The sequence below is a fragment of the Procambarus clarkii genome, chromosome 6 (genome assembly GCF_040958095.1).
Source record: "Procambarus clarkii isolate CNS0578487 chromosome 6, FALCON_Pclarkii_2.0, whole genome shotgun sequence".
NCBI lineage: Eukaryota > Metazoa > Arthropoda > Malacostraca > Decapoda > Cambaridae > Procambarus > Procambarus clarkii.
Window position 1 is genome coordinate 34,936,191 of NC_091155.1, and position 72,089 is coordinate 35,008,279.

Sequence of the window (72,089 nt, forward strand, 5' to 3'; positions counted from 1 at the left end):
TAGTAGGCTGTGAAGTGTGTTCTGGCTACTAGGTACGACATATATATATATATATATATATGTATATATATATATATATATATTTATTTATTTATTTATTTATTTATTTATTTATTTATATGTATACAAGAAGGTACATTGGGTTTGTGAGAATACATTGGATAGTACAGTATTTACACTCTTGTAAAGCCACTAGTACGCGCAGCGTTTCGGGCAGGTCCTTAATCAAGCAGATAATTTTAAGTAGGTAATTTCAATCAGAATTGATAAATGATAAAGATACATTACAAAAGAAAAATGAGATGAGAGAGATAAGTAAGTATATTTAAGCACATTGTTTTATTAAAGCTCTGATTGATTACATTGACAGCTTGATTAGTAATTTAAACAAGATGAATAGACACCATACAGCACATTGACAGCACATATAAGACAGCAATGATCACAATGCTAAAGTTGTTCAGAATGGGTACATAAAGATTGGGAGACTGGGTAGCAAAAGATACAGATAAACATATATATATATTTTATATTTACACACATTTATATTTATCACATTTATATTTAAATATATATATATATATATATATATATATATATATATATATATATATATATATATATATATATATATATATATATGTCGTACCTAGTAGCCAGAACTCACTTTTCAGCCTACAATGCATGGCCCGATTTGCCTAATAAGCCAAGTTTTCATGAAATAATATATTTTCTCTAATTTTTTTCTTATGAAATGATAAAGCAACCCATTTCATTATGTAAGAGGTGAATTTTTTTTTATTGGAATTAAAATTAACGTAGATATATGACCGAACCTAACCAACCCTACCTAACCTAACCTAACCTATCTTTATAGGTTAGGTTAGGTTAGGTAGCCGAAAAAGTTAGGTTAGGTTAGGTTAGGTAGGTTAGGTAGTCGAAAAGCAATTAATTCATGAAAACTTGGCTTATTAGGCAAATCGGGCCTTGCATAGTAGGCTCAGAAGTGAGTTCTGGCTACTAGGTACGACATATATATATATATATATATATATATATATATATATATGTCGTACCTAGTAGCCAGAACGCACTTCTCAGCCTACTATGCAAGGCCCGATTTGCCTAATAAGCCAAGTTTTCATGAATTAATTGTTTTTCGACTACCTAACCTACCTAACCTAACCTAACCTAATTTTTTCGGCTACCTAACCTAACCTAACTTATAAAGATAGGTTAATATTAGTTAATAATAAGATAGGTTAATATCAGATCAGATCAGATAATTCACATCAGAAATAATGGCAGTCGGCAGGTGGAAGAGTAGTGCTCTCACATCCTACGTCAGACGGGACGTTGTTGCTCTGCCACTTCGAGTGCCTCAAGCGGCCAGCTGGCACTCGCCCTTCGGGGGGGGGGGGGGTCCGGCCGCTGGCCTGCGGTGGGGGTGCAGCGCCGGTCCCCAAGTGTCCCGCTGTCCGCAGCTAATACTTTGCCCAGTCTAGGTGCTAGTAAGCCCTACTTGTAGTCACACTCCCTTCTCCTTATTCATTAGGTCGGTCATTAGGTTAGTAGCGGAAGCGTGTTGAACAGTTCTCGGGCCTCTGATGTTGATAGAGTTCTCTCTCAGAGTACCTGTTGCACCTCCGCTTTTCAACGGGGGTATTCTGCACATCCTGCCATGTCTTCTGGTCTCATGTGATGTTATTTGTGTGTGCAGGTTTGGGACCAGCCCCTCTAATATTTTCCACGTGTAAATTATTATGTATCTCTCCCGCCTGCGCTCAAGGAAGTACAGAATTAGGGTCTTAAGTCGGTCCCAATAGTTTAGGTGTTTTATTGAGTGGAATCTAGCAGTAAAGGATCTCTGCACGCTCTCCAGGTCAGCAATTTCTCCAGCTTTGAAAGGGGCTGTCATTGTGCAGCAGTACTCCACTCTAGAGAGCACAAGCGTTTTGAAAAGTATCATCATCGGTATAGCATCTCTAGTGTGGAAAGTTCTTGTTATCCAACCTGTCATTTTTCACCTAACTTGTTCCAACCGTCTACCACTCTGTTTACAAAAAGGAATTTTCTTATATTTCTCCGGCAGCTTTGTTTCATTAGTTTAAATCTATGACCTCTTGTTCTTGAAGTTCCAGGTCTCTGGAAATCATCCTTATCAATTTTATCGATTCCCGTTACTATTTTGTACGTAGTGATCATATCGCCTCTTTTTCTTCTATCTTCTAGTTTTTGCATATTTAATGCTTCTAACTTCTTCTCGTAGTTCTTGTCCTTCGGTTCTGGGAGCCACTTAGTAGCATGTCTTTGCACCTTTTCCAGTTTGTTGATGTGTTTCTTAAGATATGGGCACCACACAACCGCTGCATATTCCAGCTTTGGTTTAACAAAAGTCGTGAACAATTTCTTTAGTATTTCTCCATCCATGTATTTAAAAGCAATTCTGAAGTTAGAAAGTGTAGCATAGGCTCCTCGCACAATGTTCTTAATGTGGTCCTCGGGTGACAGTTTTCTATCTAGAACCACCCCTTACCTTGAGGTTACCTTGAGGTGCTTCCGGGGCTTAGCGTCCCCGCGGCCCGGTCGTCGACCAGGCCTCCTGGTTGCTGGACTGATCAACCAGGCTGTTGGACGCGGCTGCTCGCAGCCTAACGTATGAGTCACAGCCTGGTTGATCAGGTATCCTTTGGAGGTGCTTATCCAGTTCTCTCTTGAACACTGTGAGGGGATTGCCAGTTATGCCCCTTATGTGTAGCGGAAGCGTGTTGAACAGTCTCGGGCCTCTGATGTTGATAGAGTTCTCTCTCAGAGTACCTGTTGCACCTCCGCTTTTCAACGGGGGTATTCTGCACATCCTGCCATGTTTTCTGGTCTCATGTGATGTTATTTCTGTGTGCAGGTTTGGGACCAGTCCCTCTAATATTTTCCACGTGTAAATTATTATGTATCTCTCCCGCCTGGGCTCAAGGAAGTACAGAATTAGGGTCTTAAGTCGGTCCCAATAGTTTAGGTGTTTTATTGAGTGGAATCTAGCAGTAAAGAATCTCTGCACGCTCTCCAGGTCAGCAATTTCTCCAGCTTTGAAAGGGGCTGTCATTGTGCAGCAGTACTCCACTCTAGAGAGCACAAGCGTTTTGAAAAGTATCATCATCGGTATAGCATCTCTAGTGTGGAAAGTTCTTGTTATCCAACCTGTCATTTTTCTTGCAGTTATGACGGCTACTTTATTGTGTTCTTTAAAGGTAAGGTCTTCCGACATGAGTACACCCAGATCCTTTACATTGCCTTTTCGTTCTATGTTATGATTTGCCTGAATTTTGTACGTGGTTTCCGTTTTTATATTTTCATTTTTTCCATAGCGCATGAGCTGGAACTTATCTTCGTTAAACACCATATTATTTTCTGTAGCCCATAGAAAGACCTGATCTACATCTGACTGGAGGTTTGATCCCATTCTTTGTCAGAATTCTTTAAAGATTTCTCACATAATTAAAGGTTGTGTGGGGTCTATGTTCTCCAATTCCACATTCCATAACATGGCATTTATTCATATTAAATTCCATTTGCCAAGTGTTAATGTGTGTGTGTGTTAATGGCTTTGCAAGAATGAAACAACCACCAATGTACTCTCACAACCCGATGTTCTATCTTGTATATAAATAAAATTGTGGAAACCTTTTGGGATTTGTTACAGATGTCATTAATGGTTAGGACTAATGGTGTACTCTCACAACCCGATGTTCTATCTTGTATATAAATAAAATTGTGGAAACCTTTTGGGATTTGTTACAGATGTCATTAATGGTTAGGACTAATGGTGTAGGACTGAAAACAGGAGTTACTTTTTCACCCGCAGGGTTATAAAGCCATGGAACCCCTTACCTGACAAAGTCTTAAATGGCAAAACTCTGCTGAACTTTAAAATCCAGATTAAAAAAATCATCAGGACAAATAGGACGGGGGCCTTTGACAAGCCATCAGCTTCCTGTCTTCATTGACGTAAATTCAGTTAAATTCATCAAGGCCACTAGTGTGTTTGTGGCCCTCCTGTAAATTCAGGTTAGCAAGTACGACTGTAGGTGTCAATGGCGATTATGGGGATTACCGGGAACTTTTAAATGCTTGAAACTGAATTTCTTGGAATGTGGAATATCTTGGAGATAATTTTTGTGGGAGCCACATTATCTCTAATACGGCTGCTACAGTGCTAACAAAATAGCTCATATGATAGTACACGTGGTGTCCCTGTATCACATTCCAGTGTAGAAAGAGAGGCTTACTACAATACCATACACCTTAAGAGGTCTACTGCAAAATTGCTCAAAAACCATACGGCAACTATTTATAATACAGTAGTGCTGAAACTGATAAATCAATATGGTATATGGCGGCATAAATTAAGAAATTACGGCAATATTAAATTCAAATATGCAGCAAGGCCTGATGGGTTATATGTAGCTGCAGCCACATGTTTGTGTCTGTACCAGTTGTGGAATTTAACATCCACAAGTAATGGCCCCTGCTTTACCTGTAAAGCGAGAGGGGTTTCTGATAAGAGAGAAAAACATTTGCGCAGCGCTTCCGGCGGGTGATGCGCGCGCAGTGTGGGGTGGAGCACTTAAGGGTATGTATGAGGTGCCTCTCCCTCACTTTCGGGTACGGGCTCACCATAGCCCGTGCTACTTGGAACCTGTTCCGAGTAGCTGAATCTATAACAACAACAACAACCTCACTTTCATTGCAGCTCCAGTCCACTTTGCATCGAAACGCCCACCCTCCTTCCTTGACTGCCTAGTCAACTTTTCTCAGTTCTGTGCTACCCCGTGGTCATTCTCTCTTATTCCCTATTTCAGGGGGTACTTCGCCGGATCCCCAAGTGCATCGATCGCTGCCCGCATCTAGTTCCCATTTGTCAAGAGCACCCTTGTAGTTTCAACTTATTGTTGCAAACTTTACATGCACTCTAGGCACTAGCAAGCTCTACCATTAACCCGGGAAATCTTATATATCTTTTCTCCTTGGCGGCTAGGCCAAGTCATACGCCAGGCTGCGAGCAGCCGCGTCCAACAGCCTGGCTGATCAGTCTGGCAACCAGGAGGCCTGGTCGACGACCGGGCCGCGGGGACGCTAAGCCCCGGAAGCACCTCAAGGTAACCTCAAGGTAGGCCTAATGGTCTGTGTTATTTTCCCCCTATTTAACAACAGGCACTTCCCAGTCTCTATGTACCATTCCCCGCACTTGTTATTTACTGCATTAACTCACCAGCTAGGTCCACCTAGGCATTTATCCTGTCTTGTTACTTGGCTCTATGCATACTCTTATTAATTGTTCCACTGTTTATTACCTTGATAGATTGACTTATCTGTCTGACTGTATATACTCAACTATGTTATTACCACTTGTCATGTACTTTTAATTATAGACAATAAACATAATGTGTGTTCTGCAGCTTATTACACTATCAGGGAACTTGGCTTTATGCACCTGTTATAAATGTTGACACGGATTATTCTCATTAGATTTATGCAGGCGATGAGTCACAATAACGTGGCTAAAGTATTAGATTTACTTTAATAAAATTAAAGTCTCAACTATCTTAAATTATTTGTCTTGTACTTTAATTATAGCAATAAGCATATTTTGTGTTCTGCAGCTTTGCATTATCTGGCTAACTGGTACTATGCATCTGTTATAATGTGCTACTGTTTATTCTCATTAGATTCACTTTTGCAGTACCGCTGTATCTATTCAGCTATGTTATAGACTTTGTCTTAAAGTGTCTTTGACATTGGTCATATTGTGTTACTGCACTTATCATCTCTACACTACTATTTAATAAACAAGTCCCCCCATACTGGCTTGCGTTTTTCTCCCCCGATCAGAAACACGGTATTCTATCAACCAGTCCTCTTACAAATAACGTCACTTTTGGCTCGTATGCGCACTATGGCCAAATTTGGACATAATTTGAAATGAAATCGACTCCCAAAAGTGACGTACTGTTCCGTTTTCTGTTTGAGGCGTCCGGCCTCCTCGGACACGCTAGGAGAAGAAACTTTCAATTCATGTTTTTCATAACGTTTTGAAACTTTATGAGAATTTCCTGCCCACCTAACTTATCAGAGGACCCTTAACTTACTGTTGTTGAAAAAAAATCCCAAATTTATTTTCAATTTTTTTCATTTTCAAATTACGTCCACTTTCGGCCATACGGGCAAACGGCCAAAAGCGACGTTAATTTTAAGAGGCCAGGTTGATTCTATCGCATTTTAATAATGTGTATTATACACCTAACACATACACCTTATTGTATATATATAGTACACCTAACAAATGCACTTTACTGTGTCTTATACACTTAACATGTACACCTTATTTTATATGTATAGTACACCTAACAAATGCATTTTACTATGTATGTTTACTTAACGTGAATGTTCTACCATGTATGTACACCTCAAGTAAATCCTACTGTATATATACACACCTTACAAGTACACCTTTTACAAGAACATCTTACAAGTACACCTTACAAGAATTTTACAAGTGCACCTTATAAGTATACATTTTACAAGTATACCTTACAAGTGCACTTTACAAGTACACTTTACAAGTACACCTTACAAGTACACCTTACAAGTACACTTTACAAGTGCACCTTACAAGTACACTTTACAGTTAATGCAGACCTAAGAAGCACCTTACTGTATTCCACCTCTCTTGACTTAACATTTAAATGCAGCTCTCAAATAAAAAATAATATATGTTGCCAACACTCTGAATGAATTAGAGAAAAGTGCATTGATCATTATAATACAAGGACAAATACAGTGTCTAATGAATGCAGCAGATAACTCTTTAGTTCTAAAGTAGGTCAAACAAATAGCAAAATCAACACAAATATATATATTTCATGCAAAAGCATGTTGCACTAACAATTACAAGATTCAAAATATATGATCTCTCATCAACAGTAACTACCTGAGAGCAATACAGGAATTTGATCCAGGCCACTTCTTTAAAAGGTCAGATGTAACACAAACTAATTAATCCAATCTATTAATTCTCTGTAACCTACCTTACCCCTCTGTTGTCAACCCATGTCTGTTTTTTTTTTAACAACGCTGCTTGTCGACCTAATTGTATTTGTGCTGCGTTTTCAGCCATGTTCCCCCCTTTTTTATCTCTGTTTTTATTTGTTCTCAACACATTTTATTCTTTATGCTCAATTAGTATTAAGCTTTAGTCATTTAAGTTTTTCATGCCCGAAACGCTTTGCGTAATAGTGGCTTTAGGCATTGTATGTACTAGCCCTATCTATAAATCCATCATTCTTTGTAAAATCTCTTGTATGTATGTACCTTACCTAAATAAACATTTATTTATTTATTTATAAACAAGGAACAAAAGTTTTATGCTCAACAAACCACAATGTTGGACAGAAAACAGGAGATGCTTTTTCCATCCAAAATGTTATATACTGGCAGTACTATCTGCTGAAGATGAATATGCCAAAACACTGTGTGCAATTACAAATGTAGCTCGATAAAATCATTAGGGACAAATGGGGGGACCTTTGACAAGCTGCTGACTCTGTCCTCATCATAGCCAATAGTGTGTGGCCCTTAGGTTAATCTTTCACCCTAGGCCCCTGCTAGGTAACAGGGGCATAGGGTGAAGGAAATTTTGTCCATTGTTTCTCGCCGGCACCTGGGATTGAACCCAGGACCATAGGATCACAAGTCCAGTGTGCTGTCCGCTCGGCCGACCGGCTCCCTGACTATGCTTGTGTGCCACTATTGGAGACAAAATTTGTTGGGTTTATAAAGGCCTGCCTTGTCAAAGGAGAGGCTGTTTGCAGAGTAACCTAACCAGTTACTGGCCAGATTCAATGGTGCTTAACCTAACTGGCCGACATCATGTTTAGGGTAGTGAGCCATTTTGTTATGCAGAGTAAAATATGCATCATCCACTGTCCAATGCTGTGACTTTCACATATACAGTGGTACCTCCATTTACGAATTTATTCCATTCCCAGAGATGGGTCGTAACTCAAAATGAATTTTCCCATAAGAAATAATGTAAACTGAATTAATCCATTCCACACTCCCAAAAATATTAACTTCAAAATACATTTCATACATAATACACACACATATTTTGTACTATAGCATGTACAAGTTATATCTTACCTTTATTGATGACATGGTGTATGGAAGACGGTGAAGAAGGGGGATGGGAGGGGAGGAGAGGTGTTACTGTTTGGAAAGAAAGTCCCCTTCCATTATAACATCAGGCAGTGATGACTTCTCTGGGGAACTCACTCACTCTTATGTTTTGCCTGCATACCACTAGGACCTGATTATGGCTCACTGTTTGCTTGTCTTACTAAGAATCTGTCTAAAGACACTTGTTTTTCCCTATTTTTGAACACTTATCTGTAGTGAGACATCATAGTCATTCAACTGGCTAAACACAGATGCCGAAGAAATATAAGAAAATTCACTTTCGCAAACAGAGTGGTAGACGGTTGGAACAAGTTAGGTGAGAAGGTGGTGGAGGCCAAGACCGTCAGTAGTTTCAAAGCGTTATATGACAAAGAGTGCTGGGAAGACGGGACACCACGAGCGTAGCTCTCATCCTGTAACTACACTTAGGTAATTACACTTAGGTAATTACTTTGACAGTCCAGATTAAGGACCTGCCCGAAACGCTGCACATACTAGTGGCTTTACAAGAATGTAATTACTATGCTATGTATTCTCACAATCCCACTGTACCTTCTTGTATATATATAAATAAAATAAATAAACGATGAATAATCTCTTGTTTTTCCTCTTCGGTTGTCCTCACATGTGTTTTCTTAGGTTGAACCTTATCTTTGACTTTCTTGGGACCCATGGCATGATATATAATAACTACTTTTATGTTCAAAAAACAAAAAGTACAAAAACAATTAAATTCTTTACAAAGAATTTAAGCGCGATCATCACTAAGCAGGCAGCTCTGGTAAACTGAAGTGGGGATAGTTCCTGGTTCCGTGCAACCATGAACCATGTGCTCCGTCGACCCATATGTGTATCAACAAAGTCGCTAGTCTTGGCAAAGGTCGTAAGTTGAGTCAAATTTTTTAATGAAATTGGGATTGTAACTCAAAAAATTCGTAAGTCGAGGTTCCACTGTACACAAGTTCTCTAACCACATGCCCCAATTGTAGTGCCATGTACCGTAGTCGTAGTGTCACATGTCCCAGTCATAGTGCCACATGCCCCCAGTCATAGTGCCACATGCCCCCAGTCATGGTACCATGTACCCCAGTCATGGTGCCACATACCCCAGTCATGGTGCCACATGTTCCAGTCATGTTGTGTCAAAATCCTGGTCCCCCCCCCCCAAAAAAAAAACAGCGATGAATGTAATGAAACGCCATTTTCTGGGTGGGTCTTGGAGGCTCCCCGGAACTATCCAGGCTGATATGGATACCCTAACTTTGGCATCAGTCAATGTAGGTGAAGTTCTAGGCCTACTGGGCACAATGAGCCAGAACCTGGCCCCCTCAGAGAGGCACGAGGAGCAATGGCCTATAGAAATGCACATGTGATTTTGGAGCATTCTATATCTGACAACGACCGAGACAGGCACCCAGAAAGGTAAGCGCCCCAAAACAAACCCCTTAATTCTGATTAAAATGACAGAAATAGACAAACAAGTGGACAGAACTCCCCAATTGAAAACGAGCAAACAAGTATGACAGCACATGAGCGGCGCCGCATGTCTGCATAGCTCTCTCCTCTCCGGGAAGGGGGAGACCCAGAATTGCCATGCCGGTGATCCACCCTGCAGTTCTGAGGCTGGATATCAAAATATGCAAAAACCGCCAACCAGAAGGAGGGATGGTTGCCGGGAACCTCCGGGACCCACCCAGAAAATGGCGTTTCATTACATTCAACGCTGGTTTTTCTGGGGGGAGCCCCTACGGCTCCTCGGAGCTACTTCATCAAAGACAAAAAATAAATAAGGAGACTTACCCGGGAGGTGGTCGGTTCTCCATATCTCAACTCGAAGTTGAGACATGCTGCAGCTGCCGACCCAGAGAGACACAAGCTCGATTAGGCCCAGGAACATTACTGAGGTAGCGTGCAGCCAGGACCCTGTTCGACCACCAAAAACCCCATGCCCGAATGTCAGCCCAGGACATGTTACCAGACGACAGCAAGAGCAGCAAATTTACGAACGTCATGAGCACAGGGATAGACCGCAGGCTAGACTTAATAACCCTGCAGACGTCCTAAGAGACCCATACCCACGAACAGGGAAGAAGGGAAACTGGATTAACCCAAAGCATATCCGCAGATACAGAAGCCGTGGCGCGCAAATAACGGCGGAGAGTCACAATCAGACAACACACGATGCACCCCCGACCTGACCAACCAAGCATCAACAACTCAAGGACCCCTCCAGAAAGCACCAGTCTCATTCCTTGTTAGAAAAGAATGAGACTGCTGCAGACGAACAAACCTATCACCAAGACCGAAAGAGCAGAAACCCCTGCGCCGTAGGAGAGCATGAAGCTCCCCGACCCGACCCCCAGAGGCCAATGCCAATATGAAAAGAGTCTTCTAAAAACAATCCTGAACCAAAGGGGCCACAACAAACCGAGAAGAGAGATAGGAGAGAACTCTATCCAAAGATCAGGACGGCTCAGGCAGCGTATGACCAGGCCGGAGGTGAAACAATGCACGAGACAGCTTGCGAAATGGTGCAGAAGTAACATCTATACCGAAAGGGCGGGGGGGGGGGGTGCAAAGAAAACCCCACTCCTTGTAACAGTAAGCCCCCCTCTGAGGGTCGGGAAACCCAGGCGGGGTCCAACGGGGGCCCAAGACCCCCAAGTCAGCTCCTCCCCAACCCCGGGAACCTCCACATCAGGCCCTGGGGGGCGAGTCATCCTCCAAAGCCCTGGCCCCACAAGAAAAAGCCGGGGCGCCCAAAAAAGCAGGCAGAGAGGGGGGGCCCACTGGTCAGACCCCAGTGCTACGGCTGGAGGAATCGACTCAAATGCCTCCGTCACCTCCCCGGAAGGGGGCAGCCCCCAAAACCGCCCGAGTCTCAAAAACCTCTAAATCCTGCCCCGACCCCGAAGCCCTCAGATGCTTGGGAGCCAGAAGAAGGGAAAGGGGGGGGGGGCAGAATGAACCACAGCAGGGGAAGAACGAGGGGGCGCAGACTGAACCAAGACCGAAGCGACCAACACCCCCAAGTCCGGGTCCCTATAAGCAAAGCAGCGGGACAGCCTTGGGGCATCCAGGGAAGCAACCTACCTAGCACGTTGCAGCAACCTAAACCTAGCCTGCAAAGCGTGAGCTGCCTGCACCTGAATAATGTCATCAGTAGATTGGGTGAATTGAGTCACAAACAAGCAACAATGCTCGCAGGACTCCAGGTCGAAGGTGTCACCAACCCAACAGGCAGCATGACGGAGGCAAAAACTATGATTATCATCCTAAGACATGGGGACAGAGCAACCCTCAAACTCGCACAAGGCGAGAGGGGACCCAGGGGTCGCATCCATCGGGCCCTGTGTGCCCCCGCGTGGTTTTCTAGGGCCCTTAGACTGGTATCGCTAAGAGTAAGCCCAGGCAAGGTACTGCTAGCCAGCGCCCAATGCTACCAAATAAACTGCTAAAGTTGAACCCCTGGGACGTGTCCACTCACGAGGGCGAAGCAAGGGGTACCACCAAAAACAGAAGGTCAAAACCTATTATAACTGGGGGAAGAGACACCAAGGCAGACCCCCCCCCCCCCACAGCAGGCAAAGAGAAAAAAAAAGAAAAGAAAAACCTCGCAAGAGGACAACATACCCATTAGGAACAGAGCCGGTCCGTTATAGGTGAAAACTAGCTGCGCAGAACCCCTGTTCCCTACCAGTGCAAAAACTGCCACTTACCCCAAGGTAAACAAGGGCAGAAACCTCCCAAAACACTCGGGGCGGATAATCGCCGAACAGCAAAAGACTAACAGAGGTCAACCCGTTCTCGCACTTTCGTATAGTCAATATTGACTTATTGAATACTTGCATATGTGACATACTTAACATACTAGTTTACCTTGAAAAGCTTCATAGAAAACACCGACCTTACCTAACCTTCTTAGTATGTTAAGATAAGCATCTTATTGCTTCGTAATTACAATTATTACTTAACCTATTATAGGTATAGGATAAGTAATAATTGTAATTACGAAGGAATAAAATGCTTATCTTAACATACTAAAAAGGTTAGGTAAGGTCGGGGTTTTCTATGCAGCTTTTCAAGGTAAACTAGTATGTTTAGTATGTCACATATGCACGTATATAATAAGTCAATATTGACTGTAAGAAAGTGCGAGAACGGGTTGCAGAGGTAGACCCCAAGGTAACTCGTGGAAGATAACCCCAAACCCCAAGGACGGTACTTACAAGGCACTCAGGGAAGGGAACCCTATGTACTTGCAGCTTGAGTACCTGTGAATATTACTCCCAGCTTGCATGCCTCTGTAAGAGCAGTATTGGACCCAAGGCACAGCACAACACAAAGAGTCTGGAGCCACACGACCATGCCACAATCACATCAGCCGAAGAACTGCAGGGTGGATTGCCAGCACAGGGATCTGGGGCTCTGTCTTCCCCCTCCCGGGGAGAGGGGAGCTGCGCAGACATTCGGCACGGCTCGGGTGACATCATGCTCATTTGCTCATTTACATTTGGGGAGTTCTGTCCACTCATTTGTTTATTTTTGTCGTTTTCACCAGAATAGGAGTTTGTTTTTTGGCGATTACCTTTCTGGGTGCCTGTCTCCGGTCCATAGCATATATAGAATGCTCCAAATCCCATGTGCAATTCTATAGGCCATTGCTCCTCATGCCTCTGATGAGACCAGGTTCTGGCTCGTGGTCCCCGGTAAGCCTAGAACCCCATTCACACTAAATGATGCCAAAGTTTAGGGATATACATATCAGCCTGGATAGCTCCGGGGAGCCAAAAGGGCTCCCCCCAGAAAAGCTATCTAACACAGTTTTATCAAGTGATCAATATTTGTGTATAACAGCCTACACAAGAATACATCGACAAACATGACAAACATTCTACGGATCGTGATAAGAGAATGACATGCATTTTACGCTAGTAATAAAATGGGCTCCGACAACCACCTGATCTCTCTAATGGTAAGTCACGCATTTGACATGAATTCCCTATGGCCAAAACATGATGACATATTTCCCAACAATAGCAGTTAGGTTCAAGCAATTTAGTACATCATTTGTGTAATGTTGTGACAACGCTAGAGGATGGGCTGCAGATAACGCTTATTTTGATGGGAAACTGTTATGAAATTTCCTATTGTTTATCACACATATGTTTAAACGTCTGTGTCCATATTAATATATACTGTACAATATGCATTTTTAAGTAACTCGTCCAGATGAAGAATAAATACAAGAGTAATATTTATATTAAGTGTGTATGTCACCTGGTAAAACATCATTTATTATCCATGAAATGCTTCTGAATGTTAAAATATATTGACAAATAAACTATCAACTAAATTCATTTGTCATATTGAGTATACATTAAAAGACATAAATATATATTTGATCATCCGTTAAAGATCTTTAGTATTTTAAATATGGTAGATCATGCTATATTCCAGTAAGAAGTGATAGGCTGGTCCACAGTGGTCTCCACCAGTGATGGTCCACAGTGGTCTCCACCAGTGATGGTCCACAGTCATCTCCACCAGTGATGATGGTCCACAGTGGTCTCCACCAGTGATGATGGTCCACAGTCATCTCCACCAGTGATGATGGTCCACAGTGGTCTCCACCAGTGATGATGGTCCACAGTGGTCTCCACCAGTGATGGTCCACAGTCATCTCCACCAGTGATGATGGTCCACAGTGGTCTCCACCAGTGATGATGGTCCACAGTCATCTCCACCAGTGATGATGGTCCACAGTCGTCTCCACCAGTGATGATGGTCCACAGTGGTCTCCACCAGTGATGATGGTCCACAGTGGTCTCCACCAGTGATGATGGTCCACAGTCATCTCCACCAGTGATGATGGTCCACAGTCGTCTCCACCAGTGATGATGGTCCACAGTGGTCTCCACCAGTGATGATGGTCCACAGTGGTCTCCACCAGTGATGATGGTCCACAGTGGTCTCCACCAGTGATGATGGTCCACAGTCATCTCCACCAGTGATGATGGTCCACAGTGGTCTCCACCAGTGATGATGGTCCACAGTGGTCTCCACCAGTGATGATGGTCTACAGTGGTCTCCACCAGTGATGATGGTCTACAGTGGTCTCCACCAGTGATGATGGTCCACAGTGGTCTCCACCAGTGATGATGGTCCACAGTGGTCTCCACCAGTGATGATGGTCCACAGTCGTCTCCACCAGTGATGATGGTCCACAGTCATCTCCACCAGTGATGATGGTCCACAGTCATCTCCACCAGTGATGATGGTCCACAGTCATCTCCACCAGTGATGATGGTCCACAGTCATCACCACCAGTGATGATGGTCCACAGTCATCACCACCAGTGATGATGGTCCACAGTCATCACCACCAGTGATGATGGTCCACAGTCATCTCCACCAGTGATGATGGTCCACAGTCATCTCCACCAGTGATGATGGTCCACAGTCATCACCACCAGTGATGATGGTCCACAGTCATCACCACCAGTGATGATGGTCCACAGTCATCTCCACCAGTGATGATGGTCCACAGTCATCTCCACCAGTGATGATGGTCCACAGTCATCTCCACCAGTGATGATGGTCCACAGTCATCTCCACTAGTGATGATGGTCCACAGTCATCTCCACCAGTGATGATGGTCCACAGTCATCTCCACCAGTGATGATGGTCCACAGTGGTCTCCACCAGTGATGATGGTCCACAGTCATCTCCACCAGTGATGATGGTCCACAGTGGTCTCCACCAGTGATGATGGTCCACAGTCATCTCCACAAGTGATGATGGTCCACAGTCATCTCCACCAGTGATGATGGTCCACAGTCATCTCCACAAGTGATGATGGTCCAATGTCATCTTGGCAAGTGATGCTGATCTGTCATCTCAAAAAGTGATGCTAGCAAATCGTACTGTATTTCTCCCGACAGAAACCGTTTTACATGAAAAATAAATAGTTTTAATTGTTAAAATATATTGTCATAGCCTAACTCATGGAGTTTGTTACGTTGAATTTCATAAAATTCTTCTGTAATGAAAGGGTTAATGGAAAAGTATGTATAGAAGACCAATGTAAGAATGATGATGGCCACCAGCATAATATTGAGTAGTTCTCCCAATTTTCTTGGAGTAGGTTGGTCAGCTGGGCGATGTGTTCGTTCATGGCCACTTCCTGTTGCTGCATGGGAAAAATAAGTCACTTTAATACAATACACCAGCATCATAATTAGCTATACAGTATGTCAATATAAAACACTAACCATCTCATGAGGTCAAAGCAAAAAATCCATCGTTGAATGTAATAAAACGTCATTTTCTGCGTGAGCCCCAAAGGCTCCCTGGAGCTTATCAGGCTAATGTATGTTATATTAGACCGGGACATTAGCTAAGAAGTTCAGACCTACCAGGGACCAGCGCCAGAACCTAGCCCCTTCAGAGAAGTTTCAATGAGCAATGGCCCTGGAAAACCCCCTTGTGGTTGAGGATTTTCCTTATCTGCCTTCGACCGGGGTTAGGCACCCAGATAGGTAGGCATAACAAAACAAACCCCACATGGTAAGAAACTAAAACAAAAAAAACGAACAGAGGTAGAAACTCCCTACAATCCCAAGGAAACAAGCAAACAAGCAAGCATCACACTTTACTGCTGCACCACTTGTCCATGCAGCCCTCCTTCCCCAAGAGGGGAAGGAAGAAGGCCATCCTAGTCACTTGACAGGGTGCTCTCTTATCTATCTTCTCTTCGGTTTGTAGTGGTCCCTTAGGTTAAGGAGTGTTTTTTATGGCTCTTTTCTTGATGGCATTGGCCTCTGTGGGTCAGGTCGGGGAGCTTCATGCTCTCCTCCGGCGCAGGGGGTTTTTGCTCGTTTGGTCCTGGTGGTAGGTTTGTTCAACTGGAGCCATCTCCTTCTATTCTGGCGAAGAATGAGACTACTGCTTTTCAGAGGGGTCCTTGGGTTGTTGATGTTTGGTTCGTTAGGCCATGGGGTGCATCATGTGTTGTGTCTGGTTGCAGCTCTTCGCCGTTATTTCCGCACAATGGACTCTGTAGCCGGGGATGCGCTTGGGTTGATCCGGTCTCCCTTCTTCCCTGTTCCAGGATTTGGGTCTCCCAGGTCGTCCTTAGGGTTATTCGGTCTAGCCAGCCTGCGGTCTATCCTCGTGCCCATGACGTTCGCAAGTTTGCTGCTCTAGCTGCTGTTTATGGTAATATGTCCTGGGCTGACATTCGGGTGCGGGGTTTTTGGAGGTCGAACAGGGTCCTGGCTGCATGTTACTTGGTAAACGTTCCTGGGTCTAGTCGGGCCTGTGTTGCTTTGGGTCGGCGGTTGCAGCCAGTTGTCTCGACTTCGCGTTGAGGAGTGAGCAGTGACTGCCTCCCGGGTAAGTCCCTATGGTTTCATCTGTGGGTAGGTAGCTCCTGGGAGCCGACGGGGCTCCCCCCCAGAAAACCAGCGTTGATTGTTATGAAACGCCATTTTCTGGGCGAGTCCCAGAGGCTCCCCGGCATCCCTCCCTCCGCCTGGTTGGCGGTTTTCACATGTTTTTAATATCCAGCCTCAGAACTGGGATGTGGATGGCCGGCGCGGGGGTCTGGGGCTCCCCCTTTCCCCTCCTGGGGAGGGGGGTGCTGCGCAGACAGCAAGGTGGCGACGTGTGACTTCATGCTCGTTTCTGTTTGGGAAGTTCTATCCATTTGTTCGACTTTCTGTAGCAATTTTCACCAGAATAGGGGTTTGTTTTGGGACGCTTACCTTTCTGGGTGCCTGACCCGGTCGATGGCAGACATAGAATGGTTGGAAGCATTCTATGTCTGCCATTCTATGACACGGGGGTTTCTATAGGTCATTGCTCCTCGTGCCTCTGTGAGGAGGCCAGCTTCTGGCTCGTGGTCCCCGGTAGGCCGCATAAGTCCATGCACATGACTGATGCCAAAGTCTGACATTAGCATATCAGCCTGGATAGCTCTGGGGAGCCGACAGGCCTCATCCAGAAAATGGCGTTTCATTACATTCGTTGCTTTTTATTTTTTTGTTTTTTAAGATTTACAAATATTGAGAAGAATGATTGGTAAGATAATTTGGTTAATAGATATATAATAATTAGTCTACCTGTACATCTTCTTTCGGTGAAATAAACATAAAATCAATAGAATTCTAATGAAAACACATTGATTTTGATCATTTGTATTGGTAAAAGCCTCTTTCATATTCATTTTAAGGTTTTAAATTGAATTTTGTGACTTGGAAGGCCATTGGCTATAGGGAAAAAATGGCTTTTTTTTAATTTAAAAAAATCTAAAAAACTTTAGATTGTCAAATACTGGTGCAGTTGTTAGTTTTATCATAGCATCTCGTACATTACTAAACTGGATCCGTGAGATAATATGAACTTTAATTTTTGTTCAGCTTTGCAAATATAACTACTGTACATTTCTTGGGTATTTTTTACATTTATTTTATCAAATGTACAGTACAATAATTTTTCAGGAAGGGGGTCACTTGGTTGCCCTCTTCCTGGAATATTTTCCTTTCCCCTTCCCTGTTGCTCTGCTGCTCTATAAAAGCCCACTGGAGACCAGAGGGCAAAATCTGGCTCACTCAGAGAAGCAAGGGATCTACTCATCACCTGCACCAACGAACTAGCCTCCAGAAAATACAACACAATACCAAGGAAAATACCAAGGGTGCTTGCTGTCATTACTCCTCTCTGACGGGGGTTACCTTACTGGGTGGGTTTGAATGTCTGTGGAACTGGCTCTAGTAGGCGTCTTTCTCTCTCCGTAGAGCAAGGGTTTTGTCACTTTGCTGTGAGGCTCGGAGGTTGGGGCGCTCGGGGATTTATTTGTAAAGGGATGTGTGTGTTTTGTTTGTATGACACAACACTGATGACCTTAGCAGCCACATATTTTATAAGCCATTGTTCTTTGTTCAGTCATTGTTAATTGTTCAGTCATTGTTGTTTATGGTGAGTGGCCCCCTATGCTTGGGGTTCCTCTTTGGTCTTTACTTTCATGGCCTGGAAAGCCCCATCGGACCTTAGGCTGTGACCACTTGGACCAAGCCGTTTGGGGTGGTCCATATGGTCACAGCCTGATCTCAGCCTGGTCACAGCCTAATCACAGAATGGTCACAGCCTAATCAACCAGGCCGTAATTCATATGTCAGGCTGCGAGCAGTCGCATCCAACAGCCTGGTTCACCAGTTCAGCAACCAGGAGGCCTGGTCGAGGACCGGGCCGCGGGAACATAGAGCCGCGAAATCATCGCACGGTAACTGCAAGGTAAGGTCCTATAGGAGTCGGCCTTCACTGGTTGCAAGTTTTAGGTATGTCCATTGGTATTGCTACATGCTGATGGTTATTCTTACTGCTTTTTCCTTGCCACATGAAGGTATTATTTTACACTTGGAGGCCTGCGACAAGTGTCGTTGTTGGGTCTGTGTTCTAGCCGAGCCATCATCCACGGACAAGTTTTATCAAGTGGCAGCAATGTTGGGAAAGGTTCTCCTGTATTTGTTGTTGCAGCTTGTTTTTTTCTGGAAATATTCATACATGGCCCTAAGCCTCTGGCTGGTTTGATAAGTGTTATTCATTTCTGTTAGTCTTTGGTGGTGGGTGAGTATTTGACTCATATGTTGACTGCCCAGTTGGGTGAGTGTGCAGCAAGACTAGTAACTGTGTGACTCACCAGAGATGTAAAGTGCCTTGTATAGGAACTGTTGTGAGCCTCTTGTTGAATCACTTGTGATATAAAAAGAATACTGATACGTATATATATATCTGTGTAAATGATTGTATATATATGTACATGTGTATGTAACATTAACAATTGTGTAACTAGCTTCATAGATTGTCACTTGCTTAGCTAAATGAACTATGGGGATTCAGTTACTGAACTGAATATGTACCTTTGTAATTCTTTCCACCACCGCCCACGGGATGGGTATGGGGTGCATAATAAAGAAAAAAATTGAATTGTTGGCTTCAATAAGATTATGTCCAATGTGTTTAATAACTTCTACTGCACTGTTAAGTCTCATTGAAGTCTTATATATGGTTTGTAATTCTACCCTGTGTTGGATAATGTTCCAGTGGTCTGTCGGGGATTTCTCTACAATTCTGACAACTCTCTTCTGAAACCTGTAAGCCTTTCTGGGGGGGGGGGCCCCGTCGGCTCCCTGGAGCTATCCAGGAAGAATGGATATGTATATCTTTCTGGCATCAGTCAATGCATGGAGTTCTTGTCTACCGGGGACCATGACCCAAAACCTGGCCCCCTCTAGAGAGGCACGAGGAGCAAGGCCTATAGACACCCCCCCCCCCCTCTGTAGTTGGGAGCATTCTATGTCTGCCACTGACTGGGATAGGCGCCCCAAAACAATCCCCCTATTCTGGTTAAAGTATTGAGACCGAAAGCCGAACAGGTGGACAGAACTCTCAAAACGAAAATTAGCAAACTAACATGACGTCATCACGTCGCCGCGCCCCTGTCTGCGCATCCCCCCCTCCCCGGGAAGGGGGAGACCCAGACCCATCCGCCGGCGACCCAACCTACAGTTCTTAGGCTGATGGGAGTCTGGTGCGGTCGTGCCTCTGGCTCCAGTTTTCTGTTACAGTTCAGTGCCTTCTGGTGTGGGCTGTCACTTCAGGTGGTGTGTGAGCCGGGAGTGAGATTCCACGGTACTCGGGCTGCACGCCTAGGGCCACTTTCCCAAGGTGCAAGTACTGCCCTTGGGGCTTGGGGCCTCCTTCCACAAGTCACCTCGGGATCTACCTCCGCTGTGCCATTTACTGCACGGTTTTTGGCAGGCAGTCTTGGAGTCAGCTGGGGGGTTTTCTTGCCCTTGTTTGTCTCTGGATAGGGGGGTTAATTTTCGTCACTGGCAGGGGCACGGGGTACTGCACAGCTAGTTTTCACCTATAACAGCGGCCGGCTCTGTTCCGCCTGGGTACGTTGTCCTTTTGCAGGGTTTTTCTTTTGTTTTTGTTTTTCTGCCTGATAAGGATGGGGAGGGGAGGGGTCTGCCGTTGTGGTCCACCATCGCTGTTCTTGGGGTATATATTTTTCTCACTCTGTTGGTAGTCCTCCCCGCTTGGCCCCATGTGAGTGTGCACGTCCCAGGGGTTCAGCTTTAGAAGTTTGTTTGGTAGACTTGGGCGCCGGTTTGCAGTACCCTGCCTGGGCTTCCCTTAGTGTGTACCTAAGGCTAAGGGCCTTGGAAAACCCCATGAGGGATACGTGGTCCGCTGGATGTGACTCGAGTCCCCCCTCGTGTCTTGCGAGTTTGAATGTTGTTCTGTCCCCTTGTCTCAGGGTGACACTCACTGGTTTTGCCTCTGCCATGCTGCCTGTTGGGTCGTTGATCGTTTTCACCCGGAGTCGTGCAACGTGTGTTGTTTGTACGTACTCCAGTTCACCCAAGTCTCTGATAATGAATTGCGGGTGCAGGCAGCTAGGACATTGCATGCCAGGTTTAGGTTGCTGCATAGCGCTCGGTTGGTTGCGACCCCGGATGCCCCGAGACTGCCCTGTTTTGGTTATAGGGACCTGGACTTGGGGGTGGGGGATCTCTTCAGCTCTAGATCCGTCCGCCCCTCCTAGTCCTTCCCCTTCCGTCGTTCATTCGGTCCCCCCCTCCTTTACTTCTGGCTCCAAAGTGTTAATCATAAAAAAAAGGGTTTTGGAGTCGGGGCAGGGCACCCGAGATCTCTAGTTGGTGTTGAGATCTCGGGTGGTCTCGGGGGTGTCCCCTTCTGGGGTTGCGGTGGAGGCATTCGAGCCTGTTTCTTCTGCTGGAGCTCCTGGGGTTTGGCCAGTGGGCCCCTCTTCGTTCCTGCTTTTTCGGCAGCTCCTGCCTTTTCTTTGGAGGTGAGGGGTTTGGAGGCCGGCTCGGTCCCGGGTCCTCTGGGCGAGGTTCCCGGGGTTGGGGAGGGATTGGCTTGGGGGCCTTGGGTCCCATTGGACCCCACCTGTTTTTTTGCCCTCCAAGCGGGGCTTGGTGCTAAAAGGAGAGGGGGTTCTCTTTAGCTCCCTCCTCATATGAATCGGATTTGGTGTCCACCCCTCCCCAGCTTCGGTTACGTGATCCCGCGGGTTCTTTGATTCTGTCCTTCTGGAGGTTTCCGGTTTCCCGAGTCTCGTCTTCTGAGGTGCAGGAAGCCTTGGCAGCTTACCTCCTGCGCGACCCGGATTATGCCTTCGTGATGGATCCGCGTTCTTTCGTGTACAGCTCTGCTGGTTTATACTGGGTTCGTTATGAAGTTCCAGAGTCGTCCTGGTTGGCAGGCTGTCCTCTTTTTTCATTGGAGGCTTGGCACATGTTCTGTCGGTCCCACGCGCTTGAGTGGCGAGAGACTTGGTTGGCATTTCAGGTTTTCCTGGGGGGCGCCTTGTTTGTTCACCTCTGTCCTTCCGCGGGATGTTGGTGTCATGCAGCTTCATGTGCAGGTTCCTTCCCTTTCGGCTGCCTTGGTGGCAGAGGATTTGCATACTCTTGGCCTGCTTGACTCGGCCCTGCGTTTCTTTTCCCTACTTGAGCCAATTGAGCTGTCCTCGGACTGGCTTGAGTTGGATGTGGGGGTTGCTTGGGGTCGCTGCCGGGTTCGGTGCACTGCCCTCCGCAGTGCGGGGGTCATCTGCTTTGTTGAAGCTTTTTGCGCCGCTCTTGCGTGATGCGGTTTCGTGGTTCTATGCTTCTTGCGTTGCATTTTGGCAGGCAGTGCTGGCTGCTTTTTTAGAATCCGCTTGGCCCCTGGCTCTTCGGTTGTCTTCTCCTTTTTGTCCGTTGCTGTTTGCTGAATCTGCTGTGGTGCAGTACCTGCAGGCGGCCTATGTCTGAGTTGTTGTTGCTCCAGGGTGCTCGTTGGGGGCCTTCCCGGAAAGGTCGTGCCAGGGCTCGGGGTTCTTTTCGTTGTGGAAGGCTATTGGTGCCAGATTCGGGGCAGGCACAACCTACGGTTCCGGCTGTGTTTGGTCGGTGTGGGGATCGCCCTGCTCGCCGCTTAGGTTCTCACAAGGCGCGTCGGCCTTTTCGCGGTTCGCCCCATTGACGGGGTGATGGGGGGCGATGATTGACTCGCCCTGTTTGCTCGCACCTGGTCCCACGGTTCGTGGGCTTTTCGGGTCGTTTCGTGCGGCCTGTGGTTGTGTTGGGTGACTCCTCCTTCCTTGGATGGTTCAGGGCTGGCGGGGACAGGCCTCTTCTTCTGCACTCTGTCAGGTCATCTCTGAATGGGTTCGCATGGGCGTGGTCGAAACAACAACGTCCCGCAGGTGGGTTTCCTGCCTGTTCCTGGTCCCGAAACAGAACTGTGCGGACCTCTGGTTCATTCTGGACTTGTCCCATCTGAACCCATGGGTTTATTGCCCCTCCTTCCAGATGACTACTCTATCCCAGGTCCGTCTTCTGTTGGACCTGGAGCTTGGATGGTGTCCCTCGACCTCAAGGACAAGTATAGGCACGTCCCAGTTCATCCGGGGTTCAGGGAACAGGCTTGGTTTTGTTATGGGACGTCAAGGTTACTGCTTTTGTTGTCTTCCTTTCGGGTTGAATCTGGCACCTCACGTTTTCACATGCCTTACTCGGGTTGTGGTGTCCTGCCTGCGTCTGTTAGGTGTTCGGGTTCTGGCCTACCTTGACGACTGGCTGGTTTGGGCTCCAAGCCATTCCGCGTGTCTGCTCGCCAGGGATTTGGTTCTTTCCCAGCTCGCCGGGTTCGGGTTCTTGGTGATCTGGAGAAAGTCCCATCCATTTCCCTCTCAGGTTCGGTCTTGGCTGGGTCTGGTTTGGGAGGCTCACACCGCTTCCTTGTTTCTGCCTCCGGTGGCATTGCTTTGCCTGTGGTCCCGCCATTGTCTGTTTCTGAGGGGTTCCCGGGTCACGCGGCAGTTGCTCGAGAGTTTGTGTGGGAGCCTGAACTTTGTCATGATGGTCTACCCGCTGGGTCGGGTGTGGCTTCATTGGCTGTTCTGGATCCTTCGGGGACGTCCCTTCCGCCTCTCCCGCGACTGTTGGGTTTGGCCTCCTGGGGCTTTGTGTTGGTTGCTGCGTCGCCGGCTTGCTCTTTATGTTTTTCGGGGTTTAGTTCCTTGGCGCCTACCCAAGCCCTCGCTCAATGTGTTCATGGACGCGTCATCTCTTGGCTGGGGCTTTGTGACCAGTGCTGACCAAGCCGGCTAGGGGTGGTGGGGTCTGTCCTTCCATCGGGCTCGCAGCATGGTCAGGGAGTTCGCGACATTGTGGGTGACGCTCCGGAGGGTTCGAGTCGCTCGCGGATCGACGATCCGGCTCTATTCGGACTGCTTGCCGGTCGTTCATTGTCTGAACCGAGGGGGTTCGATGCGGTTCTTGGCTATTTGTGACTTGTCGCTTTGGGTGACTCATCTGCTGTATTCTCGGGGTTTGGCTCTCCTGGCAGTTTGTGTCCAGAGGGGTGTCAAATATCTTGGCGCACGGCCTGTCTCTTTCCTTCCCCTTTCCACGGAATGGACGGTCGACGCTGACTCTTTTCGTTGGCTGTGCCAGACGTTTGAGACTCCGGATGTGGCTCTTTTCGCGTCCGCGTGGTCGAGGCGTCTCCCGGTATAAGTGGCGCCCTTCCCCGACTGCGAGGCCATCAGGGTCGACGCCTTCAGGCAGGACTGGGCGAGATGGGGTTACCTGTACCCCTTTCCCCTGGTTCAGCTGTTGCTCCAGGTCTTGGCTCGCTTGGAGACTTACCAGGGAAGAGTTGTCCTTCTGGCTCCTTGGTGGCTGGCCCAGCCTTGGTTTCAGGTGCTGCTTGCTCGGTGTCCGAACCTGAGGGTCTTCCTGCGGCTCCGCCTTTTTCAGCAGATCGGTCCAGCTCGGTATGAGGCTGGTTCGATCTTCTCGAGTCTTCGCGTCTTGAGTTTTTGACTCAACCTTATCACCACTTGAATGGTGCGCATGTGGCTGCTTCTCCTTCTTTTCTGGCGAAGAATGAAACAGCTGCATTTCGGAGGGGGCCTTGGGTTAATGATGCTTGGTTGGTCAGGCTGGGGTGAATCATGTGTTGTGTCCGGTTGCGGCTCTTCGCCGCATGGTTTCGGTGGCCCGGGATGAACTTTGGGTTGACTGGGTTTCCCTTCTTCCCTGTTCCCGGGCTCGGGTCTCTCAGGTTGTCCGCAGGGTTATTAAGTCTAGCCAGCCTGCAGTTAATCCCTGTTCCTACGACGTGCATAAGTTTACTGCTTTGGCTGTCGTCTTTGGCAACATGTCTTGGGTTAACATTCGGGCGCAGGGTTTTGGAGGTCGAACAGGGTCCTGGATGCTCGCGACCTGGTGACTATTCCGGGACCAGGTAGGGCCTGCATTGCCTTGGGTCGGCGGTTGCAGCCAGTTGTCTCGATTTCGTGTTGAGAAGTGAAGACGAACCGCCTCCCGGCTAAGTCCCTGTTTTTCCTTATCTTTGGGTAGTTAGCTCCGAAGAGCCGACGGGGCTTCCCCCAGAAAACCATTGTTGAATGTAATGAAACACCATTTTCTGGGTGAGTCCTGGAGGCTCCCCTGCATCCCTCCCTGCCCCCCTGCGGTCGGGTATGTTTTTCATGTTTTTGGACATCCAGCCTAAGAACTGTAGGTTGGGTCATTGGCGGGTGGGTCTGGGACTCCCCCTTCCCCTTCCTGGGAAGGGGGGGGGCGGGGTTTGCGCAGACAGCGGCGCGGAACGTGATGACGTCATGCTAGTTTGCTAATTCTCGTTTGGGGAGTTCTGTCCATCTGTTCGGCTTTCTGTCGCAATACTTTTACCAGAATTGGGGTTTGTTTTGGGGAGCCTACCTCTCTGGGGGCCTGTCCTGGTCGATGGCAGACACAGAATGCTCCCAACCACTGTGGGGGGGGGGGGTTCTCTAGAGGCCATTGCTCATTGTGCCGCTCTAGATGGGGCCAGGTTCTGGCTCGTGGTCCTCGGTTGACAAGAACGCCATGCATTAACTGATGCCAAAAAATATATATATCCATATCCATTTAGGGGCCTCGTAGCCTGGTGGATAGCGCGCAGGACTCGTAATTCTGTGCCGCGGGTTCGATTCCCGCACGAGGCAGAAACAAATGGGCAAAAGTTTCTTTCACCCTGAATGCCCCTGTTACCTAGCAGTAAATAGGTACCTGGGAGTTAGTCAGCTGGCTTCCTGGGGGTGGAGGCCTGGTCGAGGACCGGGCCGCGGGGACACTAAAAGCCCCGAAATCATCTCAAGATAACCTCAAGATATCAGCCTAGATAGTTTTGGGGAGCCTCTGGGACTCGCCCAGAAAATGACATTTCATTACATTCAAAGATGGTCATTTACAGTGCACTTAGGTAGCCAAGCCTGATGCAGTCTTAGTGCACTTCTGCTTTTCTGTTGTACTCTTTCATCAAAATAAGTGTTCATAGTTGGTTGAATTCTTGTACCAACCCTCAGATGTTGATGTTGCGGCTGCTGCCTTATACTTGTTCTACATCTCTTATTACTCCATCTCCATCTCTAATTATTTTCTTAATCTCTTTTTAACTCTGTGGTATGTAAATGTTTACACCCCTTCTTTCAGTTGGAAGTTTTGCAGCTTTATCTGCAGTATCATTCTCTGGTATACCTACATGATTTGGCACCCAGTTGAGAAGTAATAGATGATTCTGAGCGTTTGCATTATTACTATAATATTTGTGGTCTGATGGCCGATAGCTCCAAGTACTGCATTTGCCTCTGTGAGGATGCCATTTATGAACAGTATTTTGCATTTTGCTTTCATTTTTAGTCCTTGTATTATGGCAAATATAAATGATGTTCCTCTATTTGATGTATTTTAACTGGATTTTTTTCTGGGAGGTCGGTAAGCAAGTGTACATTGGCTTTGTTCTGCCCTCTACTGTTGTTGCAGTGTTGTTGCCTGTCGTGTGCCTGTGCATGCCTGCACATGCCTGCCGTACAGTATTTGTAACTGATGTTGGGTGTACTGGTAGCTGTGACATTGACATGTGTATGGTTTGCTTTGCGAGTTCTAGAACCATGCATTTCCTCGGTTCCACCCTCTGAAACTGCTTTCGTTTGACTCAAAAAAAAAAAAAAAAAAAAAATAAAAAAAAATATATATATATATATATATATATATATATATATATATATATATATATATATATATATATATATTATATATATATATATATATATATATACATATATATATATATATATATATATATATATATATATATATATATATATATATATATATATATATATATATATATATATATATATATATATATATATGACAATGTCAGACCACGGAGGAAAATGAAACAGGAATTTCCTTAAGTACTTTCGTATATTAAATACATCTTCAGAAGGAATGATTTTACAGATCGAGTGATGGGTATATATATGTGTGATATACACACACACACACATATATATATATATATATATATATATATATATATATATATATATATATATATATATATATATATATATATATATATATATATATATTTTTGACAGCTATTTTTCTTGTTTGTCTGGCAATACAATGCGCAATACAATGTCTGGCAGTACAATGTGCGCTGTGCAGGCAGTTAGACCAAAATTGTATATATATTAAATTTGTGCTGTTAAAGGGATAAGTGAGGCTTTGCACATGACCAGGTGGAAATATCTGCATATTGATTGAAAATTAAATTTTAATTTCCTAAGAAAATTAAGATATATTTGGGGGCGAGCCTTGTTGGCTCCCTGAAGCTATAACACTGATCATTAGTGCCATACTACTAGGTTCCATCAGTAGCAGAGTTGTATTAGCCTGTTGGGGACTACGTGCCAGACCTGATCCCCTCAGAGAGGTGCAGGGAATGATGGCCTATGAACACTTTATGTAAAGTTTATCATCTTTGCCACCAACCAAGGGAAGGCACGCAGAAAGATAGGTCAATCAAAACAGACTACAGCATGGGTAGTCTGTTAAAAGTGGTAGTCTGTAGTTAAAACGAGACCGCAGCCCCAAAATTACCAAAATAATTACCAAAAAGAATCTTGGCATCATCCACAAACATGTTCATATAATTCTGTATTCTTTCTGGTAGATCGTTTATGTAGATGATAAATATTACTTGTGCAAGAACTGAACCCTGTGGTACTCCACTAGTAACACTCCTCCAGTCAGATACATTGTCTTCGATTACTGCCCTCGTCTGTCTGTGAGTTAGAAAATTTTTCATCCATGTCAGAAGTCTCCCTGTCACCCCTCCAGCATGTTCAAGTTTGCAGAACAGCCTCTGGTGCGGGACTGTTAAAAGAGAAGACCTTTTTAGGTCCAGATAGACAGTCAACCCAACCCTCTCTTTTCTGTAGAATCTTTGTGGCTCTATCATAAACGCTAAGTAGATTTGTTCACAGGAGCTTCCTGTTCGAGAACCATATTGTTGGTCTGTCATTACTCTCCAGGTGTACAACCCATTTAGTTTTAAATTTTTTTGTCTAGTGTTTTGACTACCATGCTTGTAAATGATACGAGTCTATAATTTAGAGGTTCCTCTCGACTTCCATTGTTATAGATTGGTACTATGTTTGCCTTTTTCCATATATTTTGCTAAGATTCCTGTGCACAAGGATGTCTGGAATATTATTTGGAGTGGAATGCTCAGCTCAGTTGCACATTCTCACAGCACCCAAGGTGAAACTCCATCAGGTCCCACTGCCTTATTTCTTCCAAGTCCCTTGAGTAATTTTTCAACTTCATCTTTGGCAACCTCTATGTCTTCTATGGTGTGCGCTGAAATCCTCATTTTGTACAAACGCACTTTGGAACTGTTCATTTAGCATTTCACACATTTCATTTTCATTCTCAATAGTCTTGTTCTCTGTTCTCAATCTGTGGATTTTCTCCTGTAAATGCAGCTTGCTTTTAATGAATTTATAGAAAAGGCCTGGATTTGTTTTACATTTGTCTGATATCCCTTTTTCAAAGTTTCTTTCTGCCTCCCTCCTCACTGCTGTGTATTTGTTTCTTGCTTGCTTGTTATGCTTGTATGTTTGCAAGTTCTGCCTCTTCCTATATTGAACCCATTTTCTTGCATTTTCCTCTCTGGCCCTCTCACAATTTCCGTTGAACCAGTTCTGTTTTGTGTTCCTGCATCTTCGTTTTGGTATGAATGTTTGTGTGCCTTCATCGTATATTTCGCAAAATTTGACATTCATCTCATTTACTTGTTTGCCTAGCAACAAGTCTGTCCAATTAAACTCATTAAAGATTTTTCCAAGTTCCCCTGGAGGCCTGGATATCGCAATATCCAAGCCTGGATATCCCAATATCCAGGCCTGGATATTGCAAAGCATAAAAAATATTGCCGGAACAACCGTGGACATCTTCAAGAGGAAACTAGATTGTTTCCTCCAAGGAGTGCCGGACCAACCGGGCTGTGGTGGGTATGTGGCCCTGCGGGCCGCTCCAAGCAACAGCCTGGTGGACCAGACTCTCACAAGTCAAGCCTGGCCTCGGGCCGGGCAGTAGAAGAACTCCCATGCAGAACCCCATCAACCAGGTATCAACCAGGTATCCCCATAGTGTCTTCTCTTGAAATTCAGTTTATCAACAATGAAATTGAGTATTTCAATGTCCCCATTCTCTTGTAGATTATATCGCAAAGCATATTTGACTTTCAAGAGGACATGATCACTCATTCCCAAGGGAGGATGATACTGGATGTCAAATATCTCCTCTTCTTTCCTGGTGAATATTAGGTCCAGTACTGACGGAACATCCCTTTCCCTCATTCTTAAGGTTATCTTGAGATGATTTCGGGGCGTAGCGTCCCGCGGCCCGGTCCTCGACCAGGCCTCCTTTTTGTTACACACCCCAAGGAAGCAGCCTGTAGCAGCTGTCTAACTCCCAGGTACCTATTTACTACTAGGTAACAGGGGCATCAGGGTGAAAGAAACATTTTGCTCATTTGACTCCGCCTCCATCGGGAATCGAACCCACAACCTCAGGATTACGAATCCGAAGCACTGTCCACCCAGCTGGCCTGCTTGACGTGTTGATACATGAATGTCTCCAAGATGAGGTTTACAAATCTGCCCGTCCAAATGTCCTCCGTTCTTGCTTCATAGGCCTCCCAGTCTATTGCTTTCAAGTTGAAGTCTCCCAGTACCAACAATCTTGATTTGTCTTTATCTGCTTGTACTATAATCTCTCACATGACCATTATAAGGCCCTCTCGTTTGTCACCTAGTTCTTCATTTGTCCATGTGTTGCCTGCTGGTGGGTGTAGGTATTTACTATTATCAGTTTATCATCCTGATTTCAAACCTGCAATGCTTTTATGTCTACTTCTCGAGAGTTTTCCATTAATAACTCTAATACTTTCAGGTGTTCTTTCACCAGTACTGTCATTCTCCCCCCTCCCCTCCCCCCTCTTCTCCTTCCTAGTTTTCCCTGTCACATCTCCAAATTGAGTAGCCCTGTGAAAATATTTTCTTCAAGTTTCGTCTCTGTTAGTGCGACAATATCTGGGACCTTAAGCGAAATTTTGTCTCTTCAGTATTTTTATCTCACTACATGTATGTTGGTATATACACAATTTTCAGGAACATGTTCCCGTTTCCTTTGTCCTAAGTGTGATAGCTTCAGGAAGCCTCTGGGACGCTCCCAGAACTTGGCATTTCATTACATTCAATGCTGGGATTTTTTTTTTTTTATACATATACAAGAAGTAATACCTGTTGTTTGCTCAAAGTGTTTGTTACAGTGATTACAATTTTGTTTGTTTACGTCCGTGTTGTTCACTGCGAGTCGTTTCTCTATGGTGGGAAGATAAACTGCCCGGTTCCTGAGTACTGTAGAAGCTCGCTAATCCGGACTATATGGGAAGAATCCCCCGTCCGGATTTGTCATCTGGATCAAAGGACGTTTTACCGGGGAAGTCCAAAAGTGAACATTTCCAAAAAAATTTGTACCACAATCAACATAATTTGAATTTCCACACACTATAATTAGTGTGTGGGGCTGGGTGGGTGGTTAGATGCGTGGCTAGTAGGTGGGCAGGCAGACAGGTGGGTGAGCCGGCAAACAGGCATATGGCAACACAGGCAGGAGGGCAGGTGACTCTCCCTACCCATACCTCCATATACCCACACCCTACCTTTGCCCTCCCTCCACCCATCACCCTCCCAACCCATGTCATCACTCAATCCTCCCCCTCCCTTCCCATGCCATATGCTCTCTCTACCTCCAGTCTCTCCCTCCCAACCATCGCCCTCTCTCCATGACCCACCCAACCCTCGCTATCATTCAATCCTCCCTCTCCCTCCCCATGCCAAGCTCCCATTCTTCCCCTTCCAGCTCTTTTGGCAAGACTGGCTGTCAGGATGCTGACAAGCTGTCAAGCTGCACACAGTCTGTGCCACAGACTGCCAGACAAGTCACAGCACTAGACAGACAGAGATCACACACGTCTCCTTCCTGTTCACCTCCCCCTCATCCTCATGCAAGCCATTCCCAACTCACCCCCACAAGTGTCAACACGTAGGGAGTTGTGCTGTGAAATGACAACATAATATGTGCCTTAAGTTCTTTTAAAACCCATTTTATTTTCTTGTAAATATTTAAATGAATAAATAGTCAACCAAATACTGTTCACTCAAATACAAATACACCTACCTCACCCACACCTGGCACCCCACCACACTTACACCCACTTCACCCACTCCTGGCATCCACCACACCTCTTCTCGAGGAATGATATTTTTGGGGGCTCTTGCCTCCACCTGTCGGAAAATCCGACACCATTAACTAATATTAATTCAACATGCAGATAATGTAGTGTAGTGGTAAGACACTCGCCTGGCGTTCCGCGAGCGCTTTGTCATGGGTTCGTATCCTGGCCGGGGAGGATTTACTGGGCGCAAATCCTTAATTGTAGTCTCTGTTTAACTCAACAGTAAAATGTGTACTTGGTTGTAAAAACGATTCTTCGCGGCGGGGATCGTATTCCAGGGACCTGCCCGAAACGCTACGCGTACTAGTGGCTGTACAAGAATGTAACAACTCTTGTATATATCTCAAAAAAAAAAAAAAAAAATGTTTCTGCTGTGTTGTATAAACAAGTTAACCAATAGAAAATATAACCTGTAGTAGAATTTTCCGTCTATAGAAAACGGGATATCATTACCACATACTATTATAAATTCACCAGTTATTCTGCTGGGAATTATTCTTAAATACATTAGTCTTTGGACTTTACCATCTTAAAAACATCTCATATAAATTAACTTAATTATCAATATTAAAATAGAGTAAATGTGACCATTCAATCAGTTACTGACGTCTCTACAAAGTGAGGGAGGCGTCAGTGGTGAGGGAGTGGTCAGCCATTGTTATTGTTTAAGACCAGGACCTAGATTCAGGAAGCTCTGTGTATTTCTTCATAAGTGGGTTTGCTACGAAGGTTCCTAAGTGCGCCCTAAGAAGATGCTTAGGTGCAATTCAATAACGTCCACTTAGGAAGAAAATTGTTGCTTCACCTGCGTGCCGATAGAGGTCACTACTGTGTTTCGTTTGGCCAATCAGAGAGCAGCAACATTCTTCATATTGAAGATTTAGCGCTGGCTTATCGGAGCTCTACTGCCTCCTATTTACGTCGAATTTTCTTATAAAATTAGTATATTTCGAAGTAAAACAATGTTTTTTCAACTTCTACAGCCAGCACCGACATTGTAGTAAACAAATATGTTACATTTGTTGTTTACCTACGTAATTTTAAGAGATACTGTGTAGCTGTCCTTGTTGCTCGGAAGATGCGCTGACAATTATTGTATATATTTACTGAATTTACCCAAGGGCCACTAACTATCTAGTGGCCTCGAAGAAGACAGAAAGCCGGCGGCTTGTTAAAGGGCCCCCCTCCCCATTCGGCCCGTTGGCGTCGTGAGGGGGCTTGGTGGACGGCTGCCGGAGTGTGATGCTCCGTTGGGCAGTCCTCTGTCCTTTTCTGGCCTTGCACTCCTGCTGCTGTCTTCTCCAATTGTGCCGGATCGCTTTTCCTTTTCCTTATGTTTCGTTTTTCTCCCCCCTCTTCTCCTATCTGCTTGTCGTTTCCTGCCGACCTTTTGCTTGTTTTGGATTCTTTCTTTGGACTTCTTCTATTTTGACGCCCGGGTGCTTGAGGAGGCATACTCTTGCACCCGTAGAACTGTAGTACCCTACGTCTCGAGCGAGGGGAACCTTTTATTGTCAATCCCCCTTTCGTCGCTGAACCCGATCTCGACGGACTGACGGTTCTTAAGGTGGCGTTTGTGGGGCGTATACTCACGACGCACCCCTAGGGGGCCTCGGCAGGATCGGCGATAGCTTCCTGTTGGGTGTCCTGCCTCTAATTGTGGCTCCATGGTGGGTATGGGGGCACATTCGTGGATGAATTTGTCACTTTTCGTCTCTATGTCGTTGAATGTTTCCGTTGTACCCTCTCCGGCTCGTGGGGTGGGCGACCAAGCCCCCGAGTCGGCCTGTATTGGAAGACCAGGCTCTGTAGCTCCCGCTGCGTTGGGCCTCGACCTTGCTCCTCCTTTGACCGTCCTGACTTCTTCCCCCAGCTCCCCTCCCTCCTCTGTGGTTGGGTCGAGCCTCCAGCCCCCGGTGGTGACCACTTCGTCCCCTGGTGTGGCTAAGTCTTTCGTTGTGACTACTGCACCTTTTGACCCCTCTCTCTCTAGGGGTTCTCAACGCCGTTCGCGCCCCAACCGCACTCGCTCGATTCCTTCTCGTGCTGATGCGTATCAGGCCTTGTTTGGTCCTGCTTCATGGGCCAAATACTTTGATCTCCTCCCTCTTGATTCTGCGCCTCCTGACGATTTCTCCCTCCATCGGCATCTTGTTGATTCCGTGGATGCGTCTGTTACTTTCAACCCCACTCGTCTCGGTACACGTGTCGTTGCTGCTCCTTCTCAGGATGCGGCTTCCCGCTTGGCTGCCTTATCTTGCCTTGGCGAGATCCCTGTTCGGGTCTCCAAGAACGTTCAGATGAATACCAGTGTTGGCACTATTCTCCTCCCACCCCATGTTGCAACCGGTGTTCGGAATCTGCAGGATTGCCACGATGATATTCGGCATATCCTTGATGCCCAAGGCCATTCTGTCCTCCAGGTTGACTCGTTTACTCGTCCCCCTCGTGGTCGTCGCCGTCAACTCCTTCGCGTTGTGAAGATCACCTTTGATGGTAGGACCCTTCCATCCTCTGTCATTCTTGCTGGTGCTAGGTGCTCTGTCCAGGAGTATATTCCTTCTCCTCGACTTTGTAACAAGTGCTGGAGGTTTGGGCATGGTGCCCTCGGCTGCTCTGGGACTGTCTCTCTCTGTCCTTTGTGTGGTGGTGAAGGTCACTCTAAGTCGGAGTGCACTTCTCCCCAGGCTCGTTGCCTCAACTGCGGTGAGGCCCATCCTACCTTCTCCCGTGCGTGTGTCCATTACAAGCTTGAGGCAGCCGTCCTCAACTTGAAGCACCGGGAGCATTTATCTTTTCCTGAGGCGAGGCGCCAGGTTCGCCGGCTCCCGCCTTTTGCTAATATCTCTTATGCTCGCGTGTTGCGCTCTTCCTCTCCTCGTCCTTCCCGCCTTCCTCAGACTCACAACCGTTTCCGTGCCTTGGACCCTGATGCGCCCACTGCCCCCTCCTTTGTTCCTTTGGGTTCTCTCCCGAAGGATCCTCCTCCTGGTCCTCTGTCTGGGGTTCCCCTTCCTTCTACCCGGTCTATCGTGTCTCCTGTGTCTTCTTCCTCGTCCCCCTCCGATCCTCCTTCCCATCCTCTTCCTCCATCTATCGGTTCTCCCCACCGCCTGTCTGTGCGGGCGGATGTCCATCGCTCTCCTAACGGCCGTCGTGTGTGCTCTCGTTCGGCTTCTCCTGTTGAGACACTGGAATCCGTTGCCCGGTACGTAGTTGCTGGGACACCGGTCTCTTTAAGTCAGAAGCGAAAGCCTGGCTCCTCTCCTTCCTCTTCCCCGGCGGGTAAGAAGGCTTCGCTTTCTTCCTCAGCTCCTACTTCTGGCTCTGTTGCTCCTTCCCCTCCCGTTTCAGTGATTGCGCCCCCTGTTCCTGCTATGGAGGTTTCTTTGGCCCCTGCTTCCCTTTCGGTTGCTGCTCTTGCTGAGGTGCGCTCCCCTCTTTCTACTCCCCCTCTTCCTGCTGCTGTCCTTGACTGCTCCTCTCCGTTGTCTCCTCCTCTTCCTCCTCCTCCTCCTCCTCCGACCCCGCCCGCCCACCTCTTATCTGTTCTCCCGTTTCCTTCCCTCCGTCTTTGCTCAGTTTACCCATGCCCCCTAACCCTGACTTTGCTGACTCTGATCCCGACGATGATATTCTTTAACGTGCTCTGTTGCTCTTTCGCCTTTGTTTCTTCCTTGTTCTCTGTTTTTGTCCTTTCTCTTCTCGTCGTTGTCCATTCTTCAATGGAACGTTCGAGGTTATTACGCCAATTTCCTCGAACTCCAACTTCTGATTTCGCGGTTTTCGCCCCTTTGTGTCTGTCACCAGGAGCCAATGCTTGGTGCTCGTCCTGGTCGTTTTCGTGGCTATTCCTTTCTCTCCCCCCCCCCAGCCATTGCTGGGGCTTCTAATTCTTCTGCTCTCTTGACTCGTGCTGATGTTCCCTTTGTTCCTTTGCTTTTTCCTTCGCCTCTCCATTGTTCTGCTGCTCGTATCTTTGTGGGGAAATGGTACACAGTTTGTTCCATTTATCTCCCCCCGAGTGTCCCGCTCTCTCTTCCTGATTTGAAACACCTCCTAGACTCCTTGCCGGAGCCTGTGCTCCTGCTGGGTGACTTCAATTGTCGTCATTCTCTTTGGGGTGACGTTCTGACGAATACCCGGGGTCGCCTCCTTGAGCCGTTTCTCCTCTCTTCTTCCCTGTCTCTTCTGAATTCTGGCGAGCCCACTCATTTGGACTCTCGGACTCGCACCCTTTCTTGTCTTGATCTTTCTCTCTGCTCTTCTTCTCTTTACTTAGATTTCACGTGGCAGGTTCTTGATGACCTCCATGGAAGTGATCATTTCCCCATTCTTGTTTCCTTTTTCTCTTTTCGCCCTTCCATCTCTTTCCCTAGGTGGCAGTTTGCTAAGGCAGACTGGACCCTATTTACCCTCAGTGCTGCTCTCTCTAACCTCTCCCTTCTGCCTCTCTCTCGCGCTCTCCTCCTTTTTCATGACACTGTCTTCAACGCTGCCCTCCGCTCTATTCCTCGCTCTTCCTCTCGGGGTCCACGGAAGTGCGTTCCCTGGTGGAATGCGGACTGTGCTCGGGCTGTCCGCTGTAAGCGTGCAGCCTGGAAGAGGCACCGCCGTAGGCAGACGACCGATTCTTTTCTTTTCTTTCGGAAAGCGAGTGCGGTGGCCCGTAGGGCCATCCGTACGGCTAAACGTGAATGTTGGGCATCTTATGTCTCAACAATTACGTCCGAAACCCCTCTGGCCCAGATCTGGAAGCGTATCCGCAAGATAGCGGGTAAGTTCGTTCCCGATGTTTCACCGGTCCTTCACCTCCATGGTACTCTTGTGGCGGACCCGTTGCAGGTCGCTTCCGAACTGGGTTCCCACTTTTCTTCTGTTAGCTCTGGTCTTCATCTTCCCCAATCTTTCCTTCTTCGTAAACCTGTCCTTGAGTCTCGTCCTTTAGATTTCTGCACTCATCTTCAGCTTCCCTATAATGATCCCTTCTCTCTCTCTGAACTTCGTTCTGCCCTGGCCCTCTGCGGTTTCTACGGCGGCGGGCTCCGATGGTATTCATTATGAGATGCTTCGCCATCTCCCTCCGAGTACGTCTCAGTATTTACTGAGTCTGTATAATCGGATCTGGGAGTCGTCGTCAGTCCCTGAGGACTGGCTCGATGCCGTTGTCCTCCCTGTTCGCAAACCGGGGTCTCTGGGTACTTCCCCTAAGGACTTTCGCCCTATTGCTCTCACAAGTTGTGTCTGCAAACTCTTTGAACGTATGGTTAACGTTCGTCTGATGTGGTTCCTGGAACACCATCACCTCCTCTCCCCTTCTCAATTTGGTTTCCGCAAGTGCCGCAGCACGACAGATGTCCTGGTGAACTTGGAGGTCTATATTCGTACTGCTTTTGCTGCGAAGACCTCCGTTGTTGCCGTCCTTTTTGACCTGGAAAAGGCTTTCGACACCACTTGGCGTTATCATATCCTATCTCAACTTCATTCTTTTGGCCTTCGTGGTCATCTCCCTCTCTTTCTCCGCGGCTTCCTCTCTCGTCGTTCCTTTCAGGGTGCGCCTTGGTACCGCTCTCTCTCCCTCTTTTCAGCAATACGAAGGTGTGCCCCAGGGTAGTGTTCTGAGCACTACTCTTTTTCTGGTTGCCCTCAATGGTCTTCTTTCCTCTCTTCCTTCTGGTGTCTTCTCCGCTCTCTATGTCGATGATCTTACCCTTTGTTGTCAGGGTGATGATTCGCCTCTCCTTCAACGCCGGCTTCAACTTGCAATTGATGCCGTGTCGTCTTGGGCCACTGATCATGGCTTCAAGTTCTCTACTTCTAAGACTTGTGCCATGACTTTTACGCGGAAACGGGTTGTTCTTCGTCCCTCTTTGTCACTTTATGGTCATCCCCTTGAATACAAAGATTCCGCGAAGCTTTTGGGGTTATTCCTTGACACTCGTTTGTCTTGGTCTCCCCATATCTCTTACCTCCGTGTTGAGTGCTCTAAGGCCCTTACCCTCCTTCGGGTCTTGTCCCATACTTCTTGGGGGCAGATAGGCGCACTCTCCTTGCTTTACATTCCTCTCTCGTCCTGTCTAAGCTCGATTATGGTTGCCCTGCTTACTCGTCTGCTTCTCCTTCTACTCTTCGCCGTCTTGATGCTTTGCACCATACTGGGTTGCGCCTCAGTTCTGGTGCCTTTCGTTCGACTCCCATCCTTAGCTTGTATGTTGACACTGGCTTCCTGTCTCTCCAGGACCGCCGTGATCGCTACTGTCTTCGCTATCTTGCGAGGTCCTTGCAACATCCTTCCTCTCGCCTCTGTCGTGCTTTAACTTTTACCCCTCCTGTGGTTCCTGTTCCTCTTCACCACCTCCCTCTTTCTGTCCGGTTATCTCGCCTGCAGGATTCTCTTTCCGTTCGTATTTCTGATGTTTCTCCTCGTGTTGTTCCTTCTTTGCCGCCGTGGAGGGTCCCTCTTCCGCGGTTTTGTACATCCTTGACCCGTATCACTAAAGCTTTTTACCCCTCCTACGATTCTAAAACGCCTTTTCCTCGAGCACTTTTCTTCTCACTCCCGCTCCGTTTCTGTCTTCACCGATGGGTCTAAGTCAGCGGACGGTGTTGGCTACTCTGTTGTTTTTCCTGATCGCACTTATATGTGTCGCTTGCCTCCGGAGACTAGCATCTTTACAGCGGAACTTTATGCTATTCTCTATGCTCTTCGTCTCCTGCTTTCTCGTTGTCAGTCTTCCTTTGTAGTTGTTGTTGACTCTCGTAGTGCCCTCATGGCTCTCGGGTCCTTTAATCCGGTTCATCCGGTGGTTGTCGAGATCCAGCATTGGCTGTTTCTCGTTCACAGTAAATTTAAGTCGGTTGAGTTTTGTTGGGTTCCCAGCCATATTGGTGTGTCTTTAAATGAGCGTGCGGATGCTGCCGCCAAGGAAGCTGTCCGCTCTTGTCCCATCTCTCGTAAAGGCATTCCGTATTCCGACTTTTACCCGGTTATCCATTCCTCAGTCCTTACCCGTTGGCAGGCTTCTTGGTTGTCTGTTACTGGTAACAAGCTACGTACTCTTAAATGTTGTGTTTCATCGTGGCCGTCCTCCTTCCACCATAACCGGAGGTGGGAAACAGCTCTGGCGAGGTTGCATATTGGCCATACGCGCTTAACCCATGGTCACTTGATGGAGCGCCGCCCTGCCCCTTATTGTCCTAGTTGCATTGTCCCTCTTACGGTCGTGCATGTCCTTCTTGAATGTCCTGACTTCCAGGACGAGCGTGTGTCTTGCTTTCCGACCGCCCCTCGCGGTCACCTGTCCCTCGATAGAATTCTTGGTGACTCGGATACTTTTGATATCGTTCGCCTTATGCGTTTTTGTTCTCGTATTGGCATCCTTGGTGATATTTAGCGCCCTCTGATTATTTTGCGTATTTGATGGTGCTACATAGCCTTCCCGGTTTGGTGCCTTCTTTTGATAATTACTTACTTACTTGTTAAAGGGCCCGCCAATTGTCTTAATGATATTTTTTAGCTGGAATTGGGCATTTACGGCTTTAGCGGGTAGGCGGTTCCATGGGTTTATTGCCCTCTTGGTGGAAAAAAAAATCTGTTTTCAGTCCTACTTGAGAGAACATACTCTCCAACACTATATCTGTGATTGTCCTGTTATCAGTGACTTCATACCAAATGGTATGAGGTATTTTGAGCTCTGTAATTACTTCATACACTCAGAAATATTGGAAGATATTCTTGTGCTGCACCCAGATTTTGCCAGTGGACGATAATAGATCAGCATTAAGTATTTTGTTCTCTCCTAATTCCATGTATGACTGGCCATCCTGTGAGGTGAGGATGTTGGATGAGCTTGTAGCTGGTTTTTGATCTACACTGTGTGGTCCTTTATACAGAATAGGGAAGCAGCACATTGCTGTGTATACCTAAACCATGTTTAAAAATACATTGTGTGAGAGGAGTCTGGTAGAAAACTGGTAAGAGCTAGTAATTATAATATAATGTTTCCATGATTCAGTGCTTACCTCTTGTGAAAATTGCTTAGAGTTATTTAGTCAGAGTTGATTTGTTTTTTGTATTGAGGCTGGTATTTTCTAAATTGATTCCATGTACAGTATGTCTAACCATCCTGTGAGATGGGAGTATTAGATAAACTTATAGCTAGTTTTTTATCTACACTGTGTAATATTCCATATAGAATAGGGTAGTAGTACATTGCTGTGTATACCTAATCTTCTTAATAAAAAAAATCAGTAATAAAGATTTTAAATTATAGTTTGTATTATTACAAATTCAGTACTGCGTTATCCTTATTAAATCATGTTGACCATGGATCATTAAGATCTCATGTTTATATGTAATACAAGTCATATTTCTTTTGAACTGCTAATCCATGCTAATCATTCATTAAATTGTGCATTCTCTCAATTTTTCACTTCATTGGATACACTGTACAGTACAAAAAGATAGGATAAAAACAAACCAGTAATATTTCTTTCATTATATTTTTCATTTAAATAACTGCATCAATATTTTTACAGCTGACAGGATTTGTTTTACCATGCAGGTGCATTATTTATTAAAAAAAATTGGTTTATTGTTACACACAATGGTGCTACATAACCTTCCCAGCTTGGTGCCTTCTTTTAATACTTACTGATTAAAAAATAAATAATAAATACATTTTATTCAGGAAAAGTACATACAGTTGATTTATAAACATAATGTTGGATTTATAGGCAGAGCTAGTACATACAATACCTAAAGCCACTAATACTCATAGCATTTCAGGCAAGGTGTGGGGGAAAAAACACAGACTAAAACTTAATAGTAATCGGCATTAGGTATAAATTGTGTTGAAAGAAGGAATAAAAAATACAAAAAGGGGGGGTTAACATAGCATAAATCAGCAATTGCACATGTTGGTGAACAGCGTTGTTTAAAAAATAGCAAGACATGGGTGACATTTAGGAGGTAAGTTAGGTTACATGGAGTTAATTAGGCAGTACTTGGTTTAACTCTTAAACTGGTTGAGAGAGGTACAGCCTTTGACATGATTCGGGAGGTCATTCCACATTCTGGGTCCCTTGATTTGTAGAGCACTTCTAGTTTGGTTACACACAGCCAAATTGAGTAACAGGAAGAGGTCTTAGACACAAATTTGTTCCATGCTAAATGTAGAGGAATCAGCTGAGTACTGTATTCCTCAAATAAAATAAGTTGCCTCAGCTTATAAGGTAAATAAAATAAGCATTTTTCAAATAAGTAGCTGCCTCACCTCACTGCCTTACTGCTACATAGCCTTTCTGGCATGGTGCCTTCTTTTGATAATTACTTGTTCCACACCCAAATTGTATAACAGGAAGAGGTCTTGGATCCCTACTTCCCTCTCTCTTTTTTAAAAATCTATATAGTCATAATTATAGCTTTAAGTATTCAATGAATAAAGTTTTTGACATTTTTACCCTTCTCCTTACCAAACATCATTTGTGCAGCATATTTTTATTTTATGTCTCACCCAGATTTAATTTCAAAATAAAACCAAACTAAATAAATTAGAAATGGGTATGTATAGCTAAGGTACACCCTTACTACTAGGTGAACAGGGGCATTTGGTGATAGTAAATTATCCCATCAGGCAGGGCTCATCACCTTCTCTCATTTTTCATGTTCACCAGTGTTTATTTACTTAATAACTACTGGTATAATATCTTGCTATTATAAAACTAATTCTACTATCATCAAACACATATTTACTTCAAGTTTCAAGCAGAGAATGCATATATAACTAACACAAAGGACTCCTCTTCACTAGATCACCAGCTATAATATTTTGGTCATGTTCCAATATCATAAATCAATCCCAGTGTTATGTAGTTGAGAAAAAATGACTTATATCCAGTTTACGTAAAGCTACGAGTGGTCGAAACCACACTTAAATCCCGGAATGAACTTACGAAGGTTTTTCCACTTAGTGTAGCTACTTGAATACGGACGTAGCCGCCACGAAGGCGCTAAGACGGAAAACGTTCTTAGCTAAGAGGAAAAACCTCCATAAGTAGCTTCCTGAATCCGGCCCCAGTCGTTGAAGCAAGTAACAGCTCCTATAAATTCTCTTGGACGAAGTGTGACGAAGATCATAGTGGTCTTTATCATGAACACGCTGTCAGCAAATACAGGGGAGGTGTCTTTCCGAAACCCGTTTATCTTTCATTTGTGGCCATGAATATTAGGTAGATATTGGGTGGGCTGGTTAGATCACAAATGATCGACTCAAACAAGGTAATTAAGCCTTGGTCTTTATGGTTCAATGTACAGTGTTTTCTCTGATATAGCTGTCATATATTAGGATTCTGGCTTCATAGCTAGCGCCACTCTGACAGGTCAAGACGAGGAAACATGCTTTGTGTATCAGTTACCAGGGTGATGGAAGCTACCTCACACGAGGAAAATTTGGTGTCTACATCCTAGTTATACCTGGTGGACTAAGGCCTGCTGTACAAATAAGATAAGGAACCTCTTCAATGTATGTAGTCTAATACATACCCCCTAAATGTCAACCTGTTTTGCTTTTTATTAACAATATTCATTATTGACCAACTAGTTTAACTGCTGATATCTGCCTTATATAAACTTGAAGAAAATTGTAGTCTTCTGTTTATTTAGTTAAAATTACTTCTGCTGTTCTGTTTCAATTTCTGCTGTCCTTCCATCATATAATTTTTGTCATTCTTGATTTTCTTTTTTCAATTCATGCTTTTAATCTCAATTAGTTTTAAGGTTTTAGTCTAAGTGTTTTTTCTTCATCTTGCCCGAAACGCTGTGTATTAGTGGCTTTAGGCATAGTATGTACCACCTGTACATACATACTGTACATACTACTTGTAAAGCCTCTACAACCTTCATTGTCCCCTTCTTACCAAGCAAGTAACTGACAAAAGATTAAACAATCCATGGCTCACAAGTGGCATTCTCAACTCAATCAACAAGAAACGTGAATATGAAAAGAAACTTAGGATTGGCCTAGTTTCAAAGGAAGTAGCTAAAAGGTACTCATCAATGCTTACCAGTATCATAAGAAAGGCAAAACTTGCATATTATGTGAATAGATTCAATTAAAGCAAAAGGCAACATGAAAAGCACTTGGAAAACAATCTCTAGTATCCTGGGAACTAAACAACACTCACATAACCAAATAAAACTCTACAAGGATGGGGATATACCGTCAACTGATTTAGAAATGGCAAATGAATTTAATAGTTTCTTTTCATCGGTTGGTGCTAATCTTGCCAGTAAAATCCCACAGACTCAGACACATATTAACACATATCTCTCAGGCAGCTATCCAAACTCTCTTCTCCTTTCACCAATCAGCCCGGCAGATGTTGTGTCCATCATACACTCTCTAAAAACCAAGGCAGGGAACACCAGTGAAATTCCGTCTATTGTGTACAAGAGAGCCTCCCATGCCCTTGCCCCACCCATAGCCCTACTGTTCAACAAATCTATAGTGTCACACCTTCCCTCATATCCTCAAAAAAGCAAGAGTAACGCCAGTCCATAAAGGAGGCAATCCGGCGGACATAAACAATTATAGACCAATATCAAATCTACCCATTCTATCAAAAATATTTGAAAAAATTATTTACAAACAGCTCTATTCCTACCTCGTAAAATACGACATACTCAGCCCCTGCCAGTTTGGCTTCCGGTCCCAAAAGAGCACCAACGATGCAATCATTAGTCTCCTTGACGTTATCTACTCAGCCCTTGACAAAAATGAGTTTCCGAGTGGACTCTTCATTGACCTAAGAAAAGCCTTTGATACTGTCAATCACAACTACCTCTTACTTAAACTCCAGCATTATGGAATCCGAGGCCTTGCCCTTGACTACATCCGATCCTATCTTAGTGACAGACACCAATATGTAACCATCAATGATACAACTTCTTCCACTCTACCAATTACCGTTGGAGTGCCACAGGGCAGTATCTCAGGACCTCTTCTATTTCTTATATATATATAAACGATCTGCCTAATGTCTCTAATATTCTCAAACCTATATTGTTTGCTGATGATACCACCCTTATCTATTCAGACCTCAACCCACATACACTAAATAATGTTGTGAATAATGAATTAAAAAAAGTCCACTTATTTATTTATTTATTTATTTATGCATATACAAGAATGTACATAAGGAATGTGAGGATACAAATATGGTAATTACAGTCTTGTAAAGCCACTAGCACGCGCAGCGTTTCGAGCAGGTCCTTAATCTAAGAAAATTTTAAGGCGGTAAATACTTGCAAAATTTAGACAAAAAAATGATAACAGATTACATGAAATGAAAAAAAAAAGAAGATGAGAGAAAATTGTAGGTACAGTATATTAAAGCACATAGGTAGCTAAGATTGATTGCAATGACAGCTTGTCTTATGGATGTCAACGAACAAACATTAAACATCGAAAAGACTTACTACATCTTATTTGAAAGCAAATCATCAAATGCAATTCAGCTACAGATAGACAACATTAACATCAGTAATAAAAAAGATGGCAAGTTTCTTGGCGTATTCCTAGACAAGAGACTCAACTTCAGTACCCACATTCAACACATAATTAAGAAAGTCTCTAAGACAGTTGGTATACTCTCCAAAATCAGATATTATGTTCCTAACTCTGCTCTCCTCTCACTATATTATGCCTTAATCTACCCCTATCTTAATTATGGTATCTGTGCATGGGGGTCTACCACTGCAAACCACCTTAAGCCCATCATCACACAGCAAAAATCTGCTATCTTTATTTTATTTTATTTTTATTTATTTTATTTATATATATATACAAGAAGGTATATTGGGTTTGTGAGAATACATTGGATTGTACAGTAATTACATTCTTGTAAAGCCACTAGTACTCGCAGCGTTTCGGGCAGGTCCTTAATCTAGCAGATAATTTTAAGTAGGTAAGTTCAATTAGAATTGATAAATGAAAGATACATTACAAGAGAAAAATGAGATGAGAGAGATAAGTAAGTATATTAAAGCACATTGTTATATTAAAGCTCTGATTGATTACATTGACAGCTTGATTAGTAATTTAAACAAGATTAATAGACACCATACAGCAGATTGACAGCACATATAAGACAGCAATGATCACAATGGTAAAGATGTTCAGAATGGGTACATAAAGATTGGGAGACTGGGTAGCAAAAGATACAGATAAACAAGATTTATAAACACCATACAATAGAATGGCAGCATATATAAGAAAACAGCAATGATCTCAATGGTAAAGATGTTCAAATTGGGAACAAAAAGGTTGGGAGATTGGGTAGCAATAGATACAGTGCAATTTTAAGGCAAAAAGAGAAAAACTATGAAGATGAAATTAGGTACTTATAAGTATTGATTTTGAATGATGTAAAAGTTGGACAGCTTTTCAATTCAGTAGGGAGCGAGTTCCATAAACTGGGTCCCTTTATTTGCATAGAGTGTTTACACAAATTAAGTTTAACTCTAGGGATATCGAAGAGATATTTATTTCTGGTGTGGTGATAATGGGTCCTATTACATCTGTCCAGGAAGAGTTTTAGACAAGGATTTGCATTTAAGAACAGGGTTTTGTAAATGTAGTTGACACAAGAGAATTTGTGGAGTGACATTATGTTTAGCATGTTTAGGGAGTTAAACAAGGGGGCTGTGTGTTGTCTGAAAGCAGAATTTGATATTATTCTGATAGCAGATTTTTGCTGGGTGATGATGGACTTGAGGTGGTTTGCAGTGGTTGAACCCCATGCACAGATACCATAGTTGAGATAGGGATAGATTAGTGCATAATATAGAGAGATGAGAGCAGAGTTAGGAACATAATATCTGATTTTGGAGAGTATACCAACTGTTTTAGAGACTTTCTTAGTTATGTGTTGTATGTGGGTACTGAAGTTGAGTCTCTTGTCTAGGAATATGCCAAGAAACTTTTCATCATTTTTATTGCTAATGTTTACATTGTCAATCTGAAGCTGAATTGCATTTGTATATTTGCTTCCAAATAGGATGTAGTAGGTCTTTTCTATGTTAAGTGTTAGTTTGTTGGTTGACATCCATAAGTGGACTTTTTTTAGTTCATTATTAACAACATCATTTAGTGTATGTGGGTTGGGGTTGGAGTAAATGAGGGTAGTATCATCAGCAAACAAAATAGGTTTCAGAATGTTAGAGACATTGGGCAGATCATTAATGTATATAAGAAATAGTAGGGGTCCCAAGATGCTGCCCTGAGGCACTCCAACGGTTATTGGTAGAATGGGAGAGATTATATTGTTGATGGCTACACATTGGTGTCTATCACTAAGATAGGATTGGATATAGTCCAGTGCATGGCCTCGGATTCCATTATGATGGAGTTTACATAAGAGGTAATCATGATTAACAGTATCAAAGGCCTTTCTCAGGTCAATGAAGAGTCCAATTGGAAACTCATTTTTGTCAAGGGCAGAGTAAATTATATCAAGGAGACTAATAATTGCATCGTTGGTACTCTTTTGAGAGCGGAAGCCAAACTGACAGGGGCTAAGAATGTCGAATTTTACGAGATAGGAGTAGAGCTGTTTGTAGATAATTTTTTCAAATATTTTTGATAGTATGGGTAGGTTCGATATTGGTCTGTAGTTGTTTATGTCTGACGGATTACCTCCTTTATGAACTGGCGTTACTCTTGCGTTTTTAAGGATATCAGGGAAGGTATGACACTCAAGGGATTTGTTGAACAGCAGAGCTATAGGTGGTGCAAGGGCATGGGAGGCGCTCTTGTATACAATGGATGGGATTTCACTGATGTTCCCAGCTTTGGTTTTTAGTGAGTGTATGATGGACACAACATCTGACGGGCTGACTGGTGACAGGAGAAGAGAGTTTGGATAGCTGCCTGAGAGATATGTGTTGATATGTGTCTGAGTCTGTGGGATTTTACTTGCAAGGTTAGCACCAATCGATGAAAAGAAGCTATTAAATTCTTTCGCCATTTCTAAGTCAGATGACAGTGTAAGGCCATCCTTAGAGAGTGTTATCTGGTTGTGGGAGTGTTGTTTAGTTCCCAGGATGTTAGAGATGGTATTCCATGTGCTTTTCATGTTGCCTTTTGCTTCTTTGAATCTAGTCTCATAATATGAAAGTTTTGCTTTTCTTATGATACTGGTAAGCACTGATGAGTACCTTTTAACTACTTCCATTGAAATTAGGCCACTCCTAAACTTCTTTTCGTATTCATGTTTTTTGTTGATTGATTTAATTATGCCACTTGTCAGAATAATAACTAATAACTAATAATAACTATCAGAATAATAACTAACTCTGCTTTCAGACAACACTCAGCTCCCTTGTTTAAATCCCTAAACTTGCTAAATATTAACTCCCTCCACACATTCTCTTGTGTCAACTACATTTACAAAACCCTGTTCTTAAATGCAAACCATGCTCTGAAACTCTCCCTGGACAGATGTAATAGGACCCATTATCACCACACCAGAAATAAATATCTCTTTGATATCCCCAGGGTCAAACTTAATCTGTGTAAACACTGTATGCAAATTAAGGGACCTAGTCAATGGAATTCACTTCCTAGTGAATTGAAAAACTGTAAAACTTTTGCCTTATTTAAAAGCAAAACCAAAAAGTACCTAATTTCATCTTCTTAGTTTCCTACACTGAGCTTTAAATTTGCTCTGTACCTAGTGTTACCCAATCTCCTAATTGTTATGTAGTATCAAACAACCTTATCATTGTGTACATTGCTGTCTTCTTTTATGTGCTAGCCATATGCTGTATTGTGACTACCAATTTTTGTCAACTACCATTCAAGCTGTCATTGCAATCAATCTTATATTGTTTCTGCTGTATTGTCCCTAACAATTTTTGTCAACTACCATTCAAGCTGTCATTGCAATCAATCTTAGCTACCTATGTTCTTTAATATTCTGTACCTACAATTTTCTCTCATCTTCTTTTTTTCATTCCATGTAACTGTTATCATTTTTTTGTCTATAAATTTTGCAAGTATTTACCTACTTAAAATTTTCTTAGATTAAGGACCTGCCCGAATGCTGCGCGTACTAGTGGCTGTACAAGACTGTAATTACCATATTATGTATCCTCACATTCCCAATGTACCTTCTTGTATATGCATAAATAAAAAAATAAATAAATAAATAAATAAATAACCTGTATATAAACTAGAAATCCACCATTCTGTTTGTAACTCATCTTGTATGTTTGCCCAAAATGCTATGTGTATTAGTGGATTTAGTTACTGTATGTACTACTTGTGACTTGTCTCTACTGATTTTTTGTTCTCTCCACCAAACTTGTGTATCCTCCATGGCTATCTAGTGACCTTTATTCTACCTCTAATTGTTTCAATTCTTTTGTTTACTTGCACTTGTTGTGTTTTGCCATAATTATTCTCTAATTTTAGCAGACTTAATACTTTGTAAGCTCTTATTGTATTGTTATATTATTGTATTGTTGTGTTTTGCTATAATTACTTTCTATTTTACAGCAGATTTAGTATTTATCTGTTCCTGTAATTAATTATCTTATTGTATCGTGGCATTATCTTATCTATATGCTTACTAATATTGATCCTGATCGAAATCTTCTGTCCCATATCCACACAAATCAGCACATTGATCATCATTATTGCAGGTATAACACAGCAAATCTTGCAAAAAACAAACTCCTAAATAGCACCAGCTTATCAGTTTACAACCAAAATGTTAGGTCACTTGGTAAACATTTTGATGTTATAAATGCACTACTTACAGCACTAGGTACTAAGTAAGTAAGTAATTATCAAAAGAAGGCACCAAACCGGGAAGGCTATGTAGCACCATCAAATACGCAAAATAATCAGAGGGCGCTAAATATCACCAAGGATGCCAATACGAGAACACAAACGCATAAGGCGAACGATATCAAAAGTATCCGAGTCACCAAGAATTCTATCGAGGGACAGGTGACCGCGAGGGGCGGTCGGAAAGCAAGACACACGCTCGTCCTGGAAGTCAGGACATTCAAGAAGGACATGCACGACCGTAAGAGGTACAATGCAACTAGGACAATAAGGAGCAGGGCGGCGCTCCATCAAGTGACCATGGGTTAAGCGAGTATGGCCAATACGCAACCTCGCCAGAGCTGTTTCCCACCGCCGGTTACGGTGGAAGGAGGACGGCCACGAGGAAACACAACATTTAAGAGTACGTAGCTTGTTACCAGTAACAGACAACCAAGAAGCCTGCCAACGGGTAAGGACTGAGGAATGGAAAACCGGGTAAAAGTCAGAATACGGAATGCCTTTACGAGAGATGGGACAAGAGCGGACAGCTTCCTTAGCGGCAGCATCCGCACGCTCATTTAAAGACACACCAATATGGCTGGGAACCCAACAAAACTCAACCGACTTAAATTTACTGTGAACGAGAAACAGCCAATGCTGGATCTCGACAACTACTGGATGAACCGGATTAAAGGACCCGAGAGCCATGAGGGCACTACGAGAGTCAACAACAACCACAAAGGAAGACTGACAACGAGAAAGCAGGAGACGAAGAGCATAGAGAATAGCATAAAGTTCCGCTGTAAAGATGCTAGTCTCCAGAGGCAAGCGACACATATAAGTGCGATCAGGAAAAACAACAGAGTAGCCAACACCGTCCGCTGACTTAGACCCATCGGTGAAGACAGAAACGGAGCGGGAGTGAGAAGAAAAGTGCTCGAGGAAAAGGCGTTTTAGAACCGTAGGAGGGGTAAAAGCTTTAGTGATACGGGTCAAGGAAGTACAAAACCGCGGAAGAGGGACCCTCCACGGGGGCAAAGAAGGAACAACACGAGGAGAAACATCAGAAATATGAACGGAGAGAGAATCCTGTAGGCGAGATAACCGGACAGAAAGAGGGAGGTGGTGAAGAGGAACAGGAACCGCAGGAGGGGTAAAAGTTAAAGCACGACAGAGGCGAGAGGAAGGATGTTGCAAGGACCGCGCAAGATAGCGAAAACAGTAGCGATCACGGCGGTCCTGGAGAGACAGGAAGCCAGTGTCAACATACAAGCTAAGGATGGGAGTCGAACGAAAGGCACCAGAACTGAGGCGCAACCCAGTATGGTGCAAAGCATCAAGACGGCGAAGAGTAGAAGGAGAAGCAGACAAGTAAGCAGGGCAACCATAATCGAGCTTAGACAGGACGAGAGAGGAATGTAAAGCAAGGAGAGTGCACCTATCTGCCCCCCAAGAAGTATGGGACAAGACCCGAAGGAGGGTAAGGGCCTTAGAGCACTCAACACGGAGGTAAGAGATATGGGGAGACCAAGACAAACGAGTGTCAAGGAATAACCCCAAAAGCTTCGCGGAATCTTTGTATTCAAGGGGATGACCATAAAGTGACAAAGAGGGACGAAGAACAACCCGTTTCCACGTAAAAGTCATGGCACAAGTCTTAGAAGTAGAGAACTTGAAGCCATGACCTGTGGCCCAAGACGACATGGTATCAATTGCAAGTTGAAGCCGGCGTTGAAGGAGAAGCGAATCATCACCCTGACAACAAAGGGTAAGATCATCGACATAGAGAGCGGAGAAGACACCAGAAGGAAGAGAGGAAAGAAGACCATTGAGGGCAACCAGAAAAAGAGTAGTGCTCAGAACACTACCCTGGGGCACACCTTCGTATTGCTGAAAAGAGGGAGAGAGAGCAGTACCAAGGCGCACCCGAAAGGAACGACGAGAGAGGAAGCTGCGGAGAAAGAGAGGGAGATGACCACGAAGGCCAAAAGAATGAAGTTGAGATAGGATATGATAACGCCAAGTGGTGTCGTAAGCCTTTTCTAGGTCAAAAAGGACGGCAACAACGGAGGTCTTCACAGCAAAAGCAGTACGAATATAGACCTCCAAGTTCACCAGGACATCTGTCGTGCTGCGGCACTTGCGGAAACCAAATTGAGAAGGGGAGAGGAGGTGATGGTGTTCCAGGAACAACATCAGACGAACGTTAACCATACGTTCAAAGAGTTTGCAGACAACTTGTGAGAGCAATAGGGCGAAAGTCCTTAGGGGAAGTACCCAGAGACCCCGGTTTGCGAACAGGGAGGACAACGGCATCGAGCCAGTCCTCAGGGACTGACGACGACTCCCAGATCCGATTATACAGACTCGGTAAATACTGAGACGTGCTCGGAGGGAGATGGCGAAGCATCTCATAATGAATACCATCGGAGCCCGCCGCCGTAGAACCGCAGAGGGCCAGGGCAGAACGAAGTTCAGAGAGAGAGAAGGGATCATTATAGGGAAGCTGAAGATGAGTGCAGAAATCTAAAGGACGAGACTCAAGGACAGGTTTACGAAGAAGGAAAGATTGGGGAAGATGAAGACCAGAGCTAACAGAAGAAAAGTGGGAACCCAGTTCGGAAGCGACCTGCAACGGGTCCGCCACAAGAGTATCACGGAGGTGAAGGACCGGTGAAACATCGGGAACGAACTTACCCGCTATCTTGCGGATACGCTTCCAGATCTGGGCCAGAGGGGTCTCGGACGTAATTGTTGAAACATAAGATGCCCAACATTCACGTTTAGCCGTACGGATGGCCCTACGGGCCACCGCACTCGCTTTCCGAAAGAAAAGAAAAGAATCGGTCGTCTGCCTACGGCGGTGCCTCTTCCAGGCTGCACGCTTACAGCGGACAGCCCGAGCACAGTCCGCATTCCATCAGGGAACGCACTTCCGTGGACCCCGAGAGGAAGAGCGAGGAATAGAGCGGAGGGCAGCGTTGAAGACAGTGTCATGAAAAAGGAGGAGAGCGCGAGAGAGAGGCAGAAGGGAGAGGTCAGAGAGAGCAGCACTGAGGGTAAATAGGGTCCAGTCTGCCTTAGCAAACTGCCACCTAGGGAAAGAGAGGGAAGGGCGAAAAGAGAAAAAGGAAACAAGGATGGGGAAATGATCACCTCCATGGAGGTCATCAAGAACCTACCACGTGAAATCTAAGTAAAGAGAAGAAGAGCAGAGAGAAAGATCAAGACAAGAAAGGGTGCGAGTCCGAGAGTCCAAATGAGTGGGCTCACCAGAATTCAGAAGAGACAGGGAAGAAGAGACGAGAAACGGCTCAAGGAGGCGACCCCGGGTATTTGTCAGAACGTCACCCCAAAGAGAATGACGACAATTGAAGTCACCCAGCAGGAGCACAGGCTCCGGCAAGGAGTCTAGGAGGTGTTTCAAATCAGGAAGAGAGAGCGGGACACGGGGGGAGATAAATGGAACAAACTGTGTACCATTTCCCCACAAAGATAAGAGCACCAGAACAATGGAGAGGCGAAGGAAAAAGTAAAGGAACAAAGGGAACATCAGCCCAAATCAAGAGAGCAGAAGAATTAGAAGCCCCAGCAATGGCTGGGGGGGGGGGGAGAGAAAGGAATAGCCACGAAAACGACCAGGACGAGCACCAAGCATTGGCTCCTGGAGACAGACACAAAGGGGCGAAAACCGCGAAATCAGAAGTTGGAGTTCGAGGAAATTGGCGTAATAACCTCGAACGTTCCATTGAAGAGTGGACAACGACGAGAAGAGAAAGGACAAAAACAGAGAACAAGGAAGAAACAAAGGCGAAAGAGCAACAGAGCACTTTAAAGAATATCAATGTCGGGATCAGGGTCAGCAAAGTCAGGGTTAGGGGGCATGGGTAAACTGAGCAAAGATGGAGGGAAGGAAACGGGAGAACAGATCAGAGGTGGGCGGGCAGGGTCCGGAGGAGGACGAGGAAGAGGAGGAGACAACGGAGAGGAGCAGTCAAGGACAGCAGCAGGAAGAGGGGGAGTAGAAAGAGGGGAGCGCACCCCAGCAAGAGCAGCAACCGAAAGGGAAGCAGGGGCCAAAGAAACCTCCATAGCAGGAACAGGGGGCGCAAGCACTGAAACGGGAGGGGAAGGAGCAACAGAGCCAGAAGGAGGAGCTGAGGAAGAAAGCGAAGCCTTCTTACCCGCCGGGGAAGAGGAAGGAGAGGAGCCAGGCTTACGCTTCTGACTTAAAGAGACCGGTGTCCCAGCAACTACGTACCGGGCAACGGATTCCAGTGTCTCAACAGGAGAAGCCGAACGAGAGCACACACGACGGCCGTTAGGAGAGCGATGGACATCCGCCCGCACCGACAGGCGGTGGGGAGAGCCGATAGATGGAGGAAGAGGATGGGAAGGAGGATCGGAGGGGGACGAGGAAGAAGACACAGAAGACACGACAGACCGGGTTGAAGGAAGGGGAACCCCAGACAGAGGACCAGGAGGAGGATCCTTCGGGAGAGAACCCAAAGGAACAGAGGAGGGGGCAGTGGGCGCATCAGGGTCCAAGGCCCGGAAACGGTTGTGAGTCTGAGGAAGGCGGGAAGGACGAGGAGAGGAAGAGCGCAACACGCGAGCATAAGAGATATTAGCATAAGGTGGGAGCCGGCGAACCTGGCGCCTCGCCTCAGGAAAAGATAAACGCTCCCGGTGCTTCAGGTTGAGGACGGCTGCCTCAAGCTTGTAATGGACACACGCACGGGAGAATGTAGGATGGGCCTCACCGCAGTTGAGGCAACGAGCCTGGGGAGAAGTGCACTCCGACTTAGAGTGACCTTCGCCACCACACAAAGGACAGAGAGAGACAGTCCCGGAGCAGCGGAGGGCACCATGCCCAAACCTCCAGCACTTGTTGCAGAGCCGAGGAGAAGGAATGTACTCCTGGACAGAGCACCTGGCACCAGCAAGAATGACAGAGGGTGGAAGGGTCCTACCATCAAAGGTAATCTTCACATCCCGGAGGGGTTGACGGCGACTACCACGAGGGGGACGAGTAAACGTGTCCACCTGGAGAATAGAATGGCCCTGGGCAGCGAGGATATGTCGAATATCGTCGTGGCAGTCGCGCAGGTCCCGAACACCGGTCGCAACATGGGGCGGGAGCAAAATAGTGCCAACACTGGCATTCAACTGAGCGTTCTTCGAGACCCGAACGGGGGTCTCGCCAAGGCAGGATAAGGCAGCCAAGCGGGAAGCAGCATCCTGAGAAGGAGCAGCAACGACACGTGTACCGAGACGAGTGGGGTTGAAAGTAATGGAGGCATCCACGGAATCAATGAGATGTCGATGGAGGGAGAAATCGTCAGGAGGCGCAGAATCAAGAGGGAGGAGATCAAAATATTTGGCCCACGAAGCGGGACCAAACAAGGCTTGATAGGTAGCAGAACTGGAAGGAATCGAGCGAGGGCGGCCGTGACGAGGACGGCGGTGAGAACCCCCAGAGAGAGAGGGGTTAAAAGGCGCAGTAGTTACAACTAGAGAAGGAGCCGCGCCAGGGGACGAGGTAGTCACCACTGGGGGCTTGGGGCTCGACCCAACCACAGAGGAGGGAGGGGAGCCAGGGGAAGGAGTCAGAGAGGCCAAAGGAGGAGCAAGGTCGGGGCCCAATGCAGCGGAGGCTACAGAGCCCCCAACTCGGGGGCTTGGTCGCCCACCCCACGAGCCTGAGAAGGTAAGCCAGAAGCAGCCGAAACAGGGGTTATCATCTTGACGAAAAGAAGAATTCATTCACGAATGTGCCCCCACACCCACCATGGAGCCACAATTAGAGGCAGGACACCCAACAAGAAGCTATCGCCGATCTTGTCGGGGCCTCCTAGGGGTGCGTCGTGAGTATACGCCCCACAAACGCCACCTTAAGAAACCGACAGTCCGTCGAGATCGGGTTCAGTGACGAAAGGGGGATTGACAATAAAAGGTTCCCCTCGCTCTCGACGTCGGGTACTACAGTTCTACGGGTGCAAGTGTATGCCTCCTCAAGCACCCGGGCGTCAAAATAGAAGAAGTCCAAGGGAAGAACCAGAACGAGCCAAAGGTCGGCAGGAAACGGCAAGCAGATAGGAGAAGAGGGGGGAGAAAAACGAAACAGAAGGAAAAGGAAAAGATGCCCAGCAGAATTGGAGAGGACGGCAGCAGGAGCACAAGGCTAGAAAAGGACAGAGGACTGTCCCAAGGAGCATCATACTCCGGCAGCCGCCCACGAAACCCCCACACGGCGACAACGAGCTGAGCGGGGAGGGGGCACTAGGTACTAAATTATCATTCATCATTTTAACAGAAACTTGGCTAAGTAATGACTATACCCAACTCTACAATTTAGCTGGTTATAAAGCCATTCATAACTGCAGGCCTAATAAAAAAGGTGGTGGTACAGCAATATATTACAAAGATACCTTCATTTGCAATAGTGTTATTAGTGATAGAGATGACTATTGTGAATATACCTTTGCCAAGTTCTCCAGTAAATCCCTTAAATCCTCCCTGACTATCGGTGCCATCTATAGATTTCCTAATACCAACATAGCTTTATTCTCTGACAATGTAAGGAATCTTATCATCAATAACAATCTCAACAAAAATCACATCATTCTAGGAGGTGATTTCAGTATTGACCTGGGTCTTCAAAACAACCCTCAAGTTGACTATTTTCGTAACTGCATGCACTCCTGTATGCTAATCCCCACAATCACCAAGCCCACCCGAGTCACTCAAACATCTGCCACTACCCTGGATCACCTATGGACTAATATAACAGCTCCCCCTTACATCTGGGGTAATTTATGACAGAACAACTGACCACTATCCTACTTTCCTCATAGCAAACATTGACACATCACCACCAGAAACCAAGAAACTTTCATTCAGGCTACATAGTGAATCAGCTTTAGGCAATCTCTCTAATGCACTTCACAATATTAACTGGGAATCCGAATTTAATAATTCACAGGATATAAACTCATCAACTAACCTCTTTCTCTCCAAAACTCTAAGCCTCTACAACACTCACTGTCCCCTCCTTACCAAACAAGTAACTGATAAAAGAAAAAATAACCCGTGGCTCACAAGTGGCATAATTAAATCAATCAACAAAAAACATGAATACGAAAAGAAATTTAGGAGTGGCCTAGTTTCAAAGGAAGTAGTTAAAAGGTACTCATCATAAGAAAAGCAAAACTTTCATATTATGAGACTAGATTCAAAGAAGCAAAAGGCAACATGAAAAGCACATGGAATACCATCTCTAATATCCTGGGAACTAAACAACACTCCCACAACCAGATAACACTCTCTAAGGATGGCCTTACACCGTCATCTGACCTAGAAATGGCGAATGAATTTAATAGCTTCTTTTCATCGATTGGTGCTAACCTTGCAAGTAAAATCCCACAGACTCAGACACATATCAACACATATCTCTCAGGCAGCTATCCAAACTCTCTTCTCCTCTCACCAGTCAGCCCGACAGATGTTGTGTCCATCATACACTCACTAAAAACCAAAGCTGGGAACATCAGTGAAATCCCATCCATTGTATACAAGAGCGCCTCCCATGCCCTTGCGCCACCTATAGCTCTGCTGTTCAACAAATCCCCTGAGTGTCATACCTTCCCTGATATCCTTAAAAAAGCAAGAGTAACGCCAGTTCAAAAAGGAGGTAATCCGGCAGACATAAACAACTATAGACCAATATCGAACCTACCCATACTATCAAAAATATTTGAAAAAATTATCTACAAATAGCTCTACTCCTATCTCGTAAAATTCGACATTCTTAGCCCCTGTCAGTTTGGCTTCCGCTCTCAAAAAGAGTACCAACGATGCAATTATTAGTCTCCTTGATATAATTTACTCAGCCCTTGACAAAAATGAGTTTCCAATTGGACTCTTCATTGACCTGAGAAAGGCCTTTGATACTGTTAATAACAATTACCTCTTATGTAAACTCCATCATTATGGAGTTTACATAAGGCCATGCACTGGACTATATCCAATCCTATCTTAGTGATAGACACCAATGTGTAGCCATCAATAATATAATCTCTCCCATTCAACCAATAACCGTTGGAGTGCCACAGGGCAGCATCTTGGGACCTCTTCTATTTCTTATATACATCAATGATCTGCCTAATGTCTCTAACATTCTGAAACCTATTTTGTTTGCTGATGATACTACCCTCATCTACTCCAACCCCAACCCACATTCACTAAATGATGTTGTTAATAATGAACTAAAAAAAGTCCACTTATGGATGTCAACCAACAAACTAACACTTAACATAGAAAAGACCTACTACATCCTATTTGGAAGCAAATCTACAAATGCAATTCAGCTTCAGATAGACAATGTAAACATTAGCAATAACAAGGTTCTTGGCATATTCCAAGATGGAAAGATGGAACCTTTCCAAGATGGAAAGGTTCTTGGCATATTCCTAGACAAGAGACTCAACTTCAGTACCCACATACAACACATAACTAAAAAAGTCTCTAAAACAGTTGGTATACTCTCCAAAATCAGATATTATGTACCTAACTCTGCTCTCATCTCTCTATATTATGCACTAATCTATCCCTATCTCAACTATGGTATCTGTGCATGGGGTTCAACCACTGCAAACCACCTCAAGTCCATCACCCAGAAAAAATCTGCTATCAGAATAATATCAAATTCTGCTTTCAGACAACACACAGCCCCCTTGTTTAACTCCCTAAACATGCTAAACATAATCTCACTCCACAAATTCTATTGTGTCAACTACATTTACAAAACCCTGTTCTTAAATGCAAATCCTTGTCTGAAACTCTTCCTGCACAGATGTAATAGGACCCATTATCACCACACCAGAAATAAATCTCTCTTTGATATCCCCAGAGTTAAACTTAATCTGTGTAAACACTCTATGCAAATAAAGGGACCCAGTTTATGGAACTCACTCCCTACTGAATTGAAAAGCTGTCCAACTTTTACATCATTCAAAATCAATACTAAAAAGTACCTAATTTCATCTTCATAGTTTTTCACTTTTTGCCTTAAAATTGCACAGTATCTATTGCCACCCAATCTCCCAACCTTTATGTTCCCAATTTGAACATCTTTACCATTGTGATCATTGCTGTCTTCTTATATGTGCTGCCAATCTGCTGTATGGTGTTTATAAATCTTGTTTATCTGTATCTATTGCTACCCAGTCTCCCAATCTTTATGTACCCAATCTGAACATCTTTACCATTGTGAGCATTGCTGTCTTATATGTGCTGTCAATCTGCTGTATGGTGTCTATTAATCTTGTTTAAATTACTAATCAAGCTGTCAATGTAATCAATCAGAGCTTTAATATAACAATGTGCTTTAATATACTTACTAAGCTCTATCATCTCATTTTTCTCTTGCAATGTATCTTTATCATTTATCAATTCTGATTGAAATTACCTACTTAAAATTATCTGCTAGATTAAGGACCTGCCCGAAACGCTGTGCGTACTAGTGGCTACAAGAATGTAAATACTGTACTATCCAATGTATTCTCACAAACCCAATGTACCTTCTTTGTATATATATATAAATAAATAAATAAATAAATATATAAATAAATAAATAAATACTAGCTCTATGTATAAATCCAACATTATGTTTGTAACTCATCATCTATGTATGTACTTCTCCTGAATAAAAATTTGATTTTAAATTTTGAAATTTGTATGTACTTTTAAATAAATAAAAATTATTTATGAATTTATTTTGTTATTACACTCTCTCTTTCAAACTGGTTGGGAGGCATACAAATTTTAATTAAATTTTAGTAATTTAATTAATTTAGCATTCCCAATAATTAGGAAACCAGCGATAGGAAATCTCATAAATGCACCTCACAATATAAATTGGGAATCTGAACTCAACAATACACAGGATATAAATTCATATTGGATATAAACTGCCAAAAGATTAAACAACACCTGGCTCACAAGTGGCATACTTAAAGCAATTAACAAGAAACACGAATATGAAACAAAACATAGAATTGGCTTAATTACAAAAGAAGTTAAGAGATACTCATCAATGCTTATCAATATAATATGATGAGCCAAAGCTTCCTTTTATGAGAATAGATTTAAAGAAGCAAAAGGAAATATGAAAATGAAAAAATCCACAAGGGCCGTGTCGAGGATTGAACCTACATCTGAGAGCATCCCAAACACTGCCTTAATCGACTGAGCTACGACATGGATAAGGGCCTCGTCACGGCCCTTGTGGATTTGTTCATTTGATGCATCATGCTATTGTGATTTCTATGTGTAGTGAAATATGAAAAGTACATGGAAAGCCATCTCTAACATCCTAGAGTGCAAACAACAATCTCATAACAAGCAGATAAAACTCTCCAGTGATGGTTACACACCTGCAACAGACTTAGATATTGCAACTGAATTTAATAGCTTTTTTTCATCAATTGGTACAAACCTTGCCAGAAAAATCCCAGAGACCCAGACACATGTTACTACAAATCTCACAGGCAACTGTCCTAATTCTTTTGACAGAGCACTTGGGCTCTGTCAACAAGCTGTTCTACCTCTTAAGAGGTAGACTATATTGCTCTGGACTCTATACATTCCTATCTCAGTGACAGACATGTACATGTGGTCATCAATAGCATAACCGTCCTTACTTTACTCACTTGAACATAGGGGTGCCACAGGCATGGAACCTCTCACATTTCTTATATTCATCAATGATGTGCCGAATGTTTCTAGCATTCTTAAACCTATACTATTTGCAGACGATACTACCATTGTCTATTCTCACCCTACCCACACACACTAAATAATATTGTCAACAGTGAATTAAAGTCCACTCATGAATGTCAACCAATAAACTTACACTAAACATAGAAAAGACATTCCACAGTTTATTTGGTAGTAAATTATCAAATCAGATTCAACTTCTGATAGACAATGTTAACATTACCCATAAAAATGACGGGAAGATGACCAAACCACACACCGGAAGATGAGGAGATGACGACATTTCGGTCCGTCCTGGACCATTATCAAATCTATTGTGATAATGGTCCAGGACGAACCGGGACGTTGTCGTCTCATCTTCTGGTGTGTGGTTTGGTCATCATAGTCTTAAGATTAATTTGATTGTTGAACTTCTTACCAAACAAAAACCAGAAAACCTTCTTACCAGTCTGTAAAACGTCTTGTCGATGTTAAGGGTAAGTTTGTTAACAGTTAATTTAATGGACTTCATTTTGTACAGTATGCACCATGTCATTTAGAATAAGTGGGTTAGCGTGTGAGAAAATATGAAGATTGTTTCTTCTTCATGTGATGAAGAGAAAATATGAAGGTATTTGGTATATATATACATATATATATATATTATTAAATATGACCGAAAAAGTAAGATTAATAATTCTAACACGAATTTTCTCAATCTTTCGTACATTATGCTTCACTGTTGGAGGTAAATAAAAAATCACTTCTCCAAAATTCATTTTTATTTCTAGTCTGACGCGACACGGGCGCGTTTCGTAAAACTTATTACATTTTCAAAGACTTCACAAATACACAACTGATTAGAACTTGCGTTTCCCTGATTTTATATCTACATTTGAGTGAGGTGGGAAGGGTGATGTGGCATTACATTTGAGTGAGGTGGGAAGGATGATGTGGCATTAACACAAGACAGAACACTAGAGGATATTAATAGGGTATTAAAAGTATCAACACAAGACAGAACAGGAACAATGGGTATTGAATAGAAGTGTTTGTAGAAAGCCTATTGGTCCATATTTCTTGATGCTTCTATATTGGAGCGGAGTCTTGAGGTGGGTAGAATATAGTTGTGCAATAATTGGCTGTTGATTGCTGGTGTTGACTTCTTGATGTGTAGTGCCTCGCAAACGTCAAGCCGCCTGCTATCGCTGTATCTATCGATGATTTCTGTGTTGTTTACTAGGATTTCTCTGGCAATGGTTTGGTTATGGGAAGAGATTATATGTTCCTTAATGGAGCCCTGTTGTTTATGCATCGTTAAACGCCTAGAAAGAGATGTTGTTGTCTTGCCTATATACTGGGTTTTTTGGAGCTTACAGTCCCCAAGTGGGCATTTGAAGGCATAGACGACGTTAGTCTCTTTTAAAGCGTTCTGTTTCGTGTCTGGAGAGTTTCTCATGAGTAGGCTGGCCGTTTTTCTGGTTTTATAGTAAATCGTCAGTTGTATCCTCTGATTTTTGTCTGTAGGGATAACGTTTCTATTAACAATATCTTTCAGGACCCTTTCCTCTGTTTTATGAGCTGTGGAAAAGAAGTTCCTGTAAAATAGTCTAATAGGGGGTATAGGTGTTGTGTTAGTTGTCTCTTCGGAGGTTGCATGGCTTTTCACTTTCCTTCTTATGATGTCTTCGATGAAACCATTGGAGAAGCCGTTATTGACTAGAACCTGCCTTACCCTACAGAGTTCTTCGTCGACTTGCTTCCATTCTGAGCTGTGGCTGAGAGCACGGTCGACGTATGCGTTAACAACACTCCTCTTGTACCTGTCAGGGCAGTCGCTGTTGGCATTTAGGCACATTCCTATGTTTGTTTCCTTTGTGTAGACTGCAGTGTGGAAACCTCTGCCCTTTTCCATGACTGTTACATCTAGAAAAGGCAGCTTCCCATCCTTTTCCGTCTCGTAAGTGAAACGCAGTACGGAACTCTGCTCAAATGCCTCCTTCAGCTCCTGCAGATGTCTGACATCAGGTACCTGTGTAAAAATGTCGTCAACATACCTGCAGTATATGGCCGGTTTCAAGTTCATGTCGACTAAGACTTTTTGCTCGATGGTACCCATGTAGAAGTTTGCAAACAGGACACCTAGGGGAGAACCCATGGCGACCCCATCTACTTGCTTATACATGTGCCCATCCGGGCTCAAGAAGGGTGCCTCTTTAGTACAAGCTTGGAGTAGTTTCCTCAGAATACTTTCTGGCATGTCAAGAGGAGTACAGGCTGGATCACGATACACTCTGTCGGCTATCATTCCGATTGTCTCGTCCACAGGTACGTTGGTAAACAGCGATTCTACGTCCAACGAGGCTCTTATCCCTGTGGCCCGTGCGCCCCGCAGTAAGTCCACAAATTCCTTTGGAGACTTCAGGCTGAAGGCGCAAGGAACATAAGGGGTCAGCAGGCCGTTGAGTCGCTTCGCCAATCTGTACGCGGGTGTGGGTATCTGGCTAATGATTGGCCGAAGTGGGTTTCCAGGCTTGTGCGTCTTGACATTTCCATACGCATATCCAGGTTTATATTCCCCAATGATCTTTGGCAGGTGGAGTCCGGATTTCTTGGCGTTCACAGTTTCGATCAGTTTGTTGACCTTTGCTTTTAATTCGGCTGTAGTGTCCTTCGTTACCCTTTGGAACTTAGTTTGGTCAGAGAGTATGATCATTTTCGCCAGATATTCGTCTTTTTTAAGAATGACATATATTGGCGACTTGTCACCTCTCCTGACAACTATCTCCTTGTTCTCACGAAGGCTTTTAGCTGCCGCTCTAAGCTCGGGGGACAGTATGGTGCTTCTGTAGTTGCCTCGATTCTTTCCTCCTTCTGCAATAAGTTCTGCTTGTAAGGTATCTTTGGTAGTGACCTTCTTTTGTGTCTCGAGGTCGAATATGTCGTCCAACAGAATTTCCAACTCCACTTTCCGGGCCATTTCACTCGGTCTGGACATAACATGACAGTTTATGCCCAGATTTAGGAGAGTGACTTGGTCCTCAGTGAGGTTAATTCCTGCAAGGTTCAGGAAGCCATCTCTTGGTCGTGGAATTGCCATAGGTCCTCCATATAATGTTGTTAGTTTCTTGATAATCCTTGTTTCAGTGCTGCGGTGATGTTGGTCTGTGAGGATGTCGAGGTGTTGTTCAATGCGGGTACGGATACTATGGTCGATGTTGCTATTTCTCCACTCGTTTGTAGCATGAAGTAGTTGCGTTTTGTTGTCTTTGATTTCATTCTCTGCCTTGTATATCTGATCACGAATCAGATCCTGGCGATATTTTATCGTGAAGGCTTGATTCCTTGCTGCTGGGTCGTGCACTTTAACATTAGTATATTTTGGTAGCAGTCTTTCCTGTAGACATATATTATTAAATATGACCGAAAAAGTAAGATTAATAATTCTAACACGAATTTTCTCAATCTTTCGTACATTATGCTTCACGGCCTGCTGACCCCTTATGTTCCTTGCGCCTTCAGCCTGAAGTCTCCAAAGGAATTTGTGGACTTACTGCGGGGCGCACGGGCCACGGGGATAAGAGCCTCGTTGGACGTAGAATCGCTGTTTACCAACGTACCTGTGGACGAGACAATCGGAATGATAGCCGACAGAGTGTATCGTGATCCAGCCTGTACTCCTCTTGACATGCCAGAAAGTATTCTGAGGAAACTACTCCAAGCTTGTACTAAAGAGGCACCCTTCTTGAGCCCGGATGGGCACATGTATAAGCAAGTAGATGGGGTCGCCATGGGTTCTCCCCTAGGTGTCCTGTTTGCAAACTTCTACATGGGTACCATCGAGCAAAAAGTCTTAGTCGACATGAACTTGAAACCGGCCATATACTGCAGGTATGTTGACGACATTTTTACACAGGTACCTGATGTCAGACATCTGCAGGAGCTGAAGGAGGCATTTGAGCAGAGTTCCGTACTGCGTTTCACTTACGAGACGGAAAAGGATGGGAAGCTGCCTTTTCTAGATGTAACAGTCATGGAAAAGGGCGGAGGTTTCCACACTGCAGTCTACACAAAGGAAACAAACATAGGAATGTGCCTAAATGCCAACAGCGACTGCCCTGACAGGTACAAGAGGAGTGTTGTTAACGCATACGTCGACCGTGCTCTCAGCCACAGCTCAGAATGGAAGCAAGTCGACGAAGAACTCTGTAGGGTAAGGCAGGTTCTAGTCAATAACGGCTTCTCCAATGGTTTCATCGAAGACATCATAAGAAGGAAAGTGAAAAGCCATGCAACCTCCGAAGAGACAACTAACACAACACCTATACCCCCTATTAGACTATTTTACAGGAACTTCTTTTCCACAGCTCATAAAACAGAGGAAAGGGTCCTGAAAGATATTGTTAATAGAAACGTTATCCCTACAGACAAAAATCAGAGGATACAACTGACGATTTACTATAAAACCAGAAAAACGGCCAGCCTACTCATGAGAAACTCTCCAGACACGAAACAGAATGCTTTAAAAGAGACTAACGTCGTCTATGCCTTCAAATGCCCACTTGGGGACTGTAAGCTCCAAAAAACCCAGTATATAGGCAAGACAACAACATCTCTTTCTAGGCGTTTAACGATGCATAAACAACAGGGCTCCATTAAGGAACATATAATCTCTTCCCATAACCAAACCATCGCCAGAGAAATCCTAGTAAACAACACAGAAATCATCGATAGATACAGCGATAGCAGGCGGCTTGACGTTTGCGAGGCACTACACATCAAGAAGTCAACACCAGCAATCAACAGCCAATTATTGCACAACTATATTCTACCCACCTCAAGACTCCGCTCCAATATAGAAGCATCAAGAAATATGGACCAATAGGCTTTCTACAAACACTTCTATTCAATACCCATTGTTCCTGTTCTGTCTTGTGTTGATACTTTTAATACCCTATTGATATCCTCTAGTGTTCTGTCTTGTGTTAATGCCACATCATCCTTCCCACCTCACTCAAATGTAATGCCACATCACCCTTCCCACCTCACTCAAATGTAGATATAAAATCAGGGAAACGCAAGTTCTAATCAGTTGTGTATTTGTGAAGTCTTTGAAAATGTAATAAGTTTTACGAAACGCGCCCGTGTCGCGTCAGACTAGAAATAAAAATGAATTTTGGAGAAGTGATTTTTTATTTACCTCCAACAGTGAAGCATAATGTACGAAAGATTGAGAAAATTCGTGTTAGAATTATTAATCTTACTTTTTCGGTCATATTTAATAATATATGTCTACAGGAAAGACTGCTACCAAAATATACTAATATATATATATATATATATATATATATATATATATATATATATATATATATATATATATATATATATATATATATATATATTATATATGTCGTACCTAGTAGCCAGAACGCACTTCTCAGCCTACTATGCAAGGCCCGATTTGCCTAATAAGCAAAGTTTTCATGAATTAATTGTTTTTCGTCTACCTAACCTAACTTTTTCGGCTACCTAACCTAACCTAACCTATAAAGATAGGTTAGGTTAGGTAGGGTTGGTTAGGTTCGGTCATATATCTACGTTAATTTTAACTCCAATAAAAAAAAATTGACCTCATACATAATGAAATGGGTAGCTTTATCATTTCATAAGAAAAAAATAGAGAAAATATATTAATTCTGGAAAACTTGACTTTATATATATATATATATATATATATATATATATATATATATATATATATATATATATATATATATATATATATATATATATATATATATATAAGAAAAAGAGAGGACCAAGTATGCTACCCTTGCAGAATGCCAACGTTAATTGAGAGCTTTTATTGGTCCTGAAGCCACACTGTATTATCACACGAGGATAACCTCAATAAATTCCTCTCCCTGTGTGATCTAACAAACTGACCCTATTAGTGCCTCAACTTAATTATCCCATTGTTACCAATTTTGTAAGTTATTAACAGGAGTTACCTAAGTTCTATAAGATATTGTTACTGTAGGTGGACAGTGACCTTGTATGTTAAGATAATTGTCAAGTAAATTAATAATATTAATAATAATTTATTCACAAGCAAGTACAATGGGTTGGTGAGATTACATAAGATTGGTATTTTTACATTCTTGTAAGGTCACTAACACGCACAGTGTTTCCTGCAAGTTCTATAACATATAGTTACTGTGAGTGAACAGTTACTTTGTATGTTGAGATAATTGTCAAGTAAGTTCTATAACATTTCTAGTTACTGAGAGTGGACAGCGACTTTTTATGTTGAAACAATCGTCCAGTTCTATATACTGTAATATAATTAAAAGGTAATAGGTAAGAGTCAAGTATTACACCATATTATATCTATAAATAATATGGGCCAATGATTGCAAATAAGCAAATAATAACTTCACATCATTCACATCCATCAACACAACACGAACCTAAACTGCCAATCAAAACAAACTATATTGTTTTGGTTTGCCTAGATGACAAATTGCAAGCCGTGGTTTGGCCACAGGGCGGCAAAAACCATAGCTCTTTGACCTTTAATATGTGGCTAGTAAAAAGTTCTTGAGAATGTGAACATTCTAGAAGTTTCTACCCGAATCCAGGGCAAGAAATGCACGACTATATAAAAAGTTCCGATACTTGTGGAACAAAGTTTGCATTCACAGTTAAAGGAGGTAAATCTTTGTGTCTTATTTGCCAAGTGCCATTCAGTCATTACAAAGCCAAGAACTTGAAACGCCAGTATGAACCCAATCACAAAAACTTTTCGTATGATTATCCACCTAAATCAGACTTAAGGAAAAATAAGTGAAATGAGTTAAAATCATCAAGTAAGTAAGTAATTATCAAAAGAAGGCACCAAACCGGGAAGGCTATGTAGCACCATCAAATACGCAAAATAATCAGAGGGCGCTAAATATCACCAAGGATGCCAATACGAGAACAAAAACGCATAAGGCGAACGATATCAAAAGTATCCGAGTCACCAAGAATTCTATCGAGGGACAGGTGACCGCGAGGGGCGGTCGGAAAGCAAGACACACGATCGTCCTGGAAGTCAGGACATTCAAGAAGGACATGCACGACCGTAAGAGGGACAATGCAACTAGGACAATAAGGAGCAGGGCGGCGCTCCATCAAGTGACCATGGGTTAAGCGAGTATGGCCAATACGCAACCTCGCCAGAGCTGTTTCCCACCGCCGGTTACGGTGGAAGGAGGACGGCCACGAGGAAACACAACATTTAAGAGTACGTAGCTTGTTACCAGTAACAGACAACCAAGAAGCCTGCCAACGGGTAAGGACTGAGGAATGGATAACTGGGTAAAAGTCGGAATACGGAATGCCTTTACGAGAGATGGGACAAGAGCGGACAGCTTCCTTAGCGGCAGCATCTGCACGCTCATTTAAAGACACACCAATATGGCTGGGAACCCAACAAAACTCAACCGACTTAAATTTACTGTGAACGAGAAACAGCCAATGCTGGATCTCGACAACTACTGGATGAACCGGATTAAAGGACCCGAGAGCCATGAGGGCACTACGAGAGTCAACAACAACCACAAAGGAAGACTGACAACGAGAAAGCAGGAGACGAAGAGCATAGAGAATAGCATAAAGTTCTGCTGTAAAGATGCTAGTCTCCGGAGGCAAGCGACACATATAAGTGCGATCAGGAAAAACAACAGAGTAGCCAACACCGTCCGCTGACTTAGACCCATCGGTGAAGACAGAAACGGAGCGGGAGTGAGAAGAAAAGTGCTCGAGGAAAAGGCGTTTTAGAACCGTAGGAGGGGTAAAAGCTTTAGTGATACGGGTCAAGGAAGTACAAAACCGCGGAAGAGGGACCCTCCACGGGGGCAAAGAAGGAACAAAACGAGGAGAAACATCAGAAATACGAACGGAGAGAGAATCCTGTAGGCGAGATAACCGGACAGAAAGAGGGAGGTGGTGAAGAGGAACAGGAACCGCAGGAGGGGTAAAAGTTAAAGCACGACAGAGGCGAGAGGAAGGATGTTGCAAGGACCGCGCAAGATAGCGAAGACAGTAGCGATCACGGCGGTCCTGGAGAGACAGGAAGCCAGTGTCAACATACAAGCTAAGGATGGGAGTCGAACGAAAGGCACCAGAACTGAGGGGCAACCCAGTATGGTGCAAAGCATCAAGACGGCGAAGAGTAGAAGGAGAAGCAGACGAGTAAGCAGGGCAACCATAATCGAGCTTAGACAGGACGAGAGAGGAATGTAAAGCAAGGAGAGTGCGCCTATCTGCCCCCCAAGAAGTATGGGACAAGACCCGAAGGAGGGTAAGGGCCTTAGAGCACTCAACACGGAGGTAAGAGATATGGGGAGACCAAGACAAACGAGTGTCAAGGAATAACCCCAAAAGCTTCGCGGAATCTTTGTATTCAAGGGGATGACCATAAAGTGACAAAGAGGGACGAAGAACAACCCGTTTCCGCGTAAAAGTCATGGCACAAGTCTTAGAAGTAGAGAACTTGAAGCCATGACCTGTGGCCCAAGACGACACGGCATCAATTGCAAGTTGAAGCCGGCGTTGAAGGAGAGGCGAATCATCACCCTGACAACAAAGGGTAAGATCATCGACATAGAGAGCGGAGAAGACACCAGAAGGAAGAGAGGAAAGAAGACCATTGAGGGCAACAAGAAAAAGAGTAGTGCTCAGAACACTACCCTGGGGCACACCTTCGTATTGCTGAAAAGAGGGAGAGAGAGCGGTACCAAGGCGCACCCGAAAGGAACGATGAGAGAGGAAGCTGCGGAGAAAGAGAGGGAGATGACCACGAAGGCCAAAAGAATGAAGTTGAGATAGGATATGATAACGCCAAGTGGTGTCGTAAGCCTTTTCTAGGTCAAAAAGGACGGCAACAACGGAGGTCTTCGCAGCAAAAGCAGTACGAATATAGACCTCCAAGTTCACCAGGACATCTGTCGTGCTGCGGCACTTGCGGAAACCAAATTGAGAAGGGGAGAGGAGGTGATGGTGTTCCAGGAACCACATCAGACGAACGTTAACCATACGTTCAAAGAGTTTGCAGACACAACTTGTGAGAGCAATAGGGCGAAAGTCCTTAGGGGAAGTACCCAGAGACCCCGGTTTGCGAACAGGGAGGACAACGGCATCGAGCCAGTCCTCAGGGACTGACGACGACTCCCAGATCCGATTATACAGACTCAGTAAATACTGAGACGTGCTCGGAGGGAGATGGCGAAGCATCTCATAATGAATACCATCGGAGCCCGCCGCCGTAGAACCGCAGAGGGCCAGGGCAGAACGAAGTTCAGAGAGAGAGAAGGGATCATTATAGGGAAGCTGAAGATGAGTGCAGAAATCTAAAGGACGAGACTCAAGGACAGGTTTACGAAGAAGGAAAGATTGGGGAAGATGAAGACCAGAGCTAACAGAAGAAAAGTGGGAACCCAGTTCGGAAGCGACCTGCAACGGGTCCGCCACAAGAGTATCATGGAGGTGAAGGACCGGTGAAACATTGGGAATGAACTTACCCGCTATCTTGCGGATACGCTTCCAGATCTGGGCCAGAGGGGTCTCGGACGTAATTGTTGAGACATAAGATGCCCAACATTCACGTTTAGCCGTACGGAAGGCCCTTCGGGCCACCGCACTCGCTTTCCGAAAGAAAAGAAAAGAATCGGTCGTCTGCCTACGGCGGTGCCTCTTCCAGGCTGCACGCTTACAGCGGACAGCCCGAGCACAGTCCGCATTCCACCAGGGAACGCACTTCCGTGGACCCCGAGAGGAAGAGCGAGGAATAGAGCGGAGGGCAGCGTTGAAGACAGTGTCATGAAAAAGGAGGAGAGCGCGAGAGAGAGGCAGAAGGGAGAGGTCAGGGAGAGCAGCACTGAGGGTAAATAGGGTCCAGTCTGCCTTAGCAAACTGCCACCTAGGGAAAGAGAGGGAAGGGCGAAAAGAGAAAAAGGAAACAAGGATGGGGAAATGATCACTTCCATGGAGGTCATCAAGAACCTGCCACGTGAAATCTAAGTAAAGAGAAGAAGAGCAGAGAGAAAGATCAAGACAAGAAAGGGTGCGAGTCCGAGAGTCCAAATGAGTGGGCTCACCAGAATTCAGAAGAGACAGGGAAGAAGAGAGGAGAAACGGCTCAAGGAGGCGACCCCGGGTATTCGTCAGAACGTCACCCCAAAGAGAATGACGACAATTGAAGTCACCCAGCAGGAGCACAGGCTCCGGCAAGGAGTCCAGGAGGTGTTTCAAATCAGGAAGAGAGAGCGGGACACTCGGGGGGAGATAAATGGAACAAACTGTGTACCATTTCCCCACAAAGATACGAGCAGCAGAACAATGGAGAGGCGAAGGAAAAAGAAAAGGAACAAAGGGAACATCAGCCCGAATCAAAAGAGCAGAAGAATTAGAAGCCCCAGCAATGGCTGGGGGGGGGGAGGAGAGAAAGGAATAGCCACGAAAACGACCAGGACGAGCACCAAGCATTGGCTCCTGGAGACAGACACAAAGGGGCGAAAACCGCGAAATCAGAAGTTGGAGTTTGAGGAAATTGGCGTAATAACCTCGAACGTTCCATTGAAGAATGGACAACGACGAGTAGAGAAAGGACAAAAACAGAGAACAAGGAAGAAACAAAGGCGAAAGAGCAACAGAGCACGTTAAAGAATATCAGGGTCGGGATCAGGGTCAGCAAAGTCAGGGTTAGGGGGCATGGGTAAACTGAGCAAAGACGGAGGGAAGGAAACGGGAGAACAGAGCAGAGGTGGGCGGGCAGGGTCTGGAGGAGGAGGAGGAAGAGGAGGAGACAACGGAGAGGAGCCGTCAAGGACAGCAGCAGGAGGAGGGGGAGTAGAAAGAGGGGAGCGCACCCCAGCAATAGCAGCAACCGAAAGGGAAGCAGGGGCCAAAGAAACCTCCATAGCAGGAACAGGGGGCGCAAGCACTGAAACGGGAGGGGAAGGAGCAACAGAGCCAGAAGGAGGAGCTGAGGAAGAAAGCGAAGCCTTCTTACCCGCCGGGGAAGAGGAAGGAGAGGAGCCAGGCTTACGCTTCTGACTTAAAGAGACCGGTGTCCCAGCAACTACGTACCGGGCAACGGATTCCAGTGTCTCAACGGGAGAAGCCGAACGAGAGCACACACGACGGCCGTTAGGAGAGCGATGGACATCCGCCCGCACCGACAGGCGGTGGGGAGAGCCAATGGATGGAGGAAGAGGATGGGAAGGAGGATCGGAGGGGGACGAGGAAGAAGACACAGAAGACACGACAGACCGGGTAGAAGGAAGGGGAACCCCAGACAGAGGACCAGGAGAAGGATCCTTCGGGAGAGAACCCAAAGGAACAGAGGAGGGGGCAGTGGGCGCATCAGGGTCCAAGGCCCGGAAACGGTTGTGAGTCTGAGGAAGGCGAGAAGGACGAGGAGAGGAAGAGCGCAACACGCGAGCATAAGAGATATTAGCATAAGGCGGGAGCCGGCGAACCTGGCGCCTCGCCTCAGGAAAAGATAAACGCTCCCGGTGCTTCAGGTTGAGGACGGCTGCCTCAAGCTTGTAATGGACACACGCACGGGAGAAGGTAGGATGGGCCTCACCGCAGTTGAGGCAACGAGCCTGGGGAGAAGTGCACTCCGACTTAGAGTGACCTTCGCCACCACACAAAGGACAGAGAGAGACAGTCCCGGAGCAGCGGAGGGCACCATGCCTAAACCTCCAGCACTTGTTGCAGAGCCGAGGAGAAGGAATGTACTCCTGGACAGAGCACCTGGCACCAGCAAGAATGACAGAGGGTGGAAGGGTCCTACCATCAAAGGTAATCTTCACAACCCGGAGGGGTTGACGGCGACTACCACGAGGGGGACGAGTAAACGTGTCCACCTGGAGAATAGAATGGCCCTGGGCAGCGAGGATATGGCGAATATCGTCGTGGCAGTCGCGCAGGTCCCGAACACCGGTTGCAACATGGGGCGGGAGCAAAATAGTGCCAACACTGGCATTCAACTGAGCGTTCTTCGAGACCCGAACGGGGGTCTCGCCAAGGCAGGATAAGGCAGCCAAGCGGGAAGCAGCATCCTGAGAAGGAGCAGCAACGACACGTGTACCGAGACGAGTGGGGTTGAAAGTAATGGAGGCATCCACGGAATCAATGAGATGTCGATGAAGGGAGAAATCGTCAGGAGGCGCAGAATCAAGAGGGAGGAGATCAAAATATTTGGCCCACGAAGCGGGACCAAACAAGGCTTGATAGGTAGCAGAACTGGAAGGAATCGAGCGAGGGCGGCCGTGACGAGGACGGCGGTGAGAACCCCCAGAGAGAGAGGGGTTAAAAGGCGCAGTAGTTACAACTAGAGAAGGAGCCGCGCCAGGGGACGAGGTAGTCACCACTGGGGGCTTGGGGCTCGACCCAACCACAGAGGAGGGAGGGGAGCCAGGGGAAGGAGTCAGAGAGGCCAAAGGAGGAGCAAGGTCGGGGCCCAATGCAGCGGAGGCTACAGAGCCCGTTCTTCCAATACGGACCGACTCGGGGGCTTGGTCGCCCACCCCACGAGCCTGAGAAGGTAAGCCAGAAGCAGCTGAAACAGGGGTTATCATCTTGACGAAATGAAGAATTCACTCACGAATGTGCCCCCACACCCACCATGGAGCCACAATTAGAGGCAGGACACCCAACAAGAAGCTATCGCCGATCTTGTCGGGGCCTCCTAGGGGTGCGTCGTGAGTATACGCCCCACAAACGCCACCTTAAGAAACCGACAGTCCGTCGAGATCGGGTTCAGTGACGAAGTGGGGATTGACAAGAAAAGGTTCCCCTCGCTCTCGACGTCGGGTACTGCAGTTCTACGGGTGCATGAGTATGCCTCCTCAAGCACCCGGGCGTCAAAATAGAAGAAGTCCATGGAAGAACCAGAACGAGCAAAAGGTCGGCAGGAAACGGCAAGCAGATAGGAGAAGAGGGGGGAGAAAAACGAAACAGAAGGAAAAGGAAAAGATGCCCAGCAAAATTGGAGAGGACGGCAGCAGGAGCACAAGGCTAGAAAAGGACAGAGGACTGTCCCAAGGAGCATCACACTCCGGCAGCCGCCCACTAAGCCCCCACACGGCGACAACGAGCTGAGCGGGGAGGGGGTTAAAATCATCAATAAATAGCCAGCAGACACTGTTGACATTATTCAGTAAGGAAGATGTGGCTCTCAAATGGTTCTCCTGCAGCTCTCAAACATCTTAGGTTTATCATTTGCAGCTCTTACAGTAAGCAAGTTTGGCCACCCTGCCATAAAGGCTACTCCTATACCTGGTAAAACAGGCCTATAATAATCATACACACTAATTATGCAATGATTAAATTTAGACTTATATCTACAAATTAATAATCATTACACTGTAATTTATAGTTAGAAATACTTATTAATCAAAGATATTGAGAATAATGCAAATATAGACATCTGATGTAAATACTAGCAGGAATTAAGCCTAGGCTAACTATATTCAAT